This window comes from Cajanus cajan, chromosome 6, assembly GCF_000230855.2.
Source record: "Cajanus cajan strain Asha chromosome 6, NIPB_CcT2T_4, whole genome shotgun sequence".
Lineage (NCBI taxonomy): Eukaryota > Viridiplantae > Streptophyta > Magnoliopsida > Fabales > Fabaceae > Cajanus > Cajanus cajan.
In genome coordinates this window covers 1,052,601-1,124,689 of record NC_138522.1, presented here as the reverse complement: position 1 = coordinate 1,124,689, position 72,089 = coordinate 1,052,601, and the positions used below count along the sequence as shown (strand labels likewise).

Here is a 72,089-nt window from a genome sequence, read left to right as displayed (position 1 = left end):
AACAGGTAAACATAGAAAATTCATATATATGGTTACATATAATGTCTTGCACTGTACTCCTACATTACATATTCGTTAAATTCCAAGTGTGTCTATCTACATATAGACATATGTTGTGTAGTTGTCTTTTCTGCAACCTCAGAGTCAAACTTTGATTTAATCAGGACATAGATTAAGTTAAATGTGCACATTTACTTTTTAATCAATTATGGATGCTCCTCTGGCATTATTTCCCTAAAAATATTCAACAGAATGGTGTTATTTATGTGAACAAATTTAGTTTACATTCACTATAACCAAGTAACAGATTTTGCTCTCAATAGATTTGAGTTTCACATGGAGTATTGTAAAATATCAATGGTTGCTTCACTATAACCAATTGATCTTGTGTGCAGGCTCAGAAGCCATGTTTGCTGATCTTGGCCATTTCTCATATATGGCCATTCAGGTTGGTTAATTATAGTGTCACATTTTCTATTTCCCTACCTTTTTTTTTTCCTGGAATATTGACAGGCTCTTATAGGCCTGGGAAAGGTCATTTAAAAAGGAAAGATCTTCTAACAATTTGTCGTGTGCAGATTGCATTCACCTTTCTGGTATATCCTGCGCTTATATTGGCATATATGGGTCAAGCTGCTTATTTGTCAAATCATCATGATTCCGAACTCCAAATCAGTTTCTATGTCTCAGTTCCAGGTATTCATTGTCCCAGCTCACTTGACAATTACTTATTAGTCTGTAGTCATTAAAATTAGTAGGAAGCCTCATTAATAACTTCATAATGCCTTCGTTAGTTTCCTCAAAGTACTGGTATAATAGCATATTATAGAAAACCTTATGCAAGTTTTTGGCTGCAGAAAGTGTGAGGTGGCCAGTGCTTATCTTAGCTATTCTAGCTTCTGTTGTGGGAAGCCAAGCAATCATCAGCGGAACATTTTCTATCATAAACCAGAGCCAATCTCTAGGTTGCTTCCCAAGAGTTAAGGTTGTTCACACATCTGACAAGATACATGGTCAGGTCTACATTCCTGAAATTAATTGGATACTCATGATCCTCTGTATTGCTGTGACCATTGGATTTAGGGACACAAAGCACATGGGAAATGCTTCAGGTAACTCAATAAGCATGATTAACTGGATCATGATTTTTGCCTTATTGTTAAAGCTGGGAGTTTTCTTTTCGCTACCATGTTTTGATGCTAGATCTTGGGTTTACCCTCCTATTGTTGACTCTTAATACTTACTTTCTAAATTTTAAGACTCAGCTAAGTGAGTTGGAGATACTTATAATAATAATTTCAGAGAGAGAAGGTATATTGGTGTTAAATAATTAAAATGACATATAAATCAATCTTTATTGGTGCAGGGTTAGCTGTGATGACCGTGATGCTGGTAACAACATGTCTCACCTCCTTAGTAATGATAGTTTGTTGGCATAAACCCCCTATTCTAGCCCTTTGTTTCCTACTGTTTTTTGGATCTATTGAACTGCTGTATTTCTCAGCTTCACTCACAAAGTTTTGTGAGGGTGCCTGGTTACCTATCCTGCTGGCCCTCTTCCTCATGATCATAATGTTCCTTTGGCACTATGCAACCATCAGAAAATATGAATATGACCTTCACAACAAGGTCTCACTAGATTGGCTTCTAGCCTTAGGTCCAAGCTTGGGAATTGCTAGAGTCCCAGGAATAGGCCTAGTGTTCACTGACCTAACCACTGGCATCCCAGCAAACTTCTCCCGCTTTGTCACCAACCTCCCTGCATACCACCGCATCCTTGTTTTCGTGTGTGTGAAGTCAGTGCCTGTCCCTCATGTCCCTGCTGCTGAGAGGTATCTAGTAGGCCGTGTCGGACCTTCAGCTCATCGGTCCTACCGGTGCATAGTCCGATATGGATACCGTGATGTTCATCAGGATGTTGATTCCTTTGAGTCTGAACTAGTAGCAAGGCTTGCTGATTTCATCCAGTATGATTGGTACCGGTCTAGGAGGAGTAGCATGAGCATTGAAGATGATGCGTCACACTCTAATGAATCATCAAGTCACAGACTAACTGTGATTGGAACAACTGGTTTCTCCATCCAGCCAGGATATGAGAGTGGTGGGGAGAGTGTGCAGCAAGCAAGTGTATCTGTTGGCTTCCCTACAGTTCACAGCGTGAGTGATGTGATTGAGATGGAACCAATGGATGTGACTGAGAGGAGAGTGAGGTTTGCTATTGATGATGAGCCTGAAAGTGATGCAAGGTCTGAGGTAGGAGTGCAAATGCAGGAAGAGCTGGAAGATCTTTATGCAGCTCAAGAAGCTGGGATTGCCTTCATTCTTGGACATTCTCATGTAAGAGCAAAGCAAGGCTCATCTGTCCTAAAGAAATTGGCACTTAACTATGGCTACAATTTCCTGAGAAGAAATTGTAGAGGCCCAGATGTGGCACTTAAGGTTCCCCCAGTTTCTCTTTTGGAGGTTGGCATGGTTTACATTGTGTAGAATATCTAACTTGTAATTAGCTTTCTTTTTTGTCATGTTTTTCATAGAGAGATATAGGCTTCAATGCCAAAGCAGTGTGCAGTTTCCAAAGGATTTTGTGAATGTGACTGTGAGAGTGGCTCTGCCCTTAAAATGTAACGCAATTTACATAGAATGCTTTCATTCTTTTTTTCTGTTCTTTTTTAGGGTAATTTATATATACGTATAGTACCATACTACCATTCCCTTTCCTCGATACAACTTAAGATATTTTGGAAATTGTAGGATTAGGAGGCTCTGTAATGGCTAAAACGTTGGATTTTTTTTTTTTTTTTTTTTTAACTTTTCAATGTGTGAAGTGCAGATTCTATGGAGCTATTAGACTAAGAACAAATATAATCACCACGAAATGGACCCCTACCCAATACATCACGCATGGATTAAGTAATGTTAAAGGAAAGAAGAGCGGTGAACAAACAGAAACGCGTCGCCAAACTTTATCTTGGCCATATTTTGTGAGAATGAAGAAAAGATCCACTAATAAAAGCACTTGCAAAAATAAAAAAAAATGAGGCCCGTTAAGTATTGCAAATTGGCACAAGAAAGGGGGCAAAAATTCAAAATTCAAATATATTATAAGAATAAACTAAGAGTTAATTACCTATACACTGCCAGTGTAAAAGTTTTTACACGGGTAACTAATCAGATTTATTAATAGTGTCATTTTTATTTTAATTTAATTAAATGAGTAAATGACATGATACTATTAACAGATTTGATTGGTTGTCAGTGTAAAAAATTTTTACATTAGCATTGTACAGGTGATTAACTTATAAACTAATACATCTAATTATAACTTACGTCGAAGTTAAACTTCAATTCTTATTTAATCAAGATGAACTACTTCTACTATTAATTTTTTTTTATTGCATTCTTTCTCTAGCCTTAGTTCTTGAAAAATATTTATAGAAAAATAAATAAATTAAATTAATATTTTTAATGGTTGATGTTGACTTTTGTATAAAACAATTTTAATTATACAAAGAAATGTTATTTTTTTACAAATATTTGTTATAAAAAAAAATCCAAACATGAGAAAATATAGGTAAAATGATATGCACTTTAAAATTTTAGAAATAAGTTAGATTTTAGTTATTAAAATATAAAATAGTCGTTTAAAATTCATATAATAAATGCCAGCAAATATTAGTAATCCATCCTGTATCCTACGTAGTCTTTATGCATGATATTTTAGTGAATAATGAACATGAATTACATAATTACGTGGAGCAAAGCGGAAGATAAGAGAGATCCTCTCGTTTTATGAGTTCCCTAAGGTGCCACATAGTCCACTTTTAACCACCAAAATTGACAACCACGTGTGGCTACAATTTCGTGGCTCCAAAACTACGGAGAAGCACATATATAAACATTAGGAGCATTGTTCAGAAACACACATATATAGCATAATTGAGAAGCAGGGTGGTGAGTACCAAGAGAAGCTAAAATGGGACTTGGGACTCTACCATTGACCCCTTCTTATAGCACTTTCTCTTCAAAGCCCGGACATGTTCATGACACCACTAACCGCAGCATGCTCAATAGAAGCATGAAATTCAGAGTTTCAGCCAAACAAGAGAAGCAAGAAGACAATAAGAAAAAGCAATCCTTGTTTAGCAGTGTGACTGAAGCTCTTGATTTTTCTCAAGTGAGATCCGCAGAGGATGCTCAGCTTCTAGAAGATGCCAGAGAAGCCACAAAATCTGGAGAAAGGATGAACAGGGAACAGGTATATTGTACTCTTCCAACTTGTATTGTTTATTATATGTTAAATATTGTGCATCTTTATTCTTTATGGTTTTGTTAACTTTTTTTTTTTTCTTCTTAAAATGCATGCAGTATGGAGCTCTTAGAAGGAAAATTGGTGGTACATACAAGGATTTTTTCAAATCTTACGTTGAAGGTACAATCTAGTAATTCTTGCATAAAATATACTTTTATCTTTCAAACAAAATTGATTAGTCTCCTTTTAAATAGCCAACATTCATCAATCTTCATTTTCTTCTTTGGTTAATGAAATTCTGTACAAATGCACTGGTTACTCAATTCTATCATCAATTAGCATTTTTCATGAGGCTCATAGGTCAATGTCCGAAGACCCATTTTCGTGTATATTAATTAGTAATAGAACTGAAAAATTATTTTTCCATTGAGCAGTGGACGGGGCATATGTTGAAGAGGGATGGGTTGACAAAACATGCAAGGTGTGCAAAAAGGACACCAAGGGTGAGGCAAGACAAGTGGACAAGTTTGGAAGATATGTTCATGTAGCATGTTTAGAGAGGTCCAAAAGTGGAAACTTCTTTACTAGACTCTTCTCTATGTAAAGAGAGAAGCATTCAAGAGTCATGACATGGTGGGGGAAAAACATTTTCTCTTCTTATATGTAGTTTTATGCCCAAGGATTCTATTTAGTCATCCAATTATCACATTAGGTATTCAGCTTTTTTATTGTTCAATACAAGAAGAAGAAAAAATTAATTGTATTTTCCTCGTTGGCCAAATGAATTATAGCAATCTCAACCACACAATTTTTTATTTATGTCAAACTTTATCATCATAGTTAAACAAATATAAGTATTATTGTCTTATGGAAAGTGTATTGTATCACATATATTTAGCCGTAGTTTTTCATTTTGCACTTGAAAACATTTTTGGCTGTTTTCAATTTTTAACTTTCTTTTTCAAGGGAAAAATGGAAAACTACAGTTTCAAGATTTTACATTCCAGTGCAAAACCTTATGCATTGTTATTGGAAACAGGATCCTAGTTCCTATAATTTATTCTATGTGTATCCTGAAACTAAAAAATGCAATGCTTCCTACATAGAAAACATTAATTTCATTGTTAAGCAATTACTGACCTGATTGCAACTAAGAACTGCCATTGCTTCAGTCTCCAAGTACTAACTGTTTTTTTTTAACTACTGGACTAAAAGTTTTCAGGCAATCAATATCAGCCGTTTGAGTGTATCCTTTGGCAACCAATATTGCCATGTACCTTTCAACTGTGCCACTAGCATTGTGCTTGACTTTGAACACCCACTTACAGCCTATGGCCCTTTTGTTAGGTGGGAGAGTGTTAAGGGACCATATTTTATTTCTCTCCAAAACAATTCACGGCATCTATCCAACATTCATGTTGAACAACATTAGCATAGGATGAGGGCTTTGTGCAGACTGCAGAGGATATAGCCAAAGAAAAACCTTTGTGAGGGGAAATAGCCTGTTTAGCATAGAAATTAGCAATAGGGTATTTTGCCTCGGCAAGATTTTTTTAAAAAACATGATATTAGTATGAAGTATGCATCACTGTAAGCAAGTGACTAATCTCTGTCAAGTGAATCTGCACAAGGTGAATATTTCCTTAACATAATTTATTCCATATTTAAGGTTGAGATTTGAATCCTGAAAAATTTAGTTAAGAGATACAAGTTATTATCACTTGTGTCAATCAGTGTTATTGGTTAATGTAGTGAAGAATGACCAAGAATTGGTGGCAGTTCTGTGGGTTCAATGTTGTCAGTATTGGAAAAATTTGAGGTGTTTATGCTGATCAGGAAGTTTTGGTTAGTGTTTGGGTTGGGGTGTGTCGGTGAGTGTCCAAGTTAGGTCTTAAAGGAAATGTCATAAAGTGTAGTAAGGAAGTGAGTAGTTTTACCTTTCTGTTTAGATGTAATTGGAGAAAAGATAGATATTCTCATAGATTTCAACATATCTCTTTTTTGTTTTTTTTTTTTTGAGATAAAAGTCTCCTTTGTTTTTAAGTCAGTGCCATGTTTTTAGCCTAAGGAGACACATTTTTTCTATAGGTTCAGGGTATGTGATTCCTCAGTCTGACCAATCGGATCGTTGATTAATTATCTACGGTGAGATATATTTTGTATACAATTTTTCTTTTTCTTTCATCTTCTTGATCATATATTTATAAATTTGTTACTTTAGATGTTTCATTTGGCTACTGAACATAGTCTGTGCACTCATTTGAAACTTTCTAGTATACGTACGCAAATTTTAATCAGTGAAACACGGGAACTTAATTGATTGCTTGTGCTTAATTTGTGAGTTTTACCTCTGAGAGAGTTTTTCGCATTAAAAATCTTTGTGACTATTGTCTATTTGCAGTGTTATAGTTGATGTCATATATTCATTATTACTTCTCACAAGTTCTTGCAAGTTAGGAAATTTATTTTTACTTATTGTTTTTCGTTTGGTTCTAAAATAAGAAAGAAAGCCACTAAGAACAAACCTTATGTAATATGTAATAACAAAACAAAAACACAAAAAATAAGAATACACAATAAGAAAGTAAAACGTAAATGTAGAAGAAAAAAAACGCAACATTAAAATGAAAAATATTGAGAGATAAAAACACAATAGATTTATATAATTGAATCAATTTGAAAGAGAGTATATTTCGCTTTTTGAAAATAAGAACATATTTGTACAATAAAGCAACTTTTTGCTGTTCTTAAAGACTTCTTAATTTTTCTAATAAGTTCTACTTTTCTCTCTATATACCTCCTTCAAAGCTTCTACACTTTACGTTCTCACTCTTTCATGCCCGCATTTAGCAGTCCACTCTCACCTTAGAAAAGATCCTCAAGCACATACACATGTATGTATATATAGATCTAAGATATTAAAATTAAATTTTATAAAATAGGGCAGACTGGATCCATCATATTAATAAGAATAAATTATATATAATCTAAACCTATAAGGTTAATGGAGACAGACTGAACTTATAAAACTGAACAAATGAAAGATTATCCGATTCATACAAATGATATATTAGATTTTGAGTTATAACTAATAGATTTGTTTGCACTATTGTTCCTCATTAGAATGACATCAAAACTATTTGAATCAAGATGTTTCACTTACTTGAATGTTAGAGGTAAATACATGTAGGATGATTATTTTTGAATGACACTAATTATCACTTATAGAAGGATATACAAACGCATACAAAAGACTATTCTTCAATAACTTAGTTCACTCTAGTGGAGGTGCTATATCTTAGGACTCCAAGAAACAAACTTGCATCGTTAATTCCACTGTGATTGCATAATTCATAGCATCGGCAGTAGGTAGTGTAGGGGCAAAATGATAAGGAAATTTGTTGTATGAGATGTCAAGTTAGCCAAAATCAATAGCCTCAACAACCATACATAATGATAGTCTATCAACACTATCAATGGTATATCCTATATAGTCAAATATATAATGGAAAGTTCAAACACATTAGACTTAGACAACTGACAGATACGTGAAAGATCTAATTAGAAAGAAATCTTGTAGATACTTTGATGAAAAGATTAACAAAGGATATGGTGTGTAAAAATTATTAAGGATGAGACTCAAGTCCATATCTAATTGATTACTAATTATTAAAATTTGACTTACTTAAGCAAGGTCGAGTCTTAAGTTTAATATCAAAAGTACAATATTATAATGATTGCAAGTACTTGAACCATAAGGAAATAATGGTTGAAGATTACACATTTGTTCTTAATAAACTTGGAGTGCGTATGTGTTGAAGTGCTTATTATGGGTGCACTTCTAATAAAATCTACATATGCAGGAATAAAGTTAGGTTGCCTCTTGGAGTTAAGGGCTTGATTCTTAAAGCTCTTGTGAAAAAGATACAACACATGACGAGATCCAATCAAATGTATTACTTTAATAATTCATTAGATGTTATTGAAATATCTTATGTAAGTTATGTAAACTTATTGTAATGAATATTTAGTTAAAGTTTGTGTACTACTTTATTTGGGATGAATGAAATGGTGACTTACTAAGTCAACGTTCAAAGTGCAAGATAACTTTATCTAAAACTATGCGACTTCTAGAATAATGAGATTTGGATGTATTTTGAAAATGGCGGAAGAACGTGAGAGATTTTCAAATAAATTAAAGGTCATCATATCCTTTCATGAAAATGTGTATTTATTCACAAAAAATGTAAGTATGAAATATTGTGTTCTTTCACAAAAGGGTTTGTCTCTTATTGCACCCTTTAACAAAAAGGTATAAGATAAGATGTATCTTTATGAAGAATCTCTTAATCAAAAAGTATGAGATAGGCTATATATAAAATCAATATGCATGGTAAAAATATTAATTAAATCTTTGGACGTAAATTTTTTTTTTTTTTTATCTAGTGCATAGAAAAAAAATAAGAAAATTGTTGTTCTGTAAACTATCATTGTTGATAAACTTGATTGTAGGTGTGTCAACCAAATCAAGGAACTTCAATGTATCTTAAAGGGATTCAGCATTACACCTATTGCATCCATTTTTTGTAGATATAGGTGAAGGTAAATTGAATCCAAATCTTACTACTTCACACACTCCTTGGAAAGTTGCACTTTCTCTAAGTTATTTTTCCCTTTGTTGTTGAACCTTCATCACCAATATTTTTAATAATTTTATAATTTTTAATAAATAATAAAAAGCATGTTAAAAAATATATTGTAAAGTATATTGTTAGTATTTCTCATTACTAAATTATGCATTCTAAAATGATGAATTATGAATTTGAGCTAACTATATTTCTCAAGTGTATAATCTCTTGAAGGATATTCCAAGAACAAAATGTGAGCGGTGAAAAAAAAAAGTTTAATACCTTAATTATTCTCAACTCAACCAAGATAATGATGAAAAAAGCACCCATCATTTGGAAGATAGAAAAGAATTAATAGTTTGTGGACATTGGAAATCAAGAAACTTTAGGAGCAAATTGTTAAATTTACATGTTGACTCACGAAGGATTCAAGCTAAAATTGTGTCCATTTTTATGGCTTAGGATCCATTTTACAAACATAATAAGGTTGTTTTTTTTATTATTATTATTTATGAACTCACAATTTAATTTAAAGAAAATCTACCAAATTGATTCACATAGTAAAAACAAAATACTTAAACATGTTTTAATTCCTTACATGTATATTTCTCTAAACATTTACTTTAAGTGGATAACAATTATAAGTGAAGTTATTTGCTTCATTAAAAAAAAAAAATTGAAGTTCTTTGTTATGTTTGTGAAGTTAAGAAGGAATTTTTAAATGTTTGTTATTTATCATTTAGTGGTAACTCCACTCTAAGATGTTATTCAACAAATCATTTATTCTAGTAAAATTGGACTCGGTTCTTTTAAACATGATTTCAAATTTAAATCTTGTGTAATAAAGAAAAATGTAATCGTGATAGAAGCTTTCATTAAAAGTGTTAGTCAACTCTCTGTCAAAGATTAATTACATATTTTAGACTAATAATATTATTACAAAAATTATGAAAACAAAATTATATTTGACTATGTTTTTTTGTTGACAAATGATCATCCATAGAATGTCAAAGTTTAAAAAAAAAATACACAATAGAAAGTACGAAATCAGCTATATCCTTTTTATTAGTCGAAAAATTAAATATGCTTTTAGTGTTGAACTTTTATCCATTTTTATTTTTAGGTTGGAACAAATTTTTTTACTAAGTTTAGTTCTTAAATTTTTGTCGACTTTCATTTTTTATTTTTGAACATTTACTCTTGTTAACATTTTGATCACCAACGTCAAAATTTTTTATTTATGAAAAAATATTGAGTAAATTGCATTACTCTCTCCTAAAAAAAATAGGGGTATTAAAGTGTCCCCTTGTTATATTAAAATATATAATTTGGTTTATTTAACTTATTATCGTTAAAATAAATTACATTTTTCTCTCTTAAGAGATGTAAATATTATATGTTAAAATATTATATATATTACATTTTAATCTTATGAAAATATGAGTGTTGTTCCATCACACTTCTATTATATTAAAATATATAATTTAGGGTATTTAACTTAACATCATAAAAAAAATTTATTATGTGACTTTAAAATATACTTTTGATTAAATATATGTTGAAATATTTTTAATTCATTTTTATTTATTTGTTGAAAAAAATATTATGTGACTCATACAATTTATGTTTGGTTTAATTCTCCTACTAATCTAATTAATTGTTTGCTTTATTACAAGGAGTTGTTACATAATAATAATCAATTATTAAGAATCATAATTTGTTTTATTGATTCTTAATAAAGGAACTAATGGAGAGTTATTATGATAATAAGGAAAAGAATTCTTTCTATTTATTTAAATATTGTTACACATTAGTAGTTTGATAACAATGACTACAAAAATATGTTTATTTTATTATAAGTTATACAAAAATGTTTATTTTATTATAAGTTATACATTAAGGTTTTAATTTTTCTTACATTATTCATTTGACAAAAAAATATAATATGTAATTAAATTTAAAATAACTTATTAAGATAATAAATAAATAATATATATATAAGGTATTAAATTTGGTAATAATTATATTTTATTTAAAAATAGATTTATCATAAAAAGTTGTATGTTTAATATACATATTTTAACATTATATTTATTAAGTATGGTAATTAATATTTTTAATCCCTTCAAAAAAAATATATATATTTTTAATGTGATAAATCATGTTTTATTAGAGTACACCAATTTATTTAGATATTTCTTAAAATATTTTATTAATAAAAATATTAAATTATTTAAATATTTATAATAAAAAAAATATTACATTAGGTACGTTATTTAAATATATTTGATTTTACTATACTAATATATTTTATTTTTCTTTTGACAACTTTGAATATTTTAATAATTAAATATTTATTTTAAATATATAGCTAATTTTAGAAATAATAATAATAATTTTTAAAATAATAATAAAATATGTAAATCAAGAGATTAATTGTTTTTAGTTTGCACGAGAGATAAATTGTTCAAATATAACATTTATATTTGTTAACAAAGAAAATTTTTTATTTTAACACAAAAAAGAAAGATAATGTAATATTTACATATGTAAGGAAATAATAATATAAAAGATATTTTGGTAATATTATTCTTGTAACGGAAGTTAATGAAATTTTAATTAAAAAAAATTAAAAATGAGTAAAGTGTATTGAAAATTGACCACTACGGTTAGCCTAGTGGTTGGGCGAGGAGGGGTTGAGATAGTTAGAAGCATGAGGACCTGGGTTCAATCCTCATTGCGACCATTTTTATAATTTTTCCTATCTTTACCAAAAGAAAAGTGTATTGAAAACCCAAAAGGGAAGGATCGTAGTGTTTAACGTAAGAAAAGAGACAAATGTAAAATGGGTATTATTTGTATCTCTCAATAAAAAAAATTATAATTTACTTTAAAATATTTTATGGATTAAAATCAAATAAAATTTATTCAGAAAATAAAAAAAATTGACAAAAATTCATGAACTAAAAAAATATTTAATAATAATAATAATAATAATAATAATAATAATAATGAGTGACGGATCCATTTGGAGTAGAGTGGGGGCTCGGGGCACTTGCCTCCACTATCTTTTTACACATATTTTTTTATTAAAAATTAGTATATTTTAAAAAATAAAGTTATATTTTAATAAAATAAACATAAATTTAAATTATTGTACATATAAAATATAAATTTGAAGGAGATGATAATTTATTTGATATCTGTCAAACTTTTGACGGAGATTAGTTTTCATATGTAATGAAAAATACTTCTTGATATTGAATTAATTTTTTTTAAAGTTTAATTATAATATATATATATATATATATATATATATATATATATATATATATATGTAACGACCCGACTGGTCACTACACACGCCACGGTACACCGGAAACACCAGACAGAAAGAACGAGTATATAAATATAGGATCTAGAATATAATTATATACAAAGTCCCAATCTGACTAGAGTTAGAGTGTGCCAAAGATAACCAAACCGAAACAAAATACAACATCAACCGCTACATCAAGTAGCAGAAACAACATAACAGCAACTAAGGTCAGTTCCGCCTGCCCGCTGCAGACTCACCACAAGCCACACACCTATCCCTGCTCTGCTCCCGCACATAGTACGATCATAGCAGTTCAACTACATGGAAACAACAAAGGGTAAGCTAGTATAAAAAGATCAACGTCTAGCAAGATTTAAAAAAAATTAGAAACAACTTCAACTATCAACACAGCATCAGTCTACATCTCATCGGTTATACAACAAATCAACCATTAGCAAAAATAATGCGTCGTCACGCATATCACCTCGGAGATCTCCTACAACAATTCAGCCCTTATGGCCTACAACAACTCAGCCCTTATGGCCTACAACAACTCAGTCCTTATGGCCTACAACAACGCATATCAACATTCAACACAACACAACTTTTACAACTCCACAAATCAACTTGCAATACAATCACAACTTTACAACTCAACATATCAACTTGCAACACAACACAACTTTATAACTCAATATATCAACTTACAACACAACACAACTTTATAACTCAACATATCAACTTGCAACACAACACAACTTTATAACTCAACATATCAACTTACAACACAACACAACTTTATAACTCAACATATCAACTTATAATAATATACACCTGATACAACTCGGCATCGATCAACCAACATTATCTACTGGTCATCATATTATATTCATCATTTCAAATCAACTCAGCATAAAACAACATAATTCAACACATAGTAAATTCTCTTCTTCGCGCCCGGCGCCCTCGTAGTTGCACCCAGCGCAGTACAAACAGAGAGCACCAGGAAGCCAGCGCGCCCAGCGCAAGCATGCCCGCGCCCGGCAGAACCCAGCCAGAGAGCCTAAGGCTCACTCGCGCCTGGCGCAATACCCATTGCGCCCAGCGCATGCCAGGCAGAGACTCCATGGAGTCTCACGTGCCCAGCGTGCCCAAACCCGCGCCCAGCGCAGGGAAGGCAGAGACCCCCCCTTGGTCTCGCGCCCAGCGCAAACCAAATTGCGCCCAGCGCCCTCAAGGCAGAGACTCCCAAGGAGTCTCACGCCCAGCGCGACGAGGGTCGCGCTCAGCGCACATCTCAAAAACCCCAAAGTATGCCACAACTGGTATCGCGCCCAGCACGGTCCAAGTCACGCCTAGCGCGGACCAACCAGAGACCCACATTCTCAAGCGTGCCTAGCGCATCCAACTTCGCGCCCGGCGCGAAGAACTGCGCTTAGCGCGAAGCCAAGCAGCAGCGCCCCAAGTTCAAAATTTCAATCCAAACCTGCAAGAAACCCCAGAAACTCCACATGCAACTCAATCAGAATACCACATTCTCATCAAATAACTCAAAAACACCATCTTTTTCAACATGCAATCAAAATTAAAGAAAACCCCAAATTTTCATCAAGGACCTCAAAACTTCAAGAAACCAAATTCTACCAAAACTCAACCAAAATCAACCAACATCAACAGTTAATGAGCTTGCAAACGCTCATTCTCAACCAAATTCAACAACAAAACTAGCTTCCCTTACCTCGGTTCAAGAATCCGAGCTCCGGGAAACGGAAGACGAAGAATGGAGGAGAAGAGAGTCGGAGAAGAAGATGAAGGAAGAAGCTTCGCACATTTTCAACCAGAAATCCAACCTTCAATCAGCACCTTAACCAATGGTCACCACAAGAATCAGCAAAATGAAAAGGAATGGGAAAGGAGTAGAAAGAGAGAGTATGAGTAGAGAGTGTGTGAGGATCTGGGAAAAAGAAAAGGGAAGAAAAGAAGGGGTCTCACAATATATATATATATAAATATATATATATATATATATATATATATATATATATATATTGATGTTCACATATATATAATATAATATATTAAAAAATTAATTTTTGATAAAATAAAATTTGCAGCATGCATGTTACCTTTTGTGCTTTATATTTATTGTGTAAGTTGATTTAAAAAATCAAAATAGGAAAGATTGAATGATTTATATTTTATGTAGAATTTTTATTATAAAATATTTTTAAAAATAAATTATCATCTAAAAGTTTATATTAGATATTAAAAACGTGTTTATATCATAAATAAATTAAACTTGATTTTTATAAAAACTTAACATATTTATTTTAATGTTTTTATTAGTGTTAAATTATTATAAAAGTTGGTCTTTAGGGTTATAGTTCTAACCAAACATTTAAAATATGTCTATGACAGATAAATAAATTATACTTAGAACATATATTTTTAACAAAAATTAGATTTAGATCTACTAAATTATAATATAACGTAGTTTTACCTAGTTTATTTGCATCTTTAATCATAATTGTAAATATAAAAATTTAAAAAAAAATAATTATGATATATATTTTAATTTTTAAAATTTATATATAAATTTTTAATACTATAAATATATGAATAAGTATTAGTCTCATTATCTAAAATTTCTGGATCCGTCACTAATATATATTTCTCTTTCTCCATGATATTCTAGTTATCTATCTCCCTCACTCTCACTCCCCATCTCTTCCTCTCTCTCTCCCCTTCACTCTCCCCCTCCCTTCTCACTCTCCCTCCCACATCTTCACTTCTCTCTCTTTCTTGTATCTCATTATTTTTTTATCTTATTAATTTTAATAATATTATTAAAATATATTTTATTTCTACATTTTAATGATATTTGTTAATATATTTTTTTATTTGAATAAAATAAAATAATATATTTTTATTCTTCTTAATTGTAATATAGTATTTTTATTATTATTTTTTTAATTCTGTATTTAAATAATTTTAATAAGTTTTAAAATTTTTAAAATATTTTAATATCATATTTATAATAAGATTTAAGTATATATATATATATAATGAATTTATTTTAATAAAAGATATTTTTTTAAAAAAATATTTATAAACCCAAGAATATACTATTGTAACAAAACATAAAAATCTTTAATTCCCAAGAATCATGAGTTAATATTCCTAGGAAATTTTATGAGTAATCAAACATCTTTTAGGTTTCACTAGGAATCATGATTCTCAAGATTTGTAATTTTCGGAAATCATGATTCTTGGATATGAAAAAAATAAAATTCTTACCAAACATCCTGTTAGAGTAGATGAATTCATCATCTATCATTAATGTTTGAAATTAGTCATTTTTTATGACAATAAATACTTTATATTTTATGACAATGAATACTTTATACAAATGTTATGGTTACCAAAAAAAAATATCATTAATATGTCATTTACTAAAAAAATATTTAATAAAAAAATTAAAGAATTTGCCAGAAATCATGCTGGCCATTACAATTTCCTACTAATCTTTTATCCACTTTCTTTTATATTTTTTTATTTTATTTTTTTATGCTTTTTTATTCTATCATCTATCACATTTATTATTTTTATTTTATTTTTATCTTTATTTTTTTTATTCCAAAATTACCCATTTTATAAAATCATTAAAGTTGACTTAGTAAAGAAAGTTAGATTAATATACACAAAGTCTTAAACTAAAATTTTAATGTTATTATTATAATTTCTATGAATAAAAATCAAATAAAATACATCCATCTTATATAGAATTTCAACCCATCCATCTTATAAAATCACCAGAATTCACCTAGTAATAAAGTTTGAATAATATACACAAAATCTTAAATTCAAACTTTAATATCAACTTTATAATTCTTATATCTAAAAAAAAATGTCATTCATCTTGCATGATGAATATCATTAATATTTGAGATTAGTCTTTTAAACAATAAATACTTCATACAAATATTATAGATAAAAAATTATTAATATTTCATTTATTAATTGAAATGTAACACTCTCCCTCTTATTTACTATTTTTATTTTTTAATAATTAAACATTAGGATGTATTAAATGTTCCTTCTTTAATTCAGTAACGTTGATAACCCTTTTTTCTTCGTGTACATTTAATTTAGTAACATCTGTCTTATATATATATATAAATAAAGGAGGGATATGTTTATTCTACGAGTAAGTTTACTTAAACTTATTTCGTTCAATAACTCATGTTTTATATAAAGTTTTAACGATCCAACCGTTGAATTTAAAGTTCTTAATGTATAGGTTAAGTCTACAAATTTTTAGAAAATTTGAAAATCATTTGATACTTTATTTCATTAATTCAAATTGACGGATAATCATAAAATTATTTTATACATTGATTTTAATTAATGAAACGAAATATAAGATGGTTTTTAATATTTTTTAAAATTTACATATTTAATCTATGCATTAAGAACTTTAAATTCAACGATTGGATCGTTGAAATTTGATGTAGAACATGAGCTATTAAACAGAGTAAGTCTACGTAGACTTACTCCTGAAGTAAACAAATCTCTCTTCTATATATATATATATATATATATATATATATATATATATATATATATATATATATATATATATATATATATACACACATATATATATATATAAAGAAGAAGAGGGATCAAACTAGTGACGGATCCATAAATTTTAGATGATGAAAGCAATACTTATTCATAGATTTGTAGTATTAAAAATTTTACATATAATTTTTAAAAGCGTAAATATATATCATAATTATTTTTACAAGCTTTTATATCTACAATTATAATTAAAAATAAAAATAAATTAGGTCAAACTATATCTTATTCTAATTTAGTAGATTTGAACCTGATTTTCTTTAAAAATATATATCATAAGTTTGACTTATTTATCTATCATAGACATTTTTTAAATGTTTGGTTAGAACTACAATCCTAAAGACCTACTTTATAATAATTTAATATTATTAAAAATATAAAAATAAATATGTTAAATTTTATAAAAATCAAGTTTGATTTATTTATGATATAAACATGTTTTTAATATCTAATATATATTTTTAGATAATAATTTATTTTAAAATATATTTTATAATAACAATTCTAAATGGAACATAAATCTTCTGATTTTTATTTTTTTTAATCAACGTATACAATTTTACTATTTTAATTTTATTTAATCAACATATATAATAAATAGAAAAGACAAAAGGTAAACATGCATACTACAAATTTTATTTTATCAAAAATGAATTTTTTAATATATGACATTATATATGATATATATATATATATTATAATTAAACTTTTTTAAAAAAATTGATTCATTATTAAGGATTATTCTTTGAGTTAATCATTTATACATTGTCAGTGTAAAGTTTTTTTACACTAGCAACCAATTATATCTTTTAATTGTGTCATATCACTGTAAACACATTTACTTTTAACAGTGACATGGCACAATTAAAAGATATAATTAGTTGCCAGTGTAAAAAAACTTTATACTGGCAGTGTATATGTGATTAACTCTTATTCTTTATCGCATAAGGGAATTAATCTCCTTCAAAAGTTTGACAAACATCAATAAATGAACATCTTCTCCAAATCTATATTTTATACATATGATAATTTAAACATATTTATTTATTTTATGAGAATATAATTTTTATTTTTTAAAATATTTTTTTTCGATAAAAAAATATGTATGTGTCAAATAGTAGTGGGTGCAAGTGCCCCCACTCTTCACAACATGGATCCGTCAATGGATCAAACGACTTCAAGAATAACTATTGCTTAAATTATTTCACTCAATAATTTATAGTATATGTTAAATTTTAACAACTCAACCATTAATTAAAAGTTCTTAATGCATAGATCTAAATGTACAATTTTTTAAAAATTAAAAATTATTTAATACTTCTTTTTATTAATTTAACTTGATGGATAATATAAAGACATTTTATACGTTAATTTGAATCTTACAATAAAATATTATATAATTTTTAAACTTTTAAAAAATTATAATTTTAATTTAATAATTAAATTATTAAAATTTAATATATATCATAAATTAGTAAATAAATAACTTTAATAAAAATTAATCTTGAAGTAATTCGATCATTTTATATATATATTTGGTAACGTGTATAACTAGCGAAATGGATTATAAATTTATAATATCGAGACGGGAATGAGACGTTTCTGAGTTTGACAAAATTGTGCCCAAAATTAGGGGTGGGCAAAAAAAACTAAACTGAGCTGAACTGAACTAAACTGGTGGTGAACTGTACTATAAAAAACTGAACTGTTTGTAAAAAAAACTGAACTGAACTGTTTAAAAAAAACTGAACTGAACTGAACTGTTGTAAAGTTGAACTGTACTGAACTATAAAAACTGAACTGAATTATAAAAATTGAACTATTTTTATAAAAGAATAAAAATTAAATGTGTTTAACATGTTATGTCTTAATAGATTAGCTCGATAGTCTAATAACCAAAATTTTAGAAAAAAAGTGATTTGAAAAAAAATTATATCAATTTTGTTGAACTTAACGGATCAATTGAGCTATGTTGAACTACTTATTTTTAGGCTTAAAATTCACTGAGTTTGTTTGACTTAATTTTATATTTTTTTTCTTTGAAAAATTTAAATAAAATAGAAAATAAAGTAAAGTTGACAAATGTGTCCTATTTTGATAGATCAATGAGTCAAAATTGTTCAATTCAAAATATCATAACAGTTTAGTGCAGTTTAAATTGCAGTTCAGTTCAAGTTTTTATAGTATAGTTCAGTTCAGTTCAATGACACAAAAGAATAGTTCAGTTCAGTTCGTCTGAACTAATATTTAGTTTAGTTCAGTTCATATGAACTACTTTTAAGTTCAGTATAGTTTTTATAAGTTCAGTTCAGTTCAGTTCGTTTTGCCCACCCCTACCCAAAATCATCTCTCTTCCATGTTTTGCAATCCAATTTCCGTAATAGTGCGTATCGATGGAAATTTTTAAGACAATAAATTTTATTTATTTATTTATTTTATAAATTTAAATGTATTAGGATGAAATATTTAATTTGGATAGAGCATTTATTAAATAAAAACAGTTGTAGAATTTTAAATTTTAAATAAAAATAAAAAATGAAATTCTTGATTTTTTTTCCTGATGTTTCTCACATGTATATTTTTTTCCTAGAGATGACAAAATGAGTTATGACATATAGATTGATCCACCAACCTATCAAAAATAAATAAAAGTCATAACAAAGTGACTCATTTTGCATAATCTGTTAATTCATTGACCTAAATAGCGAGTTGACCTGCTAACTTATTTAATTAAATATTATGTTTTATTTATTTTATAATTTATTGTGTATGTTACTTTGTGTTGTGACGTAGTATTATTATTGAATGATTATTAATATTTGTGTTGTAATTCTTGAAAACTATTATAATTTTATATTGTTAAAAGATTATTAGTAATAATCTTGATTAAATAAGAAAGATTTTTAGTAATTTATAATTTCTTATTTGTGTGTTGTATTCTTGAAGTTAAAAGATAAATTTATGTTATTTGTCCTTTAATTATATTTGTCAATTTCAATATAAAAAAATTGTCAATTTGAATTAATGGTAAAATAATAAAATTAATTTTAGAAATCTAGCTCGTCAGCTTATCAATTTGTTCCTAAGCGAGATAAGTTAAGATTTTTAGTTCACTTTTAACAAACGAGTTAACTCATCTCATTTTCTGTGAAGCGAGTCAAAATAGATCAAGTTAATCCAATTTATCACTCCTAATTTTATTTTTTATTACTCTTTATCTTTTCTCTTCTTATATCTTTCCTTTTGTCTCACCTACTATATTTTCTCTCTTCACTCTGTTTTTTTGTCCTTTTTCCTTTCTATTTCCTTTCTAACATTTATTTCTTCTTTTTACCCTCTGTGTCTCCCCTTTACCCTCTATCCCCCTCTCTCTCTCCTCTTTCTCTTTCTTTTCTTCTTTCTTATTTATCTTACCTTCCTCTCTTCCAAATGTTAACATAAAAAAAAATACACATTTTTTTTAATAATTGAATACTAAAAATTATTTTTAAATATTAAATATCATATAATATTAATTTTATTTTAAAATTATTATATATTTAAAATTAGTTAATATTTACTTTTATAAAGTTTAATCTTAAAATTATATATATATATATATATATATATATATTTATGATGAAAATTAATATGAATTAAAATTTTAAAATTTAAGATATTTAAATTTATTTATCCAAATAAAACATTTAATGAATGATAAAATTTGAAATTAAAGTAATTTAAATACCAAAAATTCCTAATTTTCTAAATTTTTAAAATTATTCATTTAAATACAACTTAAATGATCTTTCAAATCGTGACTCTTGCAAATGGAAAAAACTTAAGTTAGGAGGATATGCTCACCTATTTAATATTTTTTAAATTTCGAGAATAATTGTCTCTATGTTTGACAAAAAAATGCTCCTTGATAATAAAATAAAATATTTTTCCTTATGAAATTCAAAATGCTAATCTCAGTATTGGGTGAATTTATGTCATTACTTAGGTTAAGTTTTGATATGAATTATCCAATTTTAAATAAAATCTATACCAATTGAGAGTAACTTAAAGTGTAAATAAGTAGTAATCATTAAGATTAGTCTAGTAGTTGGGTCATGAGATTGGGTAACTAGAAGTGAGAGGACCTAGGTTTAGTCCTTTTTGCACCTTTATAGATTAAAAAAAAAAGTACAAATAAGTATTACTCATTTCGTCTCATGATGAACTTGGTTAAAGGTTTCTACATAAAGATAAAGGGCAACAATAAATGTATCCTTTTTTGATACAATTTTACTAAAATATCTTACTCTATCAATAAATTTATTACTTTTAATTATGGTGATTGAATAGTTTATAAAGGAAGAAATTAGGGAAAAAAATAATTAATATTATATTAAAAAATGAGAATATTATTCATTTTGAGACATTTTTCCAAATGCTAAAACTATAGGCAATTTGGGACAGAGGGAGTAATTTTTTTCACATATGGTCTTAGCTAGTCACTACAATATGATAGGCTTCTTTGGTTAGATTATTCACACTTTTCTAGTATTTAGAGTGTATTAGTTTAAATGTGTAAACCTTTATAAGTTAAGACTTTCATAATTTATTTTTATTTTAGAATGCTTGATGTTTATATTTTTATATATATTTTCATGTATTTTGTAACATCCTATTTTTCATAAAGTATAATAAGTATTTTATTAATAATTTTGGTGTTATTTTTATTAATGAGAACCGATTAATATTTATTTTATTATTAATTATTATATTTTGTGATAGTTAAATGTGTTGGTTTTAATAATTACTTATAATTATTTTTGTATGAATATATTGTGAGGATTTATAATTAAAGGTTATATTATTTAATTATTTATTATTAATTAATAAGGAATTAAGAGAATTAGTAACTAAGGATAAGTGTTTTAACTTAAGGGTTAAAGAGAGGTTAAGGTTTTTAAAATAATATTTTTCTAATCAAACCCTTTTTATGCTTTCATTTTACATACGCGCTCCAAAGCTCGAAGAACAAAAGCAAGAAGAAATCACCCCGAAACCGTGCATCCATTTTCTTCTGCTTACCAAGGTAAAGGAAGTGAGAAACCTCACTCTATGTGCGAAGAATAAAAGCAAGAAAGAAATCATCCCAAAAGAGCCATGCATCCATTTTCCTCTGCTTAACAAGGTAAGGGGAGTGAGAAATGTAACACCCTGATTTTCATAAAATTATATTAATAATATATCAGTATTTATTTTAATATTTTAATATATTTATTAAAAAAATTAATATTATTTAGTTAGTAGATATGAGTTCTACTTTTATATAAACGGATGTTATTTTTACTAAAAGGGAGAAATATATTTATATTATTTATCTATTTTATATGAGCTCTGTTTTATTATAAAAATGATTTTTAATTAATATTTGGATTATTTACTATAAGACTACTTTTATGATAAATATATTTTTATCAAGAACTATGTTTATGTTATTTATTAAAAAGGAAGAAAGGTGTTTTAATTATATTATTTTATGAGAAAGGAAGGAAGGATGTAGTAGTCTCTTTCACTAATTATTATTATTATTATTATTATTTTATTAATTTGAGAAAAGGGTGGTTATTAGAAGTTACCAGAGTCATTTTACGTATTCACTCCTTTGACTCATTTTCTTTCTTACGCCTTCTTCTGACGAACAAGGAGAACCAAGAGAAAAGGAACAGTCGAATTTCGCTCATGTCTCATCTTCTGCCCATCAAGGTAAAAGGGAGTGAGAAACCTCACTCAGAGGTGTGAGAATAACTATTGGGTAGCAGGATTAGCCCACAATCCCTTGCCTGATAGGAACATACACCTTATGAAAGTTTTCTGTTTTGCATTCTAGTTGTTATGTTGCGTTCCTTGTGTGATTTTGAGTGTGAATATGCGTTTAATTTCAAAAATAGATAAGTTTTGATATGGATTAGAGTACTCTATGGGTTCCTATAGGAAACCTATGAGAAATAAGCAAATTTTGAATGTTTTCTGTTATATTCCTTGATGATTACTGAACATGAATGTATGTTTAATTTTGAGTTTGGATATGTTTTGATATGGATTAGAGTGTTCTATGGGTTCCTACGAGAATCCTATGAGAAACAGGCATATTTTAAATGTTTTCTGTTTTGATTTCTAAGTTTTCTATTGTGTTCCTTGATGTTTGTTGAGTGTGAATATGTGTTTGATTTCGAAAACAGATAAGTTTTCTGTGGGAAACCCTATGAAAATGAAATTAGGGATATGATCTTTAGATGAATTTTGAGGCATTATATGTAAAATTGATGATGGATTTGTGTTTTGGATAATATTTGGAGTGTTTTGATCGATTGAAATATTATATTAACTAGCTAGTTGTAAAAAAATGTGTGAACTCACGAAGTTGGGTTTATGACCTTTATGCTTCTTATGTTATGAATTGTGAATTGAATGTGTATGATGTTGGATAATTTCTTGGTATGGTTTATGTGTTATTCTGATGTATATGCCTATGAGAAGTTTCTTGTATGAGATTGTGAATATTATGAGACAATGTGAAAAGTGAATATAAGACACGAGACCTTATGATATGTGACAATGAGACATGATATATGAGAAACTATGACAAGTGAAATGATGAGTCAATGAAGTGTGAATGTGAGATATGCATCATGTGCATCTGTGTAACGGGTACGATGTGGAATACACCGTTAGGGAAGGTCCTCCTCATGTAACAGCTTGGGGGAGTCCTAGGGGATAGTGCGGTTTAGATGTCTCGATTCCACCCGTTTGTGAGCACGAGATGTAACTTGCGCAGCTTCGCTATCCTGACCAGACCTTGACAGTACATCCTTCTAATTAAGAGTGTATGGGTAGCTCTTACATGTACTCCTAGACTATCTTAGGTGTGTTGTTCCAGTAGCACACCAATGATATGTGATATGTGATTGGCGCCACATGCATGCATCTATGAGTCGAGTCCATAACATCATTACATGGTGAATGATTGCGTATGTGGTACTGTTGTATGTGTAACTTGAATTTGTACTTGATTAATGTGTAGCTATGTCTGTGTTTGTTATGATTTATGTATGTTGCCTAACCGTTATTTATGCACCTTAACTTGAGTGAGATGTTTCTCACTCCCCTGTTTGCTCTATGTATGTCTTTTATTGTGTTGTAGGTGACCATCAACATGAGGATGTTGGTGACAAAGTTTAGGCTTCAATTGAGCATGCTCTGATAGGACATCTAACATCAGGGTGTAGTTAGGACTAGCCTAGGATGTTATTTTCATTAAACTATTTTGAAAACCTTAGTTTCTTTTCTTTTGTAATTTCTACATTAGAGTTATGGTTTATAAGTTGTGAGTGAATTTTCTACCTTATGATATTTGAGACACTTGTTTTATCCATGAAAGATGTTATCAACTTTGAAAGATTTTATTTACTTAGAAAAGTATAGTTTACATTTATTGTGTATTAATGTTGGGGTAGAGGGAATCACAAGAAACCTCACTCTGGGTGTGAGTTTGTACACTGAGTAGTGGGATTAGCCTCCAATAATGTGTATGATGTATGCCTATATATGAAGGATTTCCCCTAATGTTTATGTATGATCAATTATATGTTTTGGGTTGTAACTATATGATTTGAGGTTTCTATGAGAAACCATAAGGGAACTTGTTGTGATAATTTGTAAACTATTAATTGATATGTGTAAATTGAGTGATTTGAAATGTTAATTGCATGTTATAAAACAGTTTTATTAATTGTATATGTGTTTATGTGTGAAATTGGTTGTGAGTAACTTGTAGTTGCTAAGGAGAGGTTGTTGATAGCTCATCTAGATGTTGTTGGGTAGCGACTATTAATTGGTTGTTTTACCTTTGTGGTCTTGATACTACCTTTTTATTAATGGCTAGCTAATGTATTTGAGAATGTACATGAGATATATGAGGTGATATGAGAAATATGTGATATGTGAAGTGAGAACGTGTGTATATTATTGCATTGAGACTGTTTAACATGCATCATATGCACGTAAATCAACTAATTGTTTAATATACATTATACATATATTGAGATTGGTATCACATGCATGCAAATTAAGAGTCTGTGTCCTTTGCATTCCATAATTGCATGTGAATGAGTTAATTATGATTGGTGTGTCATGGATATGAGTAATTGTGTCAATGATGATAAATGAATTATTGTATTGATCATGATATTTGAGAAACATGTTATATGTGAAGTGAGAGCATGTATATGTTATTGCATCGAGTTTGTTTAATATGCATTATATGCAAGTAAATTGACAAATCATTTAATATGCACTACACGTATATCTTGAGATTGGTACCACATGCATGCAAATTGAGAGTTTGTGCCCTTTGCATTCCATACTTGCATGTGAATGAATTAATTATGATTAGTGTGTCATGGATGAGTAATTGTGTCAATGATGATAAATGAGTTATTATATTGATCATGATAATTATTTATTAATATCATTTTATTGTATAAATGGAGTGTGTATATGACTAGGTATTGTTGTATGTCTTATTTGCGTTTAGTTATCCAATTTGCATTTTTGCACCTTGAGCCAGAGTGAAATGTTTCTCACTTCCTTTGCTTTGTGTTGTTTTACTTGATTGTTATGTAGGTGATTATCAACATGTGGTTGAAGATGTTAGTGATGAGATTTAGGCTTCAGTGTTGGATTTTGCTTTGATAGAACATGTGACATCGAGATGTAATTAGGACTAGATTAGGATATTGTTCTATTAAATTATTTTGAAAAATATTAGTTTTATTTCCTTGTAATTTCAGTTGATTATTTTATGTTGTTAAATTAAGAATGTGATGTTTTCTACTTGAACACATTTAGTTTTATTTATAGAGTTATGTTATTCAATTTTTATTATTTATGTATTATGACATGTGGGATAGAGGTTGTCACATATTTCTCCCTCATATTTTCTTAGCATCAAAAAAGGGAGGAAAAAAATATTATTTTTAGTTTTTTTATTGTGCTCACATGCTTGCCCGTTTAATTGTAGGTTTCGTCAGTGAATATGGACAAAAAAAGACCATTTATTTTGCAAACTAGACTTATCTAACACTTTAAAAATATTAGCTTTATGGATCAAGCTATAAACAGGTTGAGCTAATCCACTCCTAGTTGTTAGCATTATTCTTTACATGAGTAATTATAAAGGTTAAAAACTTTTTTATTTTATATAATTTCACTTACTTTATCTCTTAATTTTTATAGTTTAAAATATTCCTTTTTAATTCTTATATATATATATATATATATATATATATATATATATATATATATATCAATCATTTTTTGTCCTTATAGTTTAAGATAGATCTTTTTAATATTATACTTGTAGTTGTTTTAATCCGGTTAATCTCTATCATTATTTTTTTTTTGTAATGTTATATCTTTTGTATTGATGTGATGAAGGTATTAGTTCAACTTTGTATGTCTTATGTCAAATTTACTTTATTATAATTATTCTAAATTAGGTTTCAAGATCACTTCATGTCTCTTTTATACCATCATTTGTGATACTCATTATAGAAATATCAATTTTTTTTTAGAGTAAATTACACTTCCTTTGAGAGATACAAGTATTATACTACCCTTCTCTCTTATATTAAAAACTATAGTTCTCTTCCTCGACAGATTCTAATGTATAACACTTTAACCATTTATAAAAATTTTCATTAGAGTTTCATTAACTTACATTACAAAAAAAAAATTATCATCAAAACACCCTTTATACTAACATCATCCCAGAGATGTAAATATTACATCACCCTCCCTTCTTATAAATATTCTTCCTCTTAAAAAGTTTAAACATGCTACACTTTAACAATTTATCTCTTAATTTACATATTTAATTATTATTTTAAAAATTATTATAAATTTAACTAAAATTAACTATATATCTTAAAAAATATTTTCATTATTATCTTTACAAAATATTTGCAAAGTTATGTATAAAAATAAAATTAATATATGTATAAGTATAATAAAATTAAATACAAGTGTTACGATATTATTTAATTAATATAATTAATGTAATATTTTTATAAAATTTTAAATAAAATAATATTTTTATTATATAATGTTAATCATATATGTGTGTTAAATTAATAACATTATTCAATTGATGTTACTATTAAAATATTTAAATAATATATAAATAAATTAGTATTTATGATAAAGTATTATTTATTATATTTAATTAATGTACTACTAAAATATGTATATTAAATATATAGCTTTCAAATAAATATATTTATATTAAAAAATTATTATTAAATAAAATATAATTATTCTAAAATTTAATAAATAAATATATTTATATTTAAAATTTATTATTACATAAAATATAATTATTATAAAATTTAATAAATAAATATATTTATATTAAAAAATTATTATTAAATAAAATATAATTATTATAAAATTTAATGTGTGCGTGTTGAGTTATATATAAAATTATAATATATAATTTAATTTAAAGTTTTTATTTTATTTATTATTTTAATAAACTAATTTAAATTTAATTAAATATTTTACAATTTTTTAATTTAATAATTGAATGATAATGAACTTAAAAATATTTTGAAATATATTTTAATTAAATTTATGCTTTTTTATGAATAATTAAATTATAATTATAATTTTTTTATAAATAATTAAATTAAAAGTATTTTTCAAAATCTTATGATGATATGTTAAGTTAATATAACAAGAGAATGATAATATAATACTTAAAACTTTAAGGGATAAAAGAGTAATTTAATTTATATTTTAACATATATATGGTGGATAGTGTAATATTTACATCTTTGGAGAGAGAGACCATTAACTTACATTAATGATATTAAGTTAAATGAATTAAATTGTATATTTTAACATAAGAGAATAGAAAAATGTAATACTTTTATCTCTTATCGGAGGGTAATGTAATTTACTCTTTTTTTATCTTTGCTAAATTGAAGACATTTATTACATCAACACAAGTTGACGATAGAGACTAAAATGATTAAAAAATTACAAACATAAATACCAAAGAAATTTATTATAAATTATAGGAACTAAAAATAATATAAAATATATATATAAATATAAGAACTAAAAATATTCATTTTAAATTATAAAAATTAAAAGATAAAATAAGTGAAATTATAAGAATTTTAAAAAAAAATATTTAACCAATAATAGATAAGACAATAAGAGTCAATTTTTTATTAATAAGAATTAAAATTACAGCAATCAAATTCAAACTCAGGATTCTTTACAAACTATCCTAACCTTGATAAAAGTAATATATATTCGATAGCATTTACATTTTTTTTTTTAATTTTCAACATAAGAATAATTAAGTTTTATTCTATATCATATGTGCAAGAGCAGGGACAGCTGCCCCAGTATTTTTTTTTTTTTTTTTTGCATTTATAAATATTCGTATGTGTAATAACTAATTATTTTTAAAACCGTAAATTACAAACTATTTTCTAATTTGAAATATGGTAAAAAAAATATTTATACTATAAATATTTCTCTCACTAATTTATTTAAGTTTGATTATTTTCATTCTCTCAAATAGATATTCTTAATATTATTTAATTTCTTTTCTTTTACAATTATTTTTGCAACTAATTAAAAAAATTATCAATTAAATTATATTCCTTTTATCCTTATGTGTATAAATAAAGGTTTTAATTGTCTAACCCTTCTGCCTATTATATTTTATCTCACTTTTTTAATTGATTTTTGATATTTTTAAAAAATATCAATAATTAAAAATAATATATCAAAATTTAAAATTTTATTATAAATTCAAATTTTAGTTTATATTTAAATATGCTTATTTATTATGAAATTTAATTATAATATAATTTAAAGATTAAAAATTTTTAATTGTGTAAAAATAATGTTTTATCATGTATTAAAATATTAATTATATATATTAGCCTTTTGCGATAAAAGATGTGATTTGCTAAAGAAAATGTTTGGAAAGGAAACATTGACAAGTTTTATTACATAAAAGACATATTTCATGAAAAATAAGACACATCTGCAAGCAAACATCAACATAACTTTGATAACATAAATAAACGATAACATCCCAACCAACAAAAAAAAAAGAGCATAAAATAAAGGCATTTAAGGGTGAGACACAATCACACCTAGCAAGCTAGATATATTTGTCATCCATGCAAGCATTAAACATATCTGAGTCTGGCTGGCATAAACCCAAACGCAACTCCAAATCAACTTCTCCATTATCACTAGCATTCATGGAAGTGTTTGCACCACTTGTCTGCATTGGGAATCCATGCATGACGGTGTTGGTGTTGGTGTTGCTACTAGCTTCTCCATATGATGGGGCCAGAAGGAAAGAAGCATTCTCTGGGAAAAACATGTGGGTGTGTTGTGGCTCATTAACAACCATGGACATAGAGTCTGAGACAGATGCAGATGCAGCCATGAGATTGTTGTTTAAGGACATGAGGCTAGCTGTGGATGGTTGATGCTTGAAGAACCATGCAGCATAGCTCTCAACTTCTTGTGGTGTCTTATTTTGCACAAAGTGTTCAGCAATTTGGCTCCAAGACCCTTTTCCATACTTGATTAGTCCCCTCATAAATAACCTGGAATCAAAATTCATATATATAAAACTGATTAATAAAAAGTAATGATACATCAAGAAGGAAAAATATAGTAACAAAAACACCACTTAATGACCTATGAAAATTTTATTTCTTTTACAAAAAAGAAATTGAAAGTAATGTTTTAAAAAAAACATTATGGGACCATGATTTTGGCCATAACACTAAATTTTTTGGAGTGTGTATGATCTTGCAACCGTTTTTATATGTAATTTCCCTCAATATCAAATATTACAGCGAAATTGAGATCATGAACACAATTTAAAACCTACCTTAAATGATTAACGAGAATTGAAATGCAATTAAGTAGAATAAGAAAAATGAGAGAATGCTAAAAAGATGAAGTTTGGAGGACACAAACTCGTGCTCTTTGTGAGTCCAGGGTTCCTTCAATCCAGCTCCACCAGGGGACAGGTAAGTGTTCGATGTAGGTGTTGGTTCAAGTATTGTAGCAGCCCTTGGCATGTTGGGTTGAAAAGTAGCAACTTCAGAGGGCTCACAAGTATATTTTGCAATTGGCCATAGACTAGTCTGTGGCTGGTCGGTATGGTACAAGTTGGGATTTGTGCAACCCATTAAGGGTATCGGAAATTTCTCAAATTGTTCTTTTTCAACAGAAACAGAATTAAAATTGATAAGTCTTGTTGTTGCATTGTTAGATGACCTAGGTGACGAGGGAGGGGAGTCTGAAAGATCAATGATTTCAACCACCATTGTTGAATAAAGGTAGGGGGAGAGAGAAAGAGAGAAAACAACTAGCTAGCGGTGGAAGGAATCATAAAAGAGTTACTAAAACTATGCTTGGACTAATTGAAAGATGAAACTACTTTTGTCTTGATTTATAATATTTCATGATTATACTACATTTACCAAAATATCCCGTAAAATATTATTATTCAGATTTTTTTCTTTCAAGATATTAACCTATATATATATATATATATACAAAAATTATAAACTCGATCAATTCATTAAGATGATTTAATTCAAAGGTTGTATCATTAAAATTCAATATAAATCATAGATTATATAGTAGAATAACTCTACTATGAATTACTCTTAAAATAAATGGATCCCTATATTTTTTTTTATCTCACACAAGTATGTTGAGGTTTCACTTTAGACTAATATTGTTCGACTTAGAGGTAAGTAAAGTCTGGTTAAGGATCATCAAACTTAGACACTTCTCAAACAATTCATATATATATATATATATATATACACACACACATACATATATACATATACATATACATATACATATATATATATATATATATGTATATGTATATGTATATATATGAGTTAATTACCTATATACTTCTAATGTAAAAAAAAATTTATATTGGCAACCAATTAGATCTTTTAATTATGTCATGTCACTATAAACACATTTACTTTTAACAGTGACATAGCACAATTAAAAGATCTAATTGGTTGTCAGTGTAAAAAAAACTTTATACTGGTAGTGTATAAGTAATTAACTCTACGTATATTTGTCAAATATTGCAAAAAATTATAAACTTGCTCTATTCATTAAAAAGTTTTAATTCAATGATTGTATCGTTAAAATTCAATATAAATTTGAGTCATTAAGTGAATTAACTTTACTAAGAGTTTTTACCACCATCATTGTCATTAATGTCACTTGGCAACGATAACGATGGTGGTAATGAAGATGGTGAGATAGTGATGACATTGTCATCACTATTACCATCGTAATTGTCATCGTTATTATTGTTGTCAACATCATTGTTGTAAGTGATAGAAATGGTGGTGGCAACAGTAGTAACAACATTAGTGGCAATCACAGTGATGGTAATGGTGGTAATAATTGCAGCAATGAGTAGTAATGATGTTAATAATTATGGAAAATAGTGTTTATAATTGAATTTTAATCTTAATATTTTTATTTATAATCTAATGACTATGATTTAGTCTCCTCATCTCTTATAATATGACATGCTCTCCTTTGATATATATATATATAAAGAGAGAGATATAATTATGTTATTAGTACAAAATATTTATTAGCATTGATCTTTGTTGAGGAACTTGATTGATTACCTTTAGTAAAATTTCTCTTCTCAATTATTTTTTTTTTGTACACAAAACTTAAATCTAAGATTTTACTTAATAAAATTGAGTTCAGTCTCACACGTTACAACTGTGATGGATCAAGTTACGACAACCGTTACAACTTTTTCTTGAAAATTAATAATGACATTTTTAATAAATATCACAATTCACGCGTAAATGAGAATAAATTATATAATTAATGTATAGTGTGTACAAAGCCTCAATAATGACAGTCTAGATGCAGTAATATTAATAAGGTTTAAAGTTTGAATTTTGTTATAATCATGCAATTTTTACTTTAAAAAAATTAGACAACTTTTTATTTTAACAATATAATAGATTAGACAGATAAGAACTTAATTAAGAGCTCACTTACATTAAGGGGCATTTGATACACATACTATTTTTACTTTCGTGAAAATCTTCAATTATAAATCTTGGTTTCCTTTGGTAGTTATTTAAAAAAAAAAAGTTCCTAAGAATATATAGTTTTTTAGGAATGACTTTTATCTCGCTTTCACACAAAAATATTATTACACAAGATAAAAATTCAATTTTTTTAATTAGAAAAAAAGTTTTATATATATAAAAAAAAAATCACAATAGTCATTTTTAAAATAAAAGATATATCTTTCTCTCTCTCATTCTTTTCTCTTTCTTTATCTTTTTTCTTGCTCTCTCTCTCACGCCCTCTCCCTCCCTCCCTCTAAGTCTATCTCTCTCTCTCTTTCACTTTCTCTCTCTCTTCCTCTTCTTTTCTAATTCTCTTTTTTCCTCACTTTCTCGTTCTTTGTCTCTCCCATTCTCAATCTTCTTCTCTTCTTCTCACCCTCTCTCTCTCTCTCGTCTTCACTATCCCCCAACCCCATATCTCTATTTTCCTTTCTCTCTTTTTTATATTTCTTTATTTCTTGACTTTGTTAATTTTAATATTATTAAAATCTATTTTATTTTAATATTTTGATGATATTTTTTAACATCTTTTTATTTTTTATTTTTTATTCAATGAAATAAAATAATATATTTTTAGTCTCTTTAATCATAATGTAGCATTTTTTATTGAATTTTGTATTTAAATTATTTTAATAAGCTTTCAACTTTTTAAGATAATTTAATATTATATTTATAATAAGATTTGAATAAATTAATATATCTAATGAGATTATTTTAAAAAAATATATTTTTATAAAAAATATATTTATTTACCCAAAAATATATTATTATAATTAAATATATAAAAAATTTAATTTCAAAAAAAATTGTATAAATATTCTCAAAAAAATTTATGAAAAATCAAACATATTTTAATTATTCTTAAAAATCATGATTGTCAAAATTTATAATTCTTAAAAATTATAATTATAAATATGAAAAAAAAAAAATCTCTCCTACTAAACTCCGCAAAAGTTTTATAATATTACCATCTCTCTTCATCATCAGTTATCCGAGTCTCTGCAATAATTTATTCCAATGATGTCACTTTCATATCAGTTACATTCGAGTTTCTGCAATGGTTCCTAAACTCTAATTAGGCTCGTTTGATCGACAAAGAATAACATGAGTCAGATAAAAATAAAATAGGATTTTTTATTTTTGTTACAAAAGAGAAGCAAACCAAATCAAATTTTACTCTGGGAAACTGGACTCCCATAGCGTCAGCACACAGAATCTCATGAAGCCAAGATGGACCTTCATGAAACACCACCAATTCATCATCTGACAGCACACCCTTTATTTAATTTAATAAAAATGTTCTTATTTTTCATTATTTTAAATACTTGTGTGACAGTATAATATATCGTAATATCTTAATTACATAATATTTTAAATTTTAATTTATAATGTATTTTAAGTTCTATACAATGTTGTTTTAGGACAACTTGTATAAAATGTTATTTCCTTTAAATTATAAAATATATAAATCATCTTTAATATTTCTCCTTGAAATTTATTATTATTTAATCTTATATTAATTTAAAAAATAAAACAATTATCATTAAATATTTTATAATAAATTTTAATATTATGTAATGTGCCTTAAATTGTTGATATATTTATTTATTTATTATAATATAACATTCATAAATATATTTCGTTTAATATTATTTTCACAAATTTGAAAATATTTAAATAATAACTACTTATTTTTATTTAGACACGTGTAAGGACTAAAATAGAATATATTTAACCATAAAATAGAACACTTTTGTTCCTATACAAAACATCTCATTTTGATTTTTATAGTTTTATTAACTTTATCTTAATATTTATTAGTAAAAACATTATACTTTAATTTCTAAACATAGCATTTTTATTTTCTGAGTTTTATAATTTCATTAAAAAAAATTGTCCCAATTGCAATAGAGACGGAAATTAAACTAATATATATATATATAGAGAGAGAGAGAGAAATGGTGTGTATAGAGATTAAATTGAAACATTGTTAACTATAGGATATAGTTGTTAATTGCAACGATGAAGAGCATGAAGGCAGAAATAGGATATACTTGCTAATTGCAACGGCAGGGTCGGCACTCTGAGGAAGTGAGTATTTGTACAAGTATAATGATAGTATCTCAAGATAAAAGGTCCATCTGGGTAACCCACCGCTGGTGAGAAAAAATAAAGTGGGCAGTTCTAAGAATAGACTCTGGAGTCTCTTGGATGATACATATTTCTTAATTTAATAGTTTTGATATTCTCTCAAAATACATTGGCACATTTAAGCTAACGCGTATCTTTTTGACTCAAGTAAATAATTCCACTTCCCAATTTAGAAGTAAATAATTGTAAAAAGAATAAAACTTACGTCATCAACCATACACTGTTCCATCTAGTAAAAATTTCTCCAACCAAAATCGTCAACCTTTGTTTCGTTCCTTCCATGAATTTTTCATGCCAGTGATTTCCAATACGAGAAACCTTCCTTGAGAAGCGCTGAGATGCAAATGGCAATCTAAATAGGAGTTATATTAGAGGCATGCCTGTTGTTAAATGCTCATATACCTCTAGATGAGAGTAAGCTGAAGTTTTGGCCGGTTAGGCTGAGGCTCCACAACCTCCATGTGAATTTGGACTGTCTGCAAAATGCTGTATGAAAGGCTACCGTCCATCTTTTTAATCTTCTGCTGTTGCTCATCTACATACCATTCTCCACTTCCCTTTTCAGCTTTTGTCAGATATACAGGTCCTTCTATGCCATATCTGTGAAGGGGAAAAGGTCATGAAAACTATAAATGAAAAATTCACCGAAAGTACAGAAATAACATTACTCAAATAGCCATCTCCAGGTCAGATTGAATGAAAACATTCTTCACTCTTATGTTTTTGCTATCCTTATTCTCCTTTCCAACTGTTATATAGCAAAGCAGAAATAAAAAGGAAAGAAACGAGGGAAGAATAAGATAATTTACTTGGGAACAAACACAAAAAATCCATTAGATCTTATTTTCACTATTCTAGCCTCCGTGTCTGTAGGCCTGTTTGTACAAAGATAAACCAAGTTAGAATAGGCTGCAAAGTGTGTATAGACATAAATACCGGTGACAGGGAGCAGAATTTATGTCGCATACCTCTTCCTGAAATAAATTAGAGTATGTAGCTCTACAGATGCTCGCCCTGCATACTGGGCATTCCTGTGCCGATAATTTAAATCTGAACCATATATGGGTTAAAAACACCATTAACATATATGCCACGCCAAAAGAATAAGACCCATGAAGAAAAAATTATTATTTAATTCCTGATGAATATAGTTAACGTATAGAAAACTTCCACCAAGGCGGACCCGATTGAAGACAAACACATAAATGATCAAGTTCTACTTGGATCATGAAGGAGATTTCATACTGTCTGAAATATTAGTGAGCTGAAGTCTGTCTTGAAATACAGACGGTAACTTGGATATTCCTAAAGAAGCAGCAAGTAGCCTGTGCACAATGACATCTGCAGTGAAAAATGTTTCATCTCACATTATTGTGCACAACCGACCAAGTAAACATATCATATAATTATAGCATACCCACCTGCATATCTTCTTATAGGTGATGTGAAATGGGTATACAAAGGAGATGCAAGCCCATAATGATGATATTCTGGAGGGCTAAGATCCCCACTGCAGAAATAAACCGCCTAAAAACAAAACAAAAACTCAGTTTTTTTTTGTAAATTCTAAATCCGGGTTCTTATTCAAGTCTAATTTACCTGACTCATACACCTAGTTGCCAGTATACGGATTAACTTATTGAAGTATGGATCCTCACCCTGAAATAAGTATTTTGTATATGTGATAAGCATGAGACCAAATAAGACTCAAAAAATATTTAACCTACCTAGGAGTAAGCTATAAAGATGCCGCAGCTAAAATCATTGTATCATCAGAGCTAGTGATAATATAATTAAAACAATTAAAAAAGAAGAATGGTGCAAAAAAAAATTAAAAAAAATGTACAATTAAATATTTACCACAGCATGGTCAAGAGAATCAGCCAATGCTTTTGATGACGAGACATCCAAGTGCAAGCCAACTGCAGCAGCAGTCATTAGCAAGGGTTCAAGCATCTCTCTAGTTGGTGTTGGATGACGCCTACGCAGGTACCAACAAACAATTTAGATATATTAGGATAGAGGTAAGAGTACAGTTTGGATATACTGTAAACCAATTATTACATAAAGGAAGCCCCTCCCAAGAAAAACATCAGGTCCAAAGTAAAGTTAAAAGTCAGATAAAAAAACAACCTTAATAATGAGCACAATGGGAAAGTTTTAAGAATTTGTTGTGCAACGGAAACATTAGCAGCAAGCATAAACTCCTCCACCATTTGGTTGGCCTCCCGGATCTGGTACATTCCTGCAAATAAATTCAAACAGTGGCAATAATTTTAAAAAACAGAAAGGGAGAAGGAAAAAACTACTTTTTCTCCCTTTCCTTCCAAGAAAGAATAGCTGAAAGCAAAGTAAAAAAGAAAACCATCAACTCAGTCAATCTTCTACTAAATATCCAATTTAACTATAGCTATAACTAAACATACTCGAGAAAGAAAATAAATTACTGTTGAAAATTTACATATCAGATGAAATTAGAAATGAGAAATATATTTCAATAATGAAATGAGACTTTAAATTATTATACCCAAGTATGTATTAAGATTATGAACCCATTTATAATAATGTGAATTTAATACTTCCCTTAAGATTAAGGACCCATTTATTACACGTGATTGACAGTATAAGACCTGATAATATAAGATCATTGTATAACTCCTAATAAAATTTTAATACTATTCAATATTTAATGTGACATTGTATACGATACAGTATCAAATAAGATAATACTATACTATCACATGTCCAGTGAAAATAAAAGTTATCACTTTTTTCAAAGTTACTTTTTATTGAAAAATACTATATTTCTTTACGAAATAAATACTAATACTACCTCTGATCCTAGTTCTAAGCAACATAGGACAATCATCAAGACCAAGAAAATAATTAATATGGTTACTTTTAATTAATTCTACCATAAACTCAAGTTTTATTCCAAATATACCCTTTATTTTAAGTGGTTGTATATTTAATGTTAGTTATAAGTGAATACATAGAAAGAAATTGTCCGCCCAATCCAACTCAGCTCTTAGAGGGGACTACAAACTATTTGGGCTCCCACAATTTGATTTATTTGTTTATACAATTGGACTTCCAAAAATGTTGGTATTTAATTATTTTTATTGAAAAACTTCAATTAATTGTTATTAAAAGATTTTTTAAAAAAAAACTGTTATTTAAAATAGATGAATCCTTTTCAGTAAAAAATGGTTGAACTTTTTTAGCAAAAGCATATACATCAAGGAAGAAAACCATATCCATCATGGACAGATTCAAGGCTTCATGTCACTACTAGGTAGCAGATAATTCACAATCGGTTTGACTAAATGATACGCAGAATGTAAGAATCGCAAATGACATATTTGGTCTCACACATCAGGTAAGTGTGACAAGAACCAATAGATGACAGGCTTACTCATTCCTCCTAGAATGAATAATTTAATGACACTAGCCGAACTTCATATTCAATGAGAATACCCAATTGCCCACATTCTACAACCTCAAAAAGAAATACTAAATACTATTAAGAAGTTAGAAGATTATACCAATATCAAGGGGGTCATGAGTCTCCGTGTCAATTTGAAATTTGACTTCAGCAGATGCAAGAGTCAAAGCTCCTCTCTCTATACGCCTTAATCTCATTTTCTGATAGATCATACTCAAAGACATACTTTTCAGACAATTTCATTATATAGCAAACAAATACATGTGTACAACTATACTTATAATTACATGAGTAAAACAATAGCCTGCAACCACGAAACCCATACCTTGGCTAAACTATTCATATTCCTCAAGTCTGCAGTAATTGGATCCATCAATCGACTGTACAAAGAGAACATAAAATAAAGTAACTAAATTATTTCATGAAAGAAATAATATTTCATGGCAAACAACAGACTAGAAGAAACAATTAGCAATCCACAAAAACATGGTCATCTAATCATATAAAGAAATTGAACAAGTATTGATCAACAAACAAACAGTTTGAATAGCATGAACATGAGCCCAGTCATTCAGCACTGGCTTCTGTTTTGATAACTGTCAGAATACACCCCCTCTAACTCATGACTTTGTTTATTTTGAAAGATTTACTAGATTTGGTACCAGCTATTTCATAAGCAATTGTAGCAGGCATATACTCTGGAATAACAGAATCCCAGAAAAGAAACATACAAATTTTTTTTCCAGTCTACATTATAATTGAGAGTGCTAATTAAAGACACATCAATCCATATAATTTTACAATAGATCTAAGGAGAAATAAAAGCATACCTATCATCCATCCTCGCTTGTGCTTCAACATAAGACAATGCTGCAGAAGATTTTATGACACTTTTTGTGTATCTCGTGGAAATAATGTCTGCTTCAGGTGTCATTTCCTGAACACACGTAAAAAGTTTAAGTTCAATCCTGTGAAGAAAATGGAGAGTATTTGAATATAAATTGCTTCAGCTGACATCCTTTTGGAATATTTAAACTATGCAGTAATCATATTTTGATCATATTATTGAAGACATAGTGGATAGAATGAACTTGGAGAATTTCAAATAATTAGTATAAATGCATATGCTCTTTCTGCATTATGCACATTGACCCTAACACCCTATGAGTGTGTACCAGGAATAACAGACAAATTAATGGTTGCAAATGACAAAAAAAAAATACACTATTCACCTAGCTTGAAAAATGCGTATTTACAATCACTTATGAGAATAGCTTCTACTCTAAGGAACATACGTTGTCTCAAATTAGAGGTTTCGAACTGAACATTCTAAATTGGCATTCTTACTGGTTGTCTGGTTGTAAAGTGTATAGTATGAACAGAGTACAGACAGAGACTTGTGTAAAAGGTGAAACGGGAGGGAAAGTTTAGTGAGAAGAGTCTGTTTCATGGAGTGCTTTCTACTCCTTGTGCTTTTGTTTATTGTTTCATAACCTTGTTGATTGTGAGCTCATTTGGTTATTCTTTTTTCCATTAAAAAAGAGTCAATTTGAAAATTTATAGTGTTTGATTAAGCTTTAGGAAAAAATCTGAGTTCGATTATTTTGAGAGGCTAATTTGAGTAGCTTCTGAAAAAAGCTGCAACTATAACTACTCTGCAAAATAAATACTTTTTTATACAGAACACAGTTTAGGCAACAAAAATGATTGACATAGCAACAGATGCAGTGGCAGTTGCTAATCTAAGTTTTATGGTGTCAATCTAGACAGGGAAGCAGAAAAACCAGTCATGTTGTGGTTGCATGTTTGTAGATGAGCTTGATTGTGGACATTTGGTGCGTTTTTTTCCTTTTTTTGGATGGTAAATATTTCTCAGAGCATGGAGTATGAATCAAACCCATGTTTGAATAGAAATTAATATTGCGACAATGAGGTCAAAAGAATCACAGCAGAAGTACAATGGCGAGTGGCAAAATAAAGGCAATTGAAAGATTTCAATGATGCTTGGGATTCTTTGGTAAATATTTACAAGATTCAAACAAATAATAATTGATATCTCATAGTAATGCACATCATGACAAAAATATATTGATACCAATAAATTTAATCAGGGTAAAAAATATGTGATCGCACATACCCATATGACAGAGAATGCAAGCCTTTCCACATCAGAACGAAGAGAACATATGTCTGCCAGATAAAGATTTATCAATGAAGGCAAAAGAAATTGCTATAACCATAGCAATCTAATTTTTCAAACTAGTTAAATGAAAGATCAAATGATATTACCCTCAGTGAGTGGTTTGGGAAGCATGTCTATCCGCCGCTCAACAAGGTAGACAGATGTACCCCTTTGTGCAGCCTCATCATCAAGGGGGGTTCCAGGATGAACAAAATTTGTCACATCAGCAATATCTAACAGAAATCCATTAAAGACGAACAATGTAGAGGGATTACATAGCATAAGCTACTAGCTAGGGGGAAGATTGGGGAGACAGGAAAAAGGTAGAAAAGTGAAAAACTAATGAAGCCTGGCTGTTGAAGAAGACAGAGGATAAAGCAGCACCATATGGACATTAAAGAATTGTTCAGACATGCAAACTCTTAGTTGCATCATCTGATAACTTACTTCAGTTGAGACATGGAAAATCTGTTTAGAAAGAAACCCTTGCAAAAACATTCAGAATGTCTATAGTTTGGGCCGACAAAGCAGTATCATATTATAATGTTCAGCTCCTAGCAATTCACTTTCAAGGGTAAAGTAAGTAACCTTGGTTGTTCATGAGACAATCAACAGTTAATATTGCATGCAAATACATAACAAATCATGAATGTGTTGAAAATTGGAATATCAGTCATTAAATTTTTTCATCAATGACTGAGATTAATAACTTTACCCTCCATCACTTTTGAGGGGATAAATCCCATATTATACTTCATAGTTCATACACTAGTATACAATTCAAGTGTGCTAGAAGAAGCAAAATTGCAAGCAGACATGCTAATTAAAATTGTCAGCAGGGGCATCCATAAGCTAATTTAAACTAAAATTCCTGTTGCATACAAATAAAATGATGAAACCATAACACCCATCCAATTGTAGTAACCCATAAATGCTAATTTGAGTGCGTATAGCCTATTGACACATGCATCATCAGTAAAATGAATGTCCTCAAACAAAGGATACGAACTCCAACTTCAAAGTTCCCATTTGGAAGAGCATGACAGTGGAGTGCATCATCAATATCCTTGCAGCCTGCATGCAAGTAGCAGAAATAAAACAACAGCCTTATACCATTACCATGTCCTCTTCTGAGTCAAAGTAAAGCAGCTACTTCAAATGGTTCTTTATCAAGTTAAGTGAAACTACTAATGACAAAACAAAAATTGGTAAACATAAAAATAAGATTATTTTGAAAATGAAAATGTTACACATCATAAAAAAAAGGGGGAGAGGGGGGAGGGGGGGAGAGAATAGAAATACACACAGTATTCCATTGTTTCCATTTTAACAGTAAGAGACATAAGCACTTCCATTTTGATTGTCAGTGAGACAATGACGAGTTGACTCATTCAAGAAGAAAACAACACTCAGCAACAGAAAAAGACATCAATTACAAGATTATATGGTTTTGCTGTCTCATAAAATAAAAATTAGAGCAGAACCTTTTCAACCTGATGCTTCCTATAACATACCTTTCATGATTTCATCATAATCATTTATTTCATTTAAATTTCCTAGACATCCTTCTCTATACCTTGTATAAAATATTTTTGCCCATCAATTTTCCCTTGCAGAGTTAACACTTCACAATCTTTGAAAGATTCTTTTATTTTTAGCAGAAGAAAGGTTGGGAGTATTAGAATTGTGAGAGTCTTAGAAATTAGAGAGGGAGAGAGTGAGAGAGAGAGAGCAGAATTAACAGAGAAGAGTAAATTGTATTTTCAGTAATTAATCAGTAATACAATTGTCCTATTTATATGTTTCAATAGCTTCAAGGGAAGCTATAGAAACATTGACCTGTTGAACAGGTAATTAAGCTAAAACAGAAAATACAGAAACTAACTGACTGAAATAATAACTCTATACATTAATATATCTAGTACAATTTTAAGGAGTAAAGATATACTCCAATAGGGAGGACAGGGTCACACTGGTCAGGCTGCCCCAAGGCATGCCACATTGTATTTTAAGATTGCATCATCTGAGGCTTGTTGAAATTGCAAAATAAATTTGTCATAATTTTTTTTACTGATAAAAACTATTATATTGTCAAATTATTTAGTGATTGGGATTTGGGATGAAGTTTATGAATAACTAATCCATGAACTTTTCATGAACAATTTTCTTAGTGCTGTTCTTTAATAGAGAACACCAATTGATAAACTGATAAAATAAAATCCTGAACACAGAAACCATATATAATATAGCAATGCACTTGATGTCCCAAACACAAAAGTTTCCTACAGAGAGTATTCTCTGCCCACAAACTGCAAACACACTTGTCTAATTACACACCCTACTGCTATGCATAATCCTAATACATAACTGCCATCAGTTATTTTCTAATACAAAACTAATGCAGAATTACTGATACAATAACATTTCACCCTTTGCTGAGTAATAGAAATGGAAAATTAACAAGACCCATACCTGGAGGGTCCACACTGAAGACACGCAAATGACGCAGGTCCTGCCTGATTGGATTAGACAAATCTTCAGAAGAGACTACCCATGGCAATGGTGGCAAGCATGCCAGCACTTGTGAAGAGAATGGTCGTGTATTTATATCATTTTCTATCAAAACCACCTATTTTGTAACAAAAAGGAGTAGAGAAGACATATCACTAATATGATTTAGTTGGTCCAAAAATACAACAAATAGTTGCATTATCAGATTCAAATATAAAATGTGGTAAGTATTTAAGTAAACATGAATCAGACAAGAACAGCAAAAGTTGGCATACTCGAGAGTCCATGTAAACTCAGAGCTTTTATAGAATTGACTAATAAACTTTTAGGGGTTTAAGAATTTACCCAATACAAAAAAATAATCATTAAAAACCCTATTAATGACAATTATGCATAACATAATACTCTTAAACCAACAATAATTCAACATTTCAACTTCAAAATAAAGCAAAGTAGCAAACTAAAATAATAAGTATGATATACATTAGTACTAAATGAAATAAAACTACATAAATGACCAACCTATATATAAATTTATAAGAACATGTTACTAAAGTGAATTTTTTTTGAAAAGGAGTTAATTACTTTAGATCATTTGAGCCCTGGAAAACACTATCATTTATTGGGTGGAAATTATATTTGATTTCAAACTCATTTACTCTTTTCTTGACTCAAGTTTATTAATAAAGTTTATCCAAAAAGAGTTTGACAAGTTAACTTGCTTTCTCTATCTAGAATCGTAAAATCCTACAAGACTAAGAATTAACTCAAGTTTGACAACCATGAGTACAGGTATTAAATCAAATACAATACTGATAACTGGCAAGACAGGTATGCTATTTGCTAAAACTTTAGAATTTGGGTAAAGCAAGATTCAAAATAATAACAATATGCCACGAAATGCCAAGAAAACATATCAAACCATCATATAATATATCATTAATACAAATTGATAAATGGGTCATTCCATTAGTGGGGAAAGTGTAGCTTATTTGGTATTAATCATTAGAGTGTAGTGTAGACATAGTGAAATCTAGCCTATATCAAACTCCTATGCACCAAACCATATTGGAATAAAAACCAAATCAAAATAAATAAAACTTGTAGAAAACAGTGGAGAATAGTAGTATCTAATGATGTCTGAACTTTGCAGTGCACAGTATCCAATAAGTACAATCCTACAACAGTGTGGCAAACATTTTAAATGTTTCCCTCCTTGTATGGAAGGTATTTTCAATTCTGGGCTTCCTTGCATGTATTGAAGGGAAATCGCAATTATGTTGAAGAAATCATCAACAAAATGGAACAAGCTGGGTAAGTTGCAGAGACCATAAAGATGTAGTCAGGTTCCTAATGATTTGCTCCAGATGATTATATCAGTTTTCACAACTTAGGTTTAAAATCTCACATTCTAATCATCAGAAGATATGAGATGATGAGAAAAGAAATCACTTTCAAGACAATAATATTATATGCATCAGCTTCATCAAAAACAATATAGCAATCAAGTAGAAGGTTCCACATGCTCATTCATTGTCTTCCCAATATTGATACAAAGAGAAAGGCATACAATATCCAATATCCCATACCTCGCTTTCTGTATCTCTATCACCTATCTCCCCTATAGTTCTCACATAATGGCCTGATGGATATCGTGATTGGCGATCCCAAGAATCAACTGCCACAATAATCCTCTTATCCAAAAGGTTCTCAAGTTGACGGGTTTGGATTCGAATCTTGGGAATTCTGCGATCTTTGGAGACAAACAGTGCATGGGCAATACCACCACTTCCTGCAGGCATAGGCATTGGGTCCAAAGATCCACAATACCTGAAAAGACAAATTATGTATACGAATCATGAAAAATCAGACATATACACTAAGAAAATGAAATACACAGACCATACTTGTTGTTTATAATTCAGTAAACAAAAATGCCGATTAGTTTAACAAGATCAACTGATCAACATTTTAACAAACAAAAAGTTATGATTGGTTAACAAGGTTTAACATTTATAGAACAAATAGCAAACCTATCTCAAAGAAAAAATCTATATGCGCCTTTATGCTCAAAGATATATCAAATTTTCATTTTTATGTTACTCTAATTTTGATACTGTACCTAAAGCTAGCTCATGTATGAAAGAATAGGTAGCCAGTGTGCTACATAATCACATCACAAAGAGTAATTATAAAGTTAACTCTCCCATTTGCACTGATAATATAACCAGTAAATGTATGCTGACAGTTACAAATATATTATAGAACAAGATGCTGTACACATCTAATAATGTCTTATAGATATGCAGCTGTTAAGACTGTTAGATGTAAATAACATGCCTACACCAATGTGACCAAACAATGTAGAATTTGTTTGTTTTGCAGTTAGCTTACCACGTTCCCATTTTAAGAGGCAATTTTAGTGGATGAAAAAAAAAATGCTTTCATGAAACACAGTTTGCAGGAGCCCTCAATGTAAAAAAAAATCTCAGCCTTAAACTTTGGTAGATTTAATCATTGGCACTGTATCATAGCCTCTATGACTAACTGGTCAAAAGTTATGTCTTTACCACTCCTATTTGTCTAGATATAAGTTAAAATTTCAACACAAGGAAGGTGGCCCCGGGCATTGTACAGACTTCAAGGCCCAAAGAACACTTGTTTGAGGCATGTTATATATCAAAACCATTCATGAGGTACTTCTCTTAGAGAGTAAGCTTTTGTGATAGTTGGTCATTGACAAAGACTACAAATTAAGAAAAATTGAATTTCTCTGCCAAACAAGCATAACTTGTACCAGTCTAGAGCACCCCATCTCTAACAGGTAACAACAAATCAGAAGACCTATTTCTTTCAGTTCAACATGCCTTTTATCAACTTGGATTAGTTGATGGAACAATACTCATGAGATGATTAAGGATCTTGAAGAGTGCTACATTCTAAAAGGGCACATAACTCATATTCTGCTGTGAAAGAACCTTGTGAAGGCAGGTTCCCTTATCACCGAACTTACCAAATTTGAGGATTGAGGTTATCATTTCTATCAGTAAAGGAATTATTAGTTCAAGATTGAGACAATACAAAGTTTTGGCTGTTCAGAAGGGATAAAAACAGATCAAATCATCCAATTAGAGTATTTAAATGCCAAAAATCCTCCAAAAGAATGAGAGAACAGTTTCCATTATTCTATATCTGTTTTTATATTTGTGGAATTCTTGCTTGCACCAATCCTTCCAGATGCATCCTCATTGCAAAAAAAGATATCAAATATAAGAAAAAAAATAAGTAAGGAATGATCACAAAAATATTGCAGCAAAATGTTGCCCTTTATCTGCATTTTAACATTTTTGAGCCAAATAGGTTGGTGTTAAAATAATGTAGAAAGCAACATAGCTTCATGTGCTAGTAAAATGAATTCACTTCATTCACATATATAGTGCAATTAGCATTAAAAGAAAAGTTGTGGTCAACAACTGCCAAAAATCCAAAATTACATTTCTGATTCAGTATACTTCATCTTTTATATTTTGGAATTTAAGTTCAGATTTATAACTACATTTCTCTGCCACTTCTCACTAATTCACACAAAAACTGATATAAAACAATGACAAAAGCAGAACATCCCTTGATAACTGGAGATAAAAGAGATATTAGTTTCCTCTAATAAAAAAAAAAGTGAATTCAGTTTCCAATCAATTGAATACCGGTTTTTACTTTGTAAGTAAACAGAAATCCATTGTTAAGGGAAGGGGAAAACAAGAGACGATGGATGAACTCCATGCATCTAAAGTCTAAACTATACAGCAGAGCTTAATTATATAAACTAAGATAATAAATACAAATTTTATAGCTAACCTAATTAACATAATTATGTTATTTCATAACCCTATACAATGAACTCAGGCACTATTTACAATATTACATATGTCTAACATGCTGCACGTAATTAAAAAGATACTTACGAATGCCAGTTTCTCTTTATAATGCCAACAATACGACCAGAAGGGCGACTGGGTGCAGCATTTACTTTTTCAGAAGAACCCTGCTGAGGAATAGTTCTAGGTGCATCATCAGCACTATTTGGAGCTAGATGAACATCTTCATCCACATCCTCATCTTCTGCAAGCAAATAATATTAGTTGATGGGAAATTTAAATAGAAAAGATCTGAATTATTGCCAATTATTTCCATTTTAATGAAATCAAACTCAATTTGGAAAAGAAATTAAAAATCTTAGAAGTGACAATGCCAATGAATATTTTCTAGTGACTTCTCATTTTTTCCCATCTTCACGAGGTATCTCCATGCATTGTTGTCAATCTCAAACACCCGTAAAAACTACTGAGTTTACGAGTGCAGGAGCACCCACCTATTTAACCCGGTAGCAAACTCGTTTTTGAGTAAAATTGTTCAAACTCAAGCAACCTCGAGCAAAATCAGACTCATTCACGATTTTAGAAGCGAATCAACGTGCCTACACCAGTAGCTAAAAAGGCACCAAAACTACTCCAAAACCTGTGTTTCATGAGCGGGTTTTTTTTCTTCATCAGAAAAGAGGATTGGGTTGTTCTCTCCATGATCTGAACCCAAAACGTGGAGGACATAAGCTGGCGTCAAGTGCAATATTTGCATTTTTGCCTGCGCGCATTGTGGTTGTGCTCATCGGTGTTGGGGTTCTCGTAGGTGTTAGGTTTTTCCATTCTGGTGGATGTCGGAGCTCTCCGTTCTCATGGTCAGATCTGTTGCAAATCTGTTAAAGGTTTCCGGAGTGCCAAGGTTCTCATGGTGTCGGGGTATTGATTGTTGGTTACAGATTTGTTGAAGACATTTCTCTTCTTCTCTGTACAAATAGCAAGTTCTATTTTTCTTTCTTTACTGAAGCTTATATTTGTTAGATATTTTGAAGGTTTACTTTTTTTTATTGAAGCTTCACGTACTTTTTTTTTAAATTCAACCTGGAAATCTACTTATAGTTAATATTTGTTAAATATTATGTCTAATACTGGATCAAATTCATGATGCAATTGTAGCTGCCTCCTCTGTTTTGTAAGAGTTTATGCATGATTTGGCATAGTTTGATCTAATTAGGTAGTAATGTGCTCTAAATTTTCCTACTTTATTATTGTAATTTGCTATTTTGTTTTAATATGGAGCTAAAATGTTAAATTATTATATCATTTATTGATATTTAATTATTTTATATTAAATAAACTCTTACGAATTTACAAGTCGAGTTTATGGAACCCTCATGAGTTTACGTAGACTCTCAAGTTTGATAACCTTGTCTACTTATACCCAACTACCCATACACCATAACATAATGAAAAAGCATAAAGAAAAAATAAAATCTGTTTGAAATGGCTCGAAAATTATTACTACATGCAAATTCTTGGTCATCATTAAGGAGATGTAGTTTACAGCCAGTTTTCTAATAAACCAAATGCATCCTTCATCTCTCGATAATAAAGTTCCTCATTCTATTTTATTTCATATAGAGCCAATGTTTCATATTCTTCTTCATTTTGTTTCATATTCTTCTTCATTTTTCTGTTGTACTTGCTTTGTTCATGATGTCTCTCTAGGTTTAGACAAGCTTTCTACTCAGGCTATCAAATGTGTTTTGCTTTGATATTATAGACTTCAAAAAGGGCATCATTGTTACTTCCTAAAGATGCACTGAACTTGGCTATACCATGTATCCCGACTACTTGGAAAAATAAACATTAAAGAAGCTCTTATCTTCTAAAATATTTCTATTTCCAACAACCCTCATTATAACAACCACCAAGCATTTTCACACTAGGAGAGGTTGGTTACATGGATTAAATAACACCATCATGTTATGCCATAAATCAAGTTTATAAATAAACTATTAATCTCTAAATCCTTCTTAATGGTTCAGCCTATAGTTTTCAGTCTCCCTCGGACTCTCAATTGAGCTACCCTCCATCTGATCTACTCTCCCTAGTGAGGCTAATACAAGTTTGCAAAGAATAAATTCTTACAAGTTGCTCATGGCAGAGTACAATAATCTAACAATTAACATACCTTCACCGGCTATAGATAGAGATGAAGCTTCTTGCCACTGGTCCTGAGGCAGAAGTTCAACTGCCACAATATCTCCATCAAATGCTCGATTCATGTTTGAGCGCCCATAAATAATTATCTCATCACCAATACTCTCACTCCCAACATATGCTTCAAATGGATTATGACGGTTTACACGAAGTTTCCCTTGATGATATATTCCACGATGTAAACCAGAAGTAATTTCAGACATCGGCTTATGCTGAAAATTAATAGTGTAAATATTCTATCCTGTCAGTTTAACCAAATGTGCCAACACAAAATACTGGATAGAAATGACATTAAATGAATACCTCAGAATAGATTAGTTTCCTCTTGGATGGTCTAAGATCTTCAACCTCTTCCATGTGCACATCTTCAGATGCAGGCCGCACAAGCAGGTCCAGTATATCAGGTCGGTCTAAAGACTTCACATATGACTCAACTGAAACAAAAGACAAATTGAATTTTTCAACTATACTGTTAGTTTTGATATTTAACATAGCTTTCAATTTCCATGAAAGATAACTACCTGTTTCAGCAAAAATGCCCTCTTCACAAGCCTTCCTTTTGTTCTCTCTATCATTAGTTATAAGCAAAACCTTTACTGCACCACCAAGATGATTCTGATACCACTGAGTAGCCACTCGTATAGCTGCACTACCACTTTTTAAAGTTAAAACCTCAAAACATTTTCATCTCTATTGGCAATTCATGTAGAAAACCATCCATGTGAACCAGAAAGCATATAAAAAACAATAATAATCAAGAATAAATTCATAGCTTGTCTGAAAAGCCAACCTCGATCATTCCTATCATTTTTAGTTTCCCCACTCATTTCCTTAACATATGTATCCCTGCCAACAGAGAGACAAAATATCACATCAAATATAGGTAGTCCACATGCCCTCATCCACAAGCAGAAAATATTGGCCACATGGCATTAAGCAAATTCACAGGAGCAGAATTTAGAACCACTCACTAATTACTAATAAAAAATGATGAACCTCATAAAAGGAACAAAGCCCTCAAGCTAAGCCCCTTCCAGAGGTATATTCTAAGGCAATGTCTTTTATTTGGACAGCAGTGATTAACAATATTTATTCAATTTACCATGAATGGTATTTTTTGCAGGACTACAGGCCACACAAAGCTATATTCCTGAATTTTTGTAATGTAATTTTCAGATTTTTAGACTAGTAACCATTTATTTTTATTTTTTTACACTATTCACCTGCTAAAATATGCATAAAGAAAAGTCTTTTTGGTGGGGATGTGATGCTTATTTATAACTTTCTAATGTGTCATTTTAGAGATTTAGAGAAGTAGATAAGACGGGGCTCTAATACAATGATCAAATATGCAGTTACTGGAACTCGTGTTTATTGTTTAACGTTGACCCAGTGTGCCATCATACTTGTTTAGGAATTGGGAAAGAATTCCTCGTTGGATATGCAGACTTGCTGCGTTCCTAGTTTTTTCCTTCCTCTCCTCCATGATACTGTAATATAATCTCACCCTAACTACAAACTAGTAGCAAGTCACCAAAAAAAGGTGCCAAAAAAAGTACCTGTGGTATTCATTGGAGAAAACAAAGAATTTCCTCATGGAATTGCTGCAGATAGATCTTACACGGTTGTAAACAGACATGTTCTTGTTCTTAACCTCTTCCAGCACGATGGACAACACCACAACATTGTCGAACGCGGGATTCTCCAGCAAATCAATCTGCAACAACAGCACACAGTTGAAATCACGAAAAACACGTCTCAGTCGAATTCAGACGAAAAAATGGAGAAGGAAGCAGACCTGGTTGAGAACGACATTGGTGTCGACGACGAGAATGGTGGAAGGCGAAGCACTGAGGCGAGCGGCGGAGGAATCGCAAACGGTGCAAAACGGTGCGCCGCAGTATATATCGTCACGCAGGTAGTGCTCCCGCACTTGCTACTCCCAAACGAAGAAAACAGAAAAGAAATTAAATTATAAATAGAAGAGGCAAAAAAAGGTGGAGTTAGGGTTAGAGAGTAAGAGGTGAATACCTTCATGACTTTGCCACCTTTGGTTTTCTTGACGAAGGACTTGTTGTGGAGCATGTTGGCGGCGACGGAGGAGATTGCTTTGCGCTGAATGAACTGAACCCTACTTGGAAAGTGTGTTTGGAAGCTATCTCTAGTTGGGAAGGTGAAGATGCTAGCGTGGAGAAGAAAAAAGTTGATTCTCGTGATTTATTTGTCCTTGACGCCTAAGAAACGAACCAGTCTTCGGACTGTGACAGCGGTGTTGTCGGCGGTGAACACAGTCGCCGGAGTGTTAGGACAGGGCGCAGGTGCAGCGGCGGCACTGTGGAATAGGAGTGTTGAGGGATGTATGTGGTGCGAACTGCGAAAGGTTTAGGAAACGAAATTTCACGCAATTACATGATTTAATTAGCATACCGTTAACTTAGGGAAAAAATACTAGAAAATTTTAGCATGTAATCGAACTTAGTACGAAGTGATAGGTTGGATGATTGGTAAATTTTATTGCTTTTTAAATTTGTATTTTTTATCAGTTTTTTATTTGAATTTTATTTCATATGAACTTCTTTTTATCCGGGGATTTCGTTTCTACTATTATAAATTATTTTTATTTTAATTTATAAATATAATATATAAAATATTTAAAGAAAATACTTACTTTTCATCTCCACTTTTATTAACACGTTTAAAATCTTATATTATAAATATTTTTTTATTAATCATCTCTCAATAAACAAATATTAAAAAATATAAATATCCACTTTACCAATGATAAAATCACTTATTTTATTAGCAATGAAGACGCAAAATATTTTTTTCTGCCAGTTTGAATAACGCATTATGTATCGAAAATATTTTTTTCCTTAATATTTATTAGAAAATTAAGTATAAAATATCATGTATTTTATTTTTAAATAAAAATATTCAAATGATAAAGGTTATTATACTTTTAAATAAAATTAGTATTGTATTTTTTCTATTATATATAGTAAATATTGTTTTTATATAATTAAAATTTATAATAAATAGATATATTGAATACAAAGTTGGTATTTAAAATTATAATAAATAATTTAAATTTAAATATATAATATTTTTTAATTGTTGAAAACTTTACAAAAAAATATTTAAACTTAATTTAAAAATAATTAAACATATAATTTTAGTCTTTACACATGTAGTTGATTCTTAATTCGATCTCTACATATAAAAAAAATTTAAAAACATACTAAATTAGTCACTGTTATTACTATAAGTGTTAAATAGGTTAGGTCAGCATGATCCAACTAAATCTACAAAGAAGTATGATATTCCTATAAAGGATAAGACAATTTCAGTATGAGTCTAATACAATTTTAGCATGCAAAACTAAACATGTATAAAAATAGTCTGTTGAATACCCTTCAAATATTGTGTCCCTTCCAGTACTTTGTTAAGGATTTTAGTTTTCGATTTTATACCTTACTCAGTTAATCACTTCATACACGTATGGTTTGATCTTACCTTATACAAGTCTACATTAGTCACTTTTAATTAGTATAACTCGATCTACTCTCATATTGTATCAACTAAAGACCTAGAGGATATTTAACACTTTACTTCAAGAGACAACTATACCAAGAAGATTTTTCAACAACTGGACTCGTATAATACCACAACATCATATCTTCACAATGAGATATTCATCTTTTTAAAATAAGACTTATCCTTTAGCCATAAGTCATAAGACAATCAACATAACTCAATTATGTGCTTCAAGCATTCATAACACAACTACTTTTAACACTACACTTCGTACAACTCTACTAGTTCAACATTCCTTCATAATCAAATTACAATTTTAAGCAACTCAAACATCATTATACATCATTTCAAATCAATGTATAATGAACTAGAATCATATACCAATACAAATCATGTGAGTAATTCAATTTACTAATCACATGTTCAACACCTAGTCAAATAAACAAATTTTTATTTAGTAATCCACACTTGACGTCATTCTCTCGATGCCCGTGTCATTGAGGCAAAAAGCCTTTGGCTTGCCCATGCTCGACACCAATCCATTTATGCTCGACATAGATAAGGCAAAGAGTTCATGTGACAACCACACCTGACGTAGCTAGACATACTTTTGGCCTCATTCAAACAAAAAGTATTTGTTTGACTCACGATTGACACTACAAAACTTGCATCTGACATCGTCAAAGCAAAGAATTACTACCTTGATCACGCCTAGCGTCATTCAACTAGGGCCCAACGTCACCATGTCAAAGAGTTCTCAAGGCAACCATGCTTGAGGCCCCTCAACCCATACTCAAGGTGACCAAATCGAAGAACCATCTTCTAACTAACGTCCAACATTATCGATCTTGTGTCCCGCGTCAACGAGGTAGAGGGCCTCTAGCCTACATCACACCTGGCACCATGAAATTGTGCCTAATGTAATGGTGATTTATATACTTGACATAATCAAAATTTTGGTTTTCATTGCTTGAAATTCAATCCAAAGTAACATGCAACACTAGAAACCATGACTACACATCATAAGCAATTCATATATACCATAAATTTCAACATGTTACTAAAACACCATGGTCCAACGCTTAAGTTTGGTTTTAACACAAACACCATGGTCCAAACTACTAAAAATTCACACCACCAATTAAGCATAAACTTCTTTTTCTCCATCAAAGTGAACGCATCCACCATGCTAGAGTGTGGTCACCGGTTTGCAACATCATTGCGATTGTGGCAACGTGTCGTTGAAGTGGTCATGTACGAGGTTCATGGACCATCTCATGCCAAAGGTGCCTACTCTATCTTGCAAATTTGTCGAGAAAGAAAAGCTTTTAGGAGATAAAAATGAGCGTGATTCTTGTGATTGAGCAAATGCTCAAAGTTATAAATAACACATGTCTTCTTTTGTATGGTTGTTGTTGGCTTGTGAAGGCAAATGAGGTAGAAAGTGTCGATGTTGTTGGTATTGAAGTAGTGGAAGAGGTGGAAGTCGTCAAAGGTGAGCATAGAAGAAGGTGGCAAAGTATGCAAAATTTGAAGAGTATAATAGGACTTGCCTAAAAAATTATCCAACAAGACATGGAGCGGTGAGGTCACAGCCAACCCTGGGGGTTGTTGGGAAGTGTGGCCACCCCAAATCGATGATTGAGAAGGGCTAAAATATAAAAATAAAAATAATTGCAAAATAATTCTTATATTATTTTATATTATTTTTAAAATAAAATTATTTTTTTATGTATATTTTTATATTTAAATATAAAAGGTGTAATACGATTATGAATTCTATTTTTTTTATTATTAGTTTTTACACGTACTATAATCATCAAAAAATGAATCATTAGGCTTGTCCTAGTGGTGAGAAATTAGGGTAGAATGTATGAGGTCTTAAGTTTAAACCCTAGTACCGTTATTGTAATTCCAATTACAATGAATCAAAAACATATTCATTAAAGAATAAAATATATTTTTGGTCTCTAAAACTTTAAAGTTTGTTTTAGTCCTTAAAATGCGTTGTCCTATTTTGGTATTTTTAATTTGGAGATGCACCATCTTTGATCCTCAAAGTTATCTATATAGCATTTTAAGATAAACAATAATAAAAAATAAAAAAAAGAGTAATGTTACATGTACAACAAAAATTGTAAAACATCAATTTTGTATCTACCTTTCTCCATCATTGATAATATTGGATTCAGTACTTGTGTAGTGCACCTTTTTATATATAAATTGGGTGGTTTTATTATATACATAGAATTTTAAAATAAACAATGATATAAAAAATAAAAGTAATATTACATGTACAACTAAAATGATATAACATCAGTTTTGTATCTACATCTCTCCATCATTAATACTATATTCAATTCCTGTGCGAATCACTTTTTTTTTTATAAATTGATTGATTTGATATTTAATTGATTACATAATTAAAAGTCAACAACAACATACACTAGATTAAAAGAATAATATTTTAAAAAATAAATATTCACTAACTTATTGTTACAAATTATTGAAAATTTTTATTATAGACAACAATAGAAGATATTTGAATCTTCATCTTCACTATTAGTAATTAATTATTTTTTTTTTTAAGAAATATGGTTTTGGAAGGCACACACTCAAAATGCTTTAATAGATCTTGATTTTTTTTATAGTAACAACCAATGGAAATCGTCTTTGTTGAGATTTGAATGGAATGCTAGCATCTTAATGGATTACTGATAATCTAGGTATATATACATTGAGACCAATTTGACAACCTAATATGACTTTTCCTTCAACATGTGTTTTTCCAATTTTGAAATTATCCCCTAACAATTGGTCTATGTTTCTTAATATCACTAGCACTTCAACTTTCAAATTGTATTTTAAAATTTTGGAGAATTAATAGAATCATTTGCAAACAAAATAGTATCCAAACTTAGATAAGTTTTTTCTTCACCATAAATTAATGGCATCGTATATTGGTTGATGGGGTGAACAATGTCATATGTAGGAGCTAAAATAACCTTATCTTTAAAGAAAAATGGGTCATTCAAATTTCCTATAAGCAAATGACAAGTACTATTGCTAGTAACGGATGAAATTGAATCACATTAACTACTTAGAAGCAAATCATTTGAAATGTCAACATTCATAAGTTCATCACTAGTTTTTCCAATAGTTCATTCTCCAACCCCTAAAACCCAATTTGAAAACCTGTTTCTCTTGGTAACATCAAAATTTGTACCACCAAATAAAAGTTTCGTGTTTGTTGTTAATGTTAAAATTTGACAATATTTCCAAAGATAAGATGTGTTTATTGAACTATTTCTTGTCCGGTACCTTTTGAAATAATAAAAAATATTCATAAAAAATCTTCTAAAATCACAACTTTTCCTCCAAATAATAAATTCAAATTTCTATTGTTATACTAAAACAAAGATTATCTCAAAAGGTCTTGTCAACTGCTCCAAAATAATATTTGTGAATCATAGGAATTACATCCTAAATAATAAATTTAAATTGAACATCAATTATGTTAATGCACTACCTTGCCTGATGTTACATGTTAAATCTTCATTAACATTTATAGCTATTACAAATTTAGAATGTATTGTTATTTCACCATGTATTAACAAAGCAGCAATTTTGTTTGATGCTATTGTTAAAACAATTTCTCTTTTTGACTGCAATGTTTAGTAACAATAAATGATTTTCTAATTTGTAATTAATGTGTAATGTTTGTTTTATATATAGATTTGTTCAGGCTTTAGCAAATGACATAGAGATTGAAAATGAAAATCGATGGAGTTATCAATCCTGTTAAAATCGTTTTAGAAAGGTTATTTCTTCTAAATCCAAGTTTCAAGTTTCTTTGTGACAAGTACAATAAGAATATTTTTATCCAATTTTTTCCTTTCATTTTGCAGAAATATTTTTTTATAATAATTTGTAACAACTTTTTTCCTTTTATTAGTAATATTTTTAAATTATTAAATTAAAAAATGTGCATTACACACTTAGTAATTATTGATACTAATTAAAATATTAAAATAATGATTTAAGAAAGGAAGATAATTTGTCATGATTAATGAGAATATAATTTAATTTAATGGTAATTAAAATACTGTAATTATATCAAAAAGTAATGTTTGTTTGGTGTAATTAGAAAAAAATAATTAATAATTAATAAATTTTAGTAATAATATTTGTAGTTATCAAGAATTATATTAAAAAAGAAATATAATATAACGTTAATTTCGATCGTTAATTACATAAAATATATGATAATACCGTTAATATCCTTACGTAATGTTTTGATTGTTAATATGTTTTGACTAAATTAATATTAAATATTTCAGTGGTACATCACACAGGTAAAATAATTTTTATAATATATAAAGATTGGATTTTGTATAAATTTAATAATGATTAGTAATTATTAACATATATTTTATCCAAAATCTTCATTTATTTTGTAGAAATAAATTTTATAATGATTGGTACTATTTTATTTCCTTTTATTAGTAATATTTTTTAATTACTAGATTAAAAAAAGCGTATTACAAGCTTAGTAACTATTGATACTGATAAAATATTAAAATAATGATTTAAGAAAGGAGAATAATTAGTCAATGATTAATTGGAATATGATTTAATCTACTTTAATGATAATTAAAATATTATAATTTCATAATTATATAAAAAGTAACGTTTACATAAAATATGTATTTATTTTTATCTAATTTTCCCGTTTACTTTGCAAAAATAATTTTTATAATATATAAAGATGGAAAATTTTGAAAATCTAATAGTGATTAATAATTATTAAAATATTTTATCAATATTTTTCTTTTATATTGATATTTTTTTTGTTGTGTGAAAATAAATTTTATAATATATAATGATTGAATTTTGTAGAAATTTAACAATGATTAGTAATTATTGAAATATTTTTATCTAATTTTTTTCTTTATTTTGATATATTTGATATTTTTTTGTTATAATTTTTTTTAATTATTTTCAATAGCAATTTAACTATATCTATATATAATCTATACATAGACACCAGCACTGACACACACAAATATATACAAGGGATATATGAGTTTATAATTATATTTTTGTCTTCATATTTTTTAGATAATTTTATTCTTGAATTTTTTAAATAATAAAAAATATTATTAAAAATTAATCATCTATTTAATCGCTCAAATTAATTAATTAATTATAATTCCTCAAATTCTTAACCACCTTTGTTACAACCTTTGTTTTTTATTATTTTAAAAATATAGAAGCCCAAAGTACCTTAAATCTATTAGTTTTATAATAATATTTATATAAAAATATTTAGGAGGAAGTTTTGGAGAGAAAAATATTTAAGAGGGAGTTATTGAAGGGAAGTTTTGGAGGAAAAAGTTATTTTTTCTGCATTATTTACTTATAAATGAAGTGATGAAGGAAGAATGACACAAAAATAATGTTATACAATTTTTTCTGTATATGTAACGTTATACCAAAAACAAATTAAATGAAAATATAATACGCTTTTTTAACATTTGTTAACATTATGTTATTTGTTTAATATAATAAAATATGTCATTTTTAATTAAATCATTTATTTATTTATATGTAATAAATGTTTATATTTAATGGTTTATATTAGTAAATCAGTAGTTTGAATGGTATTAAACTCAATCATTTCAAACAATATATCAATGTAACCAACTAGATTCCCTAATAGAGATTAATTATTGACAGAAAAATATTGTGTACCAATAACGTGATTATCAAGAAATATATAAAAGTCCATATTTATCTGTTAGTCAAGTAGCCTCGTGTAACTTAAGAGGGGGGGGTGAATTAAGTTATCTAATTTTTCTTCTCTTTATAAGTTTTTCTAACTTCTTTCTTATAAAATCAATATTATAAACAAATTGTATGTAATGATGCAAAAACTTCACAACAAAATTAAAAGTATAGGGAAAGAGAATTGCAAACTTGATTTTATACTGGTTCGGCCAACCTTGCCTACATCCAATTCTCAAGTCTCCCACTTGAGATTTTTCACTATGCTTGTAACTTTTATAAGACTCAAATTCTCCAACACCTAGGAATTCCCTTTCCTCGTGTTGAGAATCACAGACCACCAAGGAGAACAACACTTTCTCCTTTACAAATCAATAGATGAGATGAATGAAGTAGAACAACTCTCTTTGAAGAGTGGATTTTACACTTGTTGATCTAGTAGAACTCTTTAGATAATATTTGCAAATGATTTTGGCCAAGTGATTGTAAAGATAATTTTTCACAATTGAGTTTGTAACATTTTTCTGAAAAATTATTGGTATTTATAGATGATTGTTTCATAGGTCATGACTTTTCATGAAGAGTTGTGACTTTCTAATATTTTCCAGAAAATAGGCTTTGGTAATCGATTACAAGACTTGGTAATCGATTACAACGGTTTAATTTCAAAATGCTTGGAACGTTGTAAAATTTAAATTCAAATTTTGAAATTTTTATCTTTTGGTAATCGATTACATGGAATTGGTAATCGATTACCAGAGCACGTTTTAATAAGTAAATTTTGAATCATATGAGTTTCATTCTCTGGTAATCGATTACATGTACTGGTAATCGATTACCAGACTGTTAAAAACAATAATTACCTTATTAAAACTTAAAATATAGAAAACCTTTATTTTCAAATCCTTATTAATATAAAAGATTATATTTGGGTTTTCTTGAAATTCTTTATTTTAAATGACCATGAATCTTATGCAATATTTCTAAAAAAATCTTTTTACATATAAAGCTAGGTTGACAATACTTATCTAAAATGTTTCTTGATCACCTTGCTTTAACTTGAGCTCTTGTTTTCTACAATTTATTTGGCATCATCAAAATCCTTTACATACGTTCTTTCACATTATCATTTTGTTTAAATGTATATGATGTTAGGACTAACCCAAGGTGAGGTTGTGTAGGGAAAGAGGGAGAATGTTGGTGGCTTAGTATGAAAGCATGGCTGTAGTAGGGTGAGAAAGAGAGGAAAAAAGAAAAAAAGAAACTAGCAAAGGCGATATAATGTTAATCTCACAGAATATCAAAATTTAATGGTTTAGAATTAAAATAAAATATGGATAATTGTGAACCACCTATCATGGTGGTTCAAGTTAAATTTTTTTTTTAATCTTATTAACTTTGATGACTAAAATGAACTACTTATAAATCTATATTGAAAAAATACTTTTAAATTTGGGGATAGAAAAAAAAATGTTAAGATTAGTGACTAAATGAAAAGTTGGCCTAAATTTCAAGGACAAGATATAATATTTTAAATTAAAGTAATTAGATTATTTTGGATAAATTTAAATATATATTTGATATATAATCAATTAAATGCATTAATTAGAGTGAAAAAAAAGGGTAAGTGATTTTAGAATAGTAAGAAGGAAAAAGTTTTATTATTTTTGCAAGAATAAAAAGAAAAATGTATTGTTGCATATTCTCATAATTTTATTTTCTTCCATTTTTTTCATTTCATTTTTCTCACACTTTTTTTGACCCTTTCATTTTCTTCTTGCCTTCCTCCTTTGTGAGTTAGGTGACCATTATTATCACTATCACCACAATGTAGTCTTTTTCCTTTATCCTCCTTACTCTTCTAACTTTTTTCTTCCTTTTTGTTTCCTCTTTCTTTTAGTGAATTTTCTCTTCTTTTTCCCTCACCCTTTCTTTCTCTACATTGCCATGAATAGGATTTTGAATTGTATTTTAATTTAGGATTAAAATATGATCACTTATGTTTTGAAATGTGTTAACAAAGTGTTTTTTATTAATAAAAAGAAATTATAATGACAATAATATAATTAAAATTCAAGATTTTATACACACTACCTTAACTCCTCACCAACAAGTGGATCACAAGGGTTCTAAGATGTTAAAATATGAGATAACAATGATTTCTTTTGTTTTGATTTTGTTTAGAGGTGACAAAATGGGTCAGTCCGATTTGCCAGTGGCCTGCCAAAAATGGATCGGACTAGGTAGGCCCACCAATAAAAAACAAGTTGAAAATCTTGGCCCACCTTGTTTAAAGGCGGGCTGGCGAGCCAATTCACATAAAAAAAAAAACTTAGAAAAATTAGATTTTACAAAATCCAAATCAATTTAAACTCCTAAAATTGAAAATGTATACTGTTTATCTGCTCAATAAATTCAAACTACAAACTTACAAATTATAACTTACAAACAAATCAAATACAAATTAGAAATTACTAACAGACCTTCACAAATCAAACACACACAATTGTTCTTTAACATCTATTTCAAAAACATTAGATTTTCCCTTAGAAGTTGTCTCCATTACTCCCATTATACATAAAAAAAACTTGGTGGGCCAACCCACCCGCCACGCAATTTAGCCCGACAAACTTTGAAGTCATAATACTTGGCTTGACTTGTTAGTTTTTGGTAGGCTAGGAGGTCGATCCACAAATCATAATCCATTTGCCATTTCAAATTTTGTTGTAGTGATTTTGGGAATTAAATAAAAAAATTATAAAATAGTACTTGTTAATTTAAACAATCACTACTATTAATAATGTTAATGTTACCATCATTATTATATTATTGTTATTTTAAGTTTTTCACTATTATCATAACATTGTCATTACATAAAAATTTTCTTAAACTAATTTTACTAAAATAAGAAAGTTTATTTTGAAACAAAATAAAAAAATAGTTGTAAACTCTTCAAACGGGTGTTGATTTATGAACTTCTTAATATAAGGGCCTAATTATTATTTTTTAAATATTTGAAGAACATACAAATGGATTTAATCCTTCATAATATTTTTTATATTAGTTTTTATATTAGTTTTGCATAAAACTTCCACTTATTCGGGAAAGATCACCGCGGGAAGAATATTTATGCAAAATAAATAAATAAAAAATAGCATAGAGCAAAATGGCGGGAATCAACCACCCAACAAAAATTGGCGGGAAAGCATGCCCTAAAAAGGTGCATAGCCTGCAATCTGTCCCTCATTCCGATCTCAGCACAAACACACACACACAGAGTGAGTCTGAGCGAGCAATCGGCGAGTCACGACTCAGCCATGGTGGGCCCACAGTACGATTTTCTCGCCAACCCATTGGGCGCCGTCAGATCCACCTTCGACGCCGCCGTGGCCTCCGCCTCCGACCCCGCCTCCTTCGACGGCCGCGACTGGGGCGCCCTCCCCCTCTTCCGCCAATTCCTCTTCGACCACTCTAATCTCTCTCAGGTTCACTCTTTTCCACTCCACAAAAACAAAACCCTATTCTGCAATCACGCAATCTCAATAATAGCTCACGTTTTTCGATTAATTAATGGAACAGGTTCCCCTTCTCACCCCCGCCACTATCCGATGGATCAAGCCCAACACCCTCGTTCGGTTCCGCGGAATGATACAAGACATGCTCGGGAACGAATTCTACGTCGGCGCTTACAAGGTTTTTTTTTTCTTTCTTCTTTCTATTTATCGTGTTTTTAATTCACGGATTAGTTAGTTAGTTAGTTACCTTGAGTTTATTAAGCTTTGGGTGAATGATTATTGAAGGATGGATCGGTGTGGAGGACGAACAAGTTTATGGATGTTTCTCAGTTTCCGATGAGTTCTTCGGCGGATATGCGAATCTGGGAACGCCAACTGCTTTATTGTGTTCCAGTGAGTCACTGTTTGATGTATCATATGCTTAGACAGTGTTTTTTCTTCTTCCAAGTATTAACTTTGTTTGTGTATAATAGGTTCCGGGACTGAATCCGTGGACTCAAGTTTCAGCTGAAGAATTTGATAATCTATCCATGGATTGGACATCGGAGAATAGAGAAAAGCGGAGGAGGGAAGATGACGAGTCTTCTGATATGCCTGTATTTTCCTGGCCTTATGTTACTTCCTTTATTTGTTTATTGTTTCAGTCAAATTGTCATGTCATGAGTGTATGAACACTCATGCATTTTGGGGGGCCTACATTCTTATAGCTTATGCTTTTAAGATTAATGTGATGTTTTGGATTCTATAGGTTTTCTTCATAAATTTTGGAAGTGCTACATACAGGGTAATACTTGTCTTTCAAGATTTTTTTAACTGGTTTCTGTTTTTTTACAGGTATCAGGTGACGAGGATCAGATTTCTCCAAATTCTAAAAGAATGGTATACTGAGCTTTCATCTGACCCTGGACTTCTGTTTCAATGAATTTTGCTCGTAGAAAATAGTAATCCAAGGATTAGCTTTATTAATATTTTGTTTAAAGTGAGTTGTTATAAGTTGTGCTGATTTCTGTTGTTCCATTGTGGTTGGCTTTTAAGTTAATTTCTCAGTTTCAATTAAATTCAAACCAAGATCTAGATATTTTTGGTCCAAACTTTGAAAAGCCATACAAACCTTCATCCAAGTTGTTAGTATGAGGTCTTGAGCAGTTTATAAGTTACACAGATAGATAGGTCCAGTTATATATATATATTTTTTCAGTTTCTGATATGAATGTGTTTACCAGATAATCCAATTTTTATTTCTTCTTGCAAACTTCTATTATTGTTCTTCTGAGAATTGATCTTACTGGTTGTTTTACAGAGAGAAGGCGAACACTCTTCCCATGCTTCTCATTCCCAGGGATCTGCAACTGAGATTGCTAGCTCTGGTACTAGTGCAGTATCTGGTCTTGATAACAATTCACATCCCTGTCTTGTGAAGGTAAGAATTAGTCTCTTCTGCTTCTAAGTTCTTATGGAATATGTTTTATTGATATTTTAAGATCAATTCATTATTGTTTTAATTTCATGGAATTATAGCAAGTCTCTTTTCTCATATTTCTCCGTATTATGCCAGATATATGATTCTCCACAGTGTGAATTGAAACTGAATGACATTTTTGAGTTTGTGGGTATCCTTACATCTGATTCAGAGCTTCAGGAGGACAATGAAGATTCTTATTTATCAAATGGATTTTCTGAAGATCCTTTGCACCATTTCCCACCTAAGAAGGTATGCACTTTTATGTGCATTTGAAGAATTTTCGATATGCATTAGAAAACCTGTATTGTCCCATGAGGGGCACTTGACCAATGGGCAATAATAAGAGGCTATATTGTTCTTTTAGGAACAACCACAAAGAAGCATAATATACATGTGTACTATTTCTAAATTCATCCAGCATCTGGTTTTTAAATGTGCATTTTGCCATCTCTGCTGCAGGTGCCACGCCTTCATTGTTTTATTCACAGGAAACTAGAGGTTCAGGACTTCCTTCAGAATAACCTTATTCTAGAGGTAACTTATGTACCTATACGTATTTATTCATCTAACCAATGTACATGTTATGTTTTGCATCTTGAGTTAGATCATTCCCTCTACTTGAAAACTCCTTGCTGAAAAAAGCACGTGTTTGATCTCACAGCCAAAGCTCGACTTGGTCAAAGGAATCAGGGAAGCAATGCTAAGACATCTCACTACTGTTCTGGGCAATGATGATGTGGCTGCTCATTTCATGTTGCTACATCTTCTATCCAAGGTATCCAGTTATTAAAAGATCATTTTCTCTAGTCATTCATTCACTGTAAATGGTCTGGTTATTGTTCACATAGCTTCTTTCCCATTTCTACTTGTACTTTTTATAGTATGCTTCTTAATTCCCCCACCCTCCATTCTCAAAAGTATTTGTATGATGGATTGTTATTGAACAGGTGCATGCTAGATCTGATGATATTGCCGTGGGAAAATTTTCATTAAATCTTACTTGTTTTAAGAAAGAAACCGTCTCTGTATTTGGAGAACAACTAACCCTTACCCTGAAGAACCTCCTGCCATTCACATTTTACATACCCCTTACAGTTGAATACTTGAACACTGTTTCACTTGCACCAAAAAAGAATTACGATACTAACAGGTAATCACATTTTATAATCCTTCAAAACATGATCTTTTACCAGTATGCAAATATATTTACATATTTTTGTGTTAATACTCCAGACTAGAAACTGGAGTCTTGCAACTAGCTGAAGGTTCACACTTGATTGTTGATGAGACTAAACTAGAAGCTGGAACTCTCAACTCTTTAGGGGTAGAGAATGCAAGGCTGCTGAAAATTTTAATGGAGTTGCAAAAGGTAATTGTTTGCTTGTCTAGCTCTTTTATCTTACATGCTAATGTGTTCTGTTATGATACGGATATGCATTTGAGGGATACATTGTCTGTGCGTTTGCAATTATTTGTTTGGAGTTACAATTAAAGATGACATGCACTTCTCGTGTTTTTCAGGTGGAATATGATTTCAAATACTATAAAATGGACATGGCAACTGATGTCCAACTGCTAGTTTTGTCGGAGGGGAAATCAAATATCTTGCCAGCTGATGCAATTGTACCTTTCGAGCCTTCTGCATCCAATTGCTCTGAAGCTGTGACTGCAGAAGCTTTGGAAGCTTGGAGGTGGTATTTGGCCACTGTTAGACATCTGTCACACACTATTGAACCAGAAATGCAGAAGGTATGATTGACATTGGCCCTAGAGTTCACAAACAAGTTTTCTTCTGGGTCAAACTAGTTGAATAATTTATGTAGCCGTTAGCCTACACTTAGCATACAAACTCAGCAACCAACAAATTTCTAAGCTCGGCAAAAGTGTCATTTTAGTGGGGAGCTTATTGTGGGTATATTATTAATAGTTCCTCTTTGCTGATTTGTATAGTTCCTTCATTGTTTTTTAGAACCACCTATTCGGTTTACAATACTAACTTGTGTATAATTAAATGTTACGATGAGAATGCATAGCGGACCTTTGAACATTTGGGTGTTTTCAGGTGGTAGAAAATGATTTAGTTGGAGCAAGACAAGCAGACAGGAGCTTGAGTTCCCAAGATTTAAGCAGGTTAGTGTTTGGTAGCATTTTTTCTCTCTCATAGCAGTAGCACTATTTTATTGAATAACTGTTCCCCTACTTACTGCACCTTTCTCCTTTTTCCTTTCTCCGGCAGATTGGTAACAATGGGGCGGCTTTTGTCATTGAGCTATGGTGAGACCAGTTTGTCACTAGAACATTGGCAAATGGTCAAGGAACTAGAGAGGCTGCGAAGAGAGAGGTTAAAATGAAAAACAAAATGGAAGAAAAATACAAGTGGTTCCAATTTGTACAAGGTTTTAAATGAGTTTTGACGTCTTAATTTATGCAGTACAATCAGGGAAATGAATGCAGTTAGATGGATTCAAAGTGTCTGGCTTATGATTTGCATACTTCGCAGCATTATTAAACAGACTGAGGGTTCCGTAAATTCTGCATAAAGTAAAATCACGGAATATAAGGCCATTTCATTCATCCTTGTACCAATTTCTTCAATCTCTTGCCTCTATTCTAAGGCCACACCAGTGTCAGCCTTATTCTTTGTCAGCATTCTGGTAAATATTGTGTTACTTATGGACGTGAATAATTCTAAAAGTTTAACGATCTCGACTTTTTAAAAGTTTTTATTAGGTCTTTAAACTTAAAAAGATTGTAATTAGATAATGGATTTTTATAATTTTTAATTGAGTAGAGTTAATTTATTGAGTTAATCACTTATATTTTATTAATGTAAAGTTTTTTTAAAATTAATAACTAATTATATTTTTTAATAGTACCATATCAGTTATTTATTTAATAAAATAATAATAAAATAAGTAATTTGTAATGAAGGATTGATTAACTCTAATTTATTACGGTTTAACATTACTTAAAAAAAAAATATTTTAAATAATTTCACAATTAACAAATTAACTTATTTAACTTGTATGTAGTTAATTATTTTATGAAGTTGCCCCATATATATATATACATATACATATATTAATAAAAATGACTTCTTATGTCTAGTTCAAGCTAAAAAAAATAGGAAACAGGAAAAAAAAGAAAAAAAACATATGCAGGGATTCTTAGCATTTTGGCAAAGTGGTGGAGATTATATTAATAGTATCGGATATAATGTTTAGTTTTATACTTTATTCTATACGGTTTTTCAAAGATTTGTGTGAGATGTGTGATTTTTATAATAAAAAATAAAGAGTCAACTTTTAATTTTTTTCTTCTAATTTTGAGAGTATTTGAGATGTAATATATGTGAAAGATAAAATTAATTGCGATACTGTTTATGAAATACTTAATGCTCAAATAATGAAACTAGAAATTTATAGATGGTATGCTAAGTCTCTTGCACATTAATTAAACAAATCATGTCGATAAATAAGTAAATTTAAGACAACAAAAGTAATTATAAATTAGTTGGCAAGATCCAATAGTGTCAACAAACTGGTTTTATGTAACTAGCATTACCACTCCTATATATGCATGGATGTTATCTAAAAACTTATTAATTTATATTTTTCTATATAATATTTTTTGGGTACAAAATTTTAATATAAATTTTAATATTGTTTATCATTTAATACTTGTATGTTATTAAAAATAAAATTTTATAATTATAATTAATTAGGTTTTAGATATGTTGTGGTCTAAACTATAAAAGTATGGTAACTTTTGAATCTATTCCACTTTTTTTTGGGGTCATTTTTAATCCTTATATATATGTAATCTAAGTATTTGACCAAGATATTTTTAGAGGCTAAAAGTAAATGATTTGTATTTCTCAACAACAATGAAGAAAATTTATAGATGGATCAATTCCAAAAAAAAGAAGTTATAGTTTTAAAAATTAATAACATATTCCTAATTCATATTTTACTATATAAAAAATTTAATTAACAGCAAATTCAAACTAAAGAAAAAAACTCTTTATACATATCTCACTCTCTTTCTATCTAACAAATACAAATCTAAAAAAGAACATCAACTTTTTCATCTAATCTAAAGGAAATTGTATCTATATTTTTAGATTATTTATTTACTACTATTGTAGAATCTGCATTTCATAGTTATTATATATAATTAAAAGTTATAATATATATATATATATATATATATATCATTTAAAGTTTATATAGATAAATATTTTTAATATATATAAATTATATTTTAGATTTAAGATAAATAATTTATATTACGATATAAAAGTATTTTTATTTATTAATATTTTATTTTTAAATATTAAAATTTAACTCATAAATAAATATGGAATTGAATTACATATGAAATTAAAAAAATTTCTAAAAATCTCTTTCTCAAAGAATAGTCTTTAAAATGTTTTTATGCAACATTCACATTTAATGGTTAATTTTTATAATGTTGGAATACAAAATATTAATATTATATTTTTAATATACAAATACTAAATAATTCTAAAAAAATTTACAATAAATTAAAAAATGTTCTCTTTGTATTATTAAAATTTAATATTATAGTAGTTAAATGAATAAAAAAGATTAAATAAGAACTAAAAATTAATAGAGATCGATTAAAAGTAATATAGAGTAACCTTTTAAAGTTGGATAGAGTACAAATTTGTAAAGTTCATAGGTTATAAATAGATGGATTAAGTTCATCACAAAAGATTAAAAAAAATATAAATTACACCACATGATAACTTAAACTTTTAATTAACAAAAAGAAAATATAACTATAATGGTCTTAAAAAGAATAAATCATATTAGTCACTCAGCTATAATTTTAAAAATCAGTTCAGACCGATCGGTCAAACCAATTTAATTAAAAATTAATCATATAATCAACTCAAACTTTAAGTTGGATCAATTATGTCTTCGAATAAATGAAAATTGATATAAATCGACCAATTTTTTGGTTAAACCAATGAATTACAATTCATTAATTGAGGGACAATATTTTGGATAAACAGATTGTTCCTTACTACCAAGCCAAATTATGTAGTTGTTAGATATTTATTTTAAATAAATTTTATATAAAAATCTTATAAAAGTTATAATTCATATTTAATTATATAAATTTTTACAAACATTATGACTCTTAAATTTATTTAACTATTAAGTGGTCACTAAACTAATATGTTATGTTATATAATTAACTTATAGTATGTTTTTAATTTAGAATTACATATTAATTTATGTAATTCAACCTTTCTATAATTTGATTGGTCTTTTAATATTATATTAACTAAAATATTTTTGGGGGCTTTTTAAGATATAATATGATTTTATTAAAATTTATAAATATAAAATTTATACTACATGAATATTTAAAAATTAAGTTATACAATTTAATTAATAACATATTCAATCTTTAAATCACTGATAAAGTATTTTGATTGATTTAATAATTGACTCGATTTTAGAACATTAAACTCAGCAATAAATAACCTTATAGAGAAGTCAAATTCTGTGTTAAGAAAGTTATTTTAAGCTTTATCTTACAATCCAAGTTAATATCATATAATCAAATTCAATCATTGGTTCTAGTTATAAATGATTGAGTAACCTTTTTTCTTTAATTTAAAATGAACTTAAAAGTGGGGTTTTAATTTCATTATAAAACATCTCTAAACTTTAAAATAGTATCAAATTTTGACCCTCAAATGTGTCTATTTATATAGTATGATCATTGATATTAAAAATCACAATCATTTAGATTCGAAGAATACTACCGCCACTACGAAGATGAACAACAATAATTTAAATTTCATAAATTATTAGTTTAAAAATGTTTACATGACAATTAGAGATGATTTCATATAATCATTGAAGTAGTTGAAATTTACGATGTTTTTTTTTGGTAAATGGGTGAATAAACAAACACAACAGCAAAAATAAAGAAAATAAACTAGACAGTGTCCATAGAGGACATGACGTCCAACTCTACTGCCTCAAGAACGAAAGTTGGAGCCTTATGCCAAACCACGTAGTCGACTGAGCTAAAGGCTCCCCAGCCCGCTAGAGTATGAGCCACCTTATTTATCTCCCGAGGAATCCACCTAATGAAAATTAGCCAATTTCGTGATAGTAATTCTTTTAGAGCTCGAACCAAGTCTGCGTAAACCTGCCACCTCTCCAAGCTAACGAGAGATTCGCAAGCCTCAATTACCTCTGCACAATCCGTTTCACAAATGATGTTTCTAAGCCCCACATTCCAACATAGCGATAATCCTTCTACCACCGCTGTTAGTTCTGCTTTAAGCGGGTCTCCTGTGCGAGCGGAATTAGCAAAACCAAAAAGCCACCTCCCCACGCAGTCTCTTATTACCCCTCTAGTGCCCATCAATCTTGTATTAGGTCGCCAACTACCATCTGTGTTGAGTTTAACATTAGGATGCTCAGGGGGTACCCAAGATGCAATTTCCTCCCATAATTTGCGATGATTTAAGAACACCATATTTGCAGCCACATCTGCCTTGATCTGACGCACCACATAAGGAACTGTCCAACGGGTAGTACTCAACACCATCGTGTTTCGGAGTCTCCAAACCCACCAAGCCGTCAAAGAAAGCCTTTCTGCTTGAGGGTGGAAAATAAGAGACTTGATCCAAGACATGGTGCAATTCATAGAAAAGAAATCTACGGGAGTATCTCCTGTCATCTCCCAAACATTATACGATATCGGGCAGTCGCGGAGAGCATGAAGACCATTCTCACGAGAATGATTACAGCGAGGACAAGATTCTACCATAGTGATATGACAACGAAAACGTTTGCTATTGGTGGGAAGGGCATCATGCAACCCTTTCCATAGGAATATTTTGACCTTCTCTGGAATTTTGAGGCTCCACAATTTCTTCCAGAATGGAGGAGAAGGCTCCGGACCGTGAGGGAACAAATAGTGAAAACAAGATGCTATAGAGTAACAGTCTGATGTCGTGCCAGCCCAAGAAAAGGAATCTTGTTCGCCATTAGGAAGTGAGGGAATCTGGATATGGCAGATTCGTTCCTTCCAAAGTGGAGGCAACGAAGTAGCTAGGTTGTCCAAGCACCAGGAACCTTGTGACCAACAATCCACGACTTTTAGATGAGAGTCACTTATATGTACGTAAGGCACTACCTGACTTAAGGTACCCGTCTCGAGCCAATTGTCAAACCAGGGAGAGGAGTTACCAGCACCAAGATTCACTGAATAGCCCATATGAAGAATCTGAAAGGTTCGAATGATGCTTTTCCACACATAGGAGGAGCCAGGTTTCTTACCCACTTGCCACAAAGTCTCATGTTGTAGATATTTTACGTGAAATAACTGTTCCCACGGTGTTTATCATATAAGTGTAATTAAATAAATGACAGGATAAAAGACCTTTACTATATAAATGCATTCTAATTAAATAATAATGTATTATTTTATGTTTCGCTGACTATTAGTTTTATTATTTGGCCATTATCTTTTTTTTTTTCTCTCATTATCTTCTGACTTTTGCTAATGGCGTCACGTGGCTACACCGTTCTAAGTTACAGGCATAACGAGCCAAGGATTCGCATAAAATAAAATGAAAAAGGAAGAAAAATACTAAAAGTATGAAACATTTGTACATATTAGAAAAAGAATTAATTACCTATACACTTCTAGTATAAAGTTTTTTTACACGGGCAATCAATTAGATATGTTAATAGTGCCTTTTTTTTTATTTTAATTTAATTAAATAAGTAAATGACATGACATTATTAATAGATCTGATTGGTTATCAGTGTAAAATTTTTTTACACTAACAGTGTATATGTGATTAACTCTTAGAAAAATACTAAAAATCTGAAACATTTGTACATATATTAAGAGTTAATCACCTATACACTGCCAGTGTAAAGTTTTTTTACACTGACCACCAATTATATCCTTTAATTATACCATATCACTGTTAAAAATAAATCTGTTTATAGTAACATGACACAATTAAACGATATAATTAGTTACTAGTATAAAATTTTTTTACACTATCATTATATAAGTGATTAACTCATATTAATATATCACATAACTATATTGTATAATTCTACTATGAAACAACCTATCTTCCCTTTCACCATTCTTTATTATGCAAGATTGTAAAGTGACTTCTTAATAATATATATATATATATATATATATATATATATATATATAAAATTAAAAATTAATAGTTTTTATGTAAGTGAATACAAAAAGACAAGATTCATGTCTTTAATTAATAAAAAATTAATTTAAAATCATATTATAAAATTAAAAAAAATACAATTTCAAAAAGATTAAATTGATCTAAAATTAAAAGATAAAAGATTAAAATAATTTTTGTAAGAGATAAAAACCAACATAAATATTAAAAAGTAGATAAAATATAAAAAATATAATTTAATCAACATTATATATTCAACACAATACATTATTATTATTATCTATAAATAAAGAGAATGATTTATCTTATATTATCGTTTTGTAGTAGAGCTCCCTTTTAAGATAAGAAATTTAATGAACTAATAAGATATAATAAGATATATATATAGATATAGATAGATAGATAATACCGTTATCATATTTTATTAGCACAACAATCAATAAATTACAATAAGATATAATAATTATCTTATTTTCTCATATATATCTTTTCTGCGAAACAAGTATTTATATCTTTCGAAACATATATACTAATATATCATCTGATTTTTAATTCACTTCAAGATTGAATATTTAATAATATATTATCATCTAAAATTATCTTAGCATACTTTAATCAAACCGAAAGTTAAGGGATCAGATTAATTAGATGGATTCGAATTTAAAATCCAGTTTTACCTGATATATTGTGATTCATTCTATAAGAGATTGTTAAAGGCTTTTATCTCCATAGTCTATATATATCACCCTTGTGTAACCTAAGGAACCGTAACCACCCAAAAACCAAATACATCTTACGAATCTTTACAATGAGTGACAGAATGAGTGGCACAGAAGAATTTGAGGGAGCAATGGTTTTGCCTTCAAAGGAGATTATGGTTCCAAAATGGAAGAATGTGTTTAACGCAGTGGTTTGTTCTGCTTCTCTGACACCACTCGCCATAGTTGGCCTCAACATCATGGGGCACTTCCTATGGACTTCAGCAGATCCAAACAATAAGACATTGGTCATGCCGTCATTCTACAACTACTGGAATTGGTTCACCTATTTGTTTCCTCTTCTGTTGATCTTCATGATGCTATTTGAAATTGTATGTGAACTGGTAATGAATTTATTTTTGTATTTGTTTCATAG

General features: G+C 29.4%; 6 protein-coding genes across 16 annotated transcripts in view; 4 read left to right on the top strand and 2 right to left on the bottom strand.

Annotated features, from left to right (window-relative positions):
• Positions 1 to 2,665, top strand: part of KT2 (potassium transporter 2) — a 4,909-nt gene extending 2,244 nt beyond the window's left edge. For all 7 annotated transcript variants that reach the window (XM_020347520.3, XM_020347521.3, XM_020347523.3 and 4 more), the window contains exons 6-10: positions 1 to 5; positions 396 to 448; positions 579 to 696; positions 858 to 1,112; positions 1,367 to 2,665. The exon at positions 1 to 5 is cut by the window's left edge and continues 256 nt beyond it. In XM_020347520.3, coding sequence (XP_020203109.1) covers positions 1 to 5; positions 396 to 448; positions 579 to 696; positions 858 to 1,112; positions 1,367 to 2,487 — 1,552 coding nt within the window. In that variant the 3' untranslated portion in view covers positions 2,488 to 2,665. The remainder of the gene's footprint in view (positions 6 to 395; positions 449 to 578; positions 697 to 857; positions 1,113 to 1,366) is intronic.
• A 1,244-nt stretch (positions 2,666 to 3,909) lies between these two features.
• Positions 3,910 to 8,318, top strand: LOC109788712 (potassium transporter). 4 transcript variants are annotated; one of them, XR_002238774.3, is made up of 5 exons: positions 3,910 to 4,255; positions 4,366 to 4,429; positions 4,684 to 4,882; positions 6,338 to 6,394; positions 8,113 to 8,318. XR_002238774.3 is itself a non-coding variant. In XM_083076461.1 (4 exons), the coding sequence occupies exons 1-3, from the start codon at positions 3,974 to 3,976 to the stop codon at positions 4,851 to 4,853; spliced, it is 516 nt and encodes a 171-aa protein (XP_082932587.1). In that variant the 5' UTR covers positions 3,910 to 3,973; the 3' UTR covers positions 4,854 to 4,882; positions 8,113 to 8,318. The 4 variants fall into 4 exon arrangements, 3 of the variants coding, with proteins under 3 accessions (XP_082932587.1, XP_020203096.1, XP_020203099.1); XM_083076461.1 differs by lacking the exon at positions 6,338 to 6,394; XM_020347507.3 differs by lacking the exon at positions 8,113 to 8,318 and having other exon boundaries at positions 6,338 to 6,395.
• Positions 8,319 to 28,566: 20,248 nt separating this feature from the next.
• Positions 28,567 to 30,635, bottom strand: LOC109788720 (uncharacterized). The gene is made up of 2 exons (XM_020347526.3): positions 29,894 to 30,635; positions 28,567 to 29,514 (listed from the first exon to the last, which is right to left on the bottom strand). The coding sequence occupies exons 1-2, from the start codon at positions 30,244 to 30,246 to the stop codon at positions 29,058 to 29,060; spliced, it is 810 nt and encodes a 269-aa protein (XP_020203115.1). The 5' UTR covers positions 30,247 to 30,635; the 3' UTR covers positions 28,567 to 29,057.
• A 3,457-nt stretch (positions 30,636 to 34,092) lies between these two features.
• On the bottom strand, positions 34,093 to 50,851 carry EMB2763 (ribonuclease II family protein). 2 transcript variants are annotated; one of them, XM_083076460.1, is made up of 24 exons: positions 50,462 to 50,851; positions 50,229 to 50,366; positions 49,990 to 50,147; positions 49,221 to 49,276; positions 48,952 to 49,074; positions 48,734 to 48,864; positions 48,402 to 48,642; positions 46,316 to 46,469; positions 43,943 to 44,183; positions 42,315 to 42,471; positions 40,848 to 40,916; positions 39,950 to 40,075; positions 39,798 to 39,850; positions 38,491 to 38,597; positions 37,986 to 38,040; positions 37,761 to 37,860; positions 36,349 to 36,460; positions 36,076 to 36,196; positions 35,815 to 35,874; positions 35,637 to 35,742; positions 35,461 to 35,556; positions 35,184 to 35,265; positions 35,025 to 35,090; positions 34,093 to 34,815 (listed from the first exon to the last, which is right to left on the bottom strand). In XM_083076460.1, exons 1-24 carry the CDS (start codon positions 50,513 to 50,515, stop codon positions 34,620 to 34,622), a joined length of 2,802 nt encoding a protein of 933 aa, XP_082932586.1. In that variant the 5' UTR covers positions 50,516 to 50,851; the 3' UTR covers positions 34,093 to 34,619. The 2 variants fall into 2 exon arrangements, with proteins under 2 accessions (XP_082932586.1, XP_082932585.1); XM_083076459.1 differs by having other exon boundaries at positions 46,316 to 46,472; positions 50,462 to 50,850.
• Positions 50,852 to 60,985: 10,134 nt separating this feature from the next.
• ETG1 (E2F target protein 1 (ETG1)) lies at positions 60,986 to 65,450 on the top strand. The gene is made up of 14 exons (XM_020347525.3): positions 60,986 to 61,236; positions 61,331 to 61,444; positions 61,552 to 61,659; positions 61,740 to 61,862; positions 62,101 to 62,145; positions 62,567 to 62,686; positions 62,822 to 62,977; positions 63,188 to 63,262; positions 63,390 to 63,503; positions 63,676 to 63,878; positions 63,962 to 64,097; positions 64,250 to 64,477; positions 64,791 to 64,858; positions 64,965 to 65,450. The coding sequence occupies exons 1-14, from the start codon at positions 61,069 to 61,071 to the stop codon at positions 65,077 to 65,079; spliced, it is 1,773 nt and encodes a 590-aa protein (XP_020203114.1). The 5' UTR covers positions 60,986 to 61,068; the 3' UTR covers positions 65,080 to 65,450.
• A 6,195-nt stretch (positions 65,451 to 71,645) lies between these two features.
• LOC114915120 (uncharacterized) overlaps positions 71,646 to 72,089 on the top strand; it is an 830-nt gene continuing 386 nt past the window's right edge. The window contains exon 1 of the mRNA XM_083076458.1: positions 71,646 to 72,057. Coding sequence (XP_082932584.1) covers positions 71,764 to 72,057 — 294 coding nt within the window. The 5' untranslated portion in view covers positions 71,646 to 71,763. The remainder of the gene's footprint in view (positions 72,058 to 72,089) is intronic.

Bases quoted from the DNA above. Each gene is read 5' to 3' on its own strand.
- LOC109788720 (XM_020347526.3), bottom strand. From the start codon at position 30,246: ATGGTGGTTGAAATCATTGATCTTTCAGACTCCCCTCCCTCGTCACCT. The intron at 29,515-29,893 runs GTTTGTGTCCTC...TTTTGATTCCAG, and splicing joins TGGACTCACAAAGAGCACGA to GTTATTTATGAGGGGACTAA.
- ETG1 (XM_020347525.3), top strand. From the start codon at position 61,069: ATGGTGGGCCCACAGTACGATTTTCTCGCCAACCCATTGGGCGCCGTC. The intron at 61,445-61,551 runs GTTTTTTTTTTC...TGATTATTGAAG, and splicing joins TCTACGTCGGCGCTTACAAG to GATGGATCGGTGTGGAGGAC. The intron at 63,879-63,961 runs GTAATCACATTT...TTAATACTCCAG, and splicing joins AAGAATTACGATACTAACAG to ACTAGAAACTGGAGTCTTGC.
- LOC109788712 (XM_083076461.1), top strand. From the start codon at position 3,974: ATGGGACTTGGGACTCTACCATTGACCCCTTCTTATAGCACTTTCTCT. The intron at 4,256-4,365 runs GTATATTGTACT...AAATGCATGCAG, and splicing joins AAAGGATGAACAGGGAACAG to TATGGAGCTCTTAGAAGGAA. The intron at 4,430-4,683 runs GTACAATCTAGT...TCCATTGAGCAG, and splicing joins TTTCAAATCTTACGTTGAAG to TGGACGGGGCATATGTTGAA.
- EMB2763 (XM_083076459.1), bottom strand. From the start codon at position 50,515: ATGCTCCACAACAAGTCCTTCGTCAAGAAAACCAAAGGTGGCAAAGTC. The intron at 50,148-50,228 runs GTCTGCTTCCTT...CTGTTGTTGCAG, and splicing joins CCAATGTCGTTCTCAACCAG to ATTGATTTGCTGGAGAATCC. The intron at 48,865-48,951 runs GTAGTTATCTTT...CTTTTGTTTCAG, and splicing joins GGGCATTTTTGCTGAAACAG to TTGAGTCATATGTGAAGTCT.